A 72,089-nucleotide genomic window follows, 5' to 3' on the forward strand; every position below is an offset into this window, starting at 1 on the left:
ATCAAAATTTCTCTATCTTATTATACATAAGGATCTGATTGTAGTGTTTTAAATAATTAAAAAAATCTAATTAAACTTTTAAATAATTAAAGAATCCAATTAAAGTATTTTAAACAATTAAAGGAGTTAATTGAACTTTTTAGTAACAGAGAAACTCAATTAAATTTTTAATTATAATCAAGGAATTAATTATATAATTAAGAGAAAATAAAAACAAATGGAATTGATGGTTAAAGTGTCAGCCCGCTGGGCCTGTGAGCATTGATCCAAAGACGCATCTTTTGCTTCACTCGTCATCACTACGCAGATCGCAGCAAACCAGACTAAACTCCGACGATGCCTCCCGTCGCTCCTCGATCCGGTGATGCCATATTCGCCAACGTCGAACGCGTCGTAAGCAACCCATACCCAAAAGCAAGACCCTCGTTATGCCCCGTTTGGTTTTCGAGAAAGTGAAACCTTTTAAATTCCCATATTCCCCCGATTTCCACTCCAAACTGTCGATTCCTCCATTTTGTTTTACACTTTACACGAAAAAAGCGTCAATTTTGTTTTTTTTTTTTTTTTGCTGAAGTTAATGGAATCGTTAGTGAATTCATATGATAGTAGCCTAATTGGTTTGGATTGTGCAGAATGCGGAGCTGTTTACTTTGACGTATGGCGCAATTGTGCGTCAATTGCTCACGGATCTGGAAGAGGCTGAGGAGGTTAACAAGCAGCTTGATCAAATGTACGTTTCTGAATCACTCTTTCTTCTTTTGAATTCGCTGAATGTTGTTAGTTTAATCTTTTTGTGTAAAAAAAGTTTATTTTTGTGATTCCTTGGTTCAGTGTGTATTTATATGTATAAAGGTGAATGTTTGGAGTGGATAATTGAGTTTTATTTACCCTTTCTTATAAATAGAGAAACTCAGTGTCTCATGGAGATTAGCCGGAACCATGGACACGTGGTGGTCCTGGACCATGTACTAGTTTCTTGTAGGGAAGAGAGTTATAGAAATGGAAATTAGAAGTTGGAAAGTAAAAGATGTGATCAAACCAGATTAAAAATGGGGTGAAAAAGGAGATGAAAGAGAATTTGGGTTTAGGAATATAATTACCCTATTCATATTTAGATTACTTATATTTACAAATGTGAATTTTGGTGTTTGGTTGGTGTTTTCAGGGGTTACAATATTGGAATCCGTTTGATTGATGAGTTTTTAGCCAAGTCTAATGTCTCCAGATGCAACGATTTCAGAGAGACGACTGATGTTATTGCAAAGGTATTGTATTGTCTTTTTGGTGTCTTTACTTGCTATAGATAAAATGTCAGAAAATTCATTCTTTTATACTTCAGAGATTATGCATCTCTGCTTGTTCATTTGATCTGTGTTATTTAATGTACAACTTACTGAAAGTAACTTGCAATTTAATGTTGTTGGTAGTATTATAAAAGGATCTTGCTGATGAGTGCTCTAAGGCTGCTGGTTAAGAAATCAATAAATAAAATGTTTTTTTTATCAGAAATCATGGTTAGAGTGCATTCCTAATATTTTAGATGTTACACTTTACTGGAATTTTTTCCACTTTTGATTCCTTAACCATTGCTCTTTAAATGAAGCTAAAGCTTAAGTGGACAAGTTCCACAAATTTGTTTTATTTTTCTTATTAAAAAGGTAATTCTTTTTTTATTTCACTTTCTCCCATGCTTTTAATTAATTTAAATTTTTTCATATATTACATCTTTATGAACTGTATTCCTATGAAGTATGTTAATTGGTTTATTATTTTATTGCAATGAATATTTGTTTTCTTGCAAATATGTGTGATTGAAAAATACTAGTGGTCGAATGGATGCAGGTGAGCCGCATCTGCTCCATAAAATATTTATTAGTTAACTGTTATATACTTGAGTTTGTAGTTGGATTTCTTGGTTACAGTTTATAGGATTTTGGTTGGGCCTTAGTAATTAGTTAAAATAGTATATTTACGTGATTCAAATATTAGGGGGTAGGAATTACCTTAAATAAGATGAAAGGGCTTCAACCATGACTTGAACTTCAATATGATGGTATTCCTATGGCCTGAGTAGTTAGTTGGAACAGTTATGTTTTAGCAGTTAAAGTGTTTGGGGTAGGAATTAGCTTAAATAGGAGGAAAAGGTAGAAGAGGGAGGTCAAGGGGCATATTCTGAATTGTTAGCATTTGGGAATTGAACAAATGTTCAGGGAAACCCTGTATGAAGGGGAAATGCTTCGAAGAGGGATTTCCTCCTTGTTCTGTTCATATTCAGTGAAGCAATAAGATCATTCATTTCTTTTCTCTATTTCCATTGCGGTTTCCTAACAGATTTGCACTCGAGCCTGCACAACATATCTGTGGCATTTTTTTTGGGAGGGGAGGGGCTGTGTGATACGAAAGAAGGGGTGCCACTGCCAATGGCAAGGCCCAACAGAAAAAGCACAAGACCAAAATACCTCCACGATTATGTGTAACGGCTTGTGGTGACCTGGCAATCCTGTCCCCTGTTTTGCCTACCATTTCCATAGAGCAGAATCCTTTCTGTTAGTGCATATCCTGCAAAATTCCAAATTCTGTTATGATAATAGCTATATATACAGCATCATGTAATAAGGAAACGACAATGAAATTATCTTAAGAACTTTCTTATCTGTGTTAGGAGGACACTGGCCCTCGAAGCCCAGTCTCGCTCTTTCCCTTTCCCTAACATTGGTGCTTTCATTGTCCTTGCTCATGGCTGAGTCCACTCGTTCCAAAGCAAACTCAGATCGTTTGGAGGATGCCATCACCAAGCTCTCACAGAACCACTTATCCCTCAGTGAAACCATTCATTCCATGACCCTCAAATTGGAAGAACTCATCCACAAGTTTCCCACCCCAGACTCCCCTCAACACTCACCTTTTTCTTCCACAGCTGTCCCACCACCTCCCGCGTCCCCATCCTTTGCTCATTGCCTGAAACTAGAAGTCCCACGTTTCGATGGTTCCGACCTGATGGGTTGGATATTCAGAGTCACACAATTTTTTGAATATCACTCGACCCCGGAACACGACCGCCTGACCGTTGCTTCCTTCTACATGGATGGCAAGACCCTTGTGTGGTTCCTGGCCGGTGTTCCTACAAGCTTTACAGACCAGATTTGCTCCCACTCAGTATGACGACCCCAATGGGTCTTTATTCAAACTCACAACGCGGAGATGTTCAGACGTACCTGGTGGAGTTTAAGCACTTGGCCAACCGGATTGTGGGTTTGCCGCCACAGTTCCTCTTGAGCTGTTTTGTCTCAGGACTCTAGGCCGACATCCGCCGTGAGGTTCAGGCTTTGCAGCCCCTCACCTTGGTCCAGGCAGCGGGGTTGGCCCGTCTCCAGGAGGAGAAATTGTTTGACGGTCGTCGGCCACCACGCCCTCGATCATCTTTCTTTTCTTCACCAACACCTCCCGCGCCCCCGGTGGCTGTGGCACTTTCTTCGGTGCCGCTAGCGTCACCTTCGATTCCGTCTCGGCTCGCAATTCTCATCAAGCGCCTATCTCCGGAGGAGCTGACATTGCGGCGCGAACGTGGCCTTTGTTTCAACTGCGATGAAAAATTTCATCGTGGCCACAAGTGTGCCTCCAAGGCATTTTTGCTTATTGGGGACGATGAGGAGCCTTTTGAAGACGCTGCTCCTTCCTTGGAGCCCTCACCCAACCCGCCCGATCCCACTGACCCGCTTCAGGCCCAAATCAGCCTTCATACCCTTTCGGGCCATCTCGCCCCTGAAACCCTGCGTCTGGTGGGCCAAGTCGCTCTCCACCCCGTGATGATCTTAGTAGACAGGGGGAGTACACATAACTTCATTCAGGAGAGTGTGGTGAAGCAACTGGGCTTGTCACCGTGTCAAACAGCTCCCTTGTGGGTGATGGTGGGTAATGGTCACACGTTGGATTGTCACCTTCTTTGCGAAGCCACCATGATTACGATTCTGGACATTACCTTCTGTGTTGATCTTCACGTTCTGCCCTTGTGCGGAGCCAACCTTGTTCTGGGTGTGCAATGGCTAAAGTCTCTCGGGCCGGTATTAACGGACTACAACAAATTATCAATGAAGTTCATGCGAGAAGGGCGTTTGGTGGAGTTCCAGGGAGACACTGATGCTTCCTTACATCTCATCACCCATCATCAGCTTCGCCGATTAGTTCGTAAAGACACTACAAGCACCTATTTTCATCTCCACATTACTCCAACAAAACCCCCCTCCACCCCACTCATCCCTACCACCCTACCCTTATCCATTTAGACACTTCTAACCCACTTTGTTTCCCTTTTTCAGACACCCTCGTCCCTACCACCCTCTAGACCCACCAATCATCGCATTCACCTCATCCCAAATGCAGACCCAATCAATGTCCGGCCTTATAGATACCCTCACTTCCAAAAGCAAGAAATTGAAGCTCAGGTGAACACGATGCTGCAGAATGGATTGATTTGCCCAAGCACCAGCCCTTTCTCCTCTCCGATGATCTTGGTTCGGAAGCAGGATGGCACTTGGCAGTTTTGTATAGATTACCGTGCCCTAAATGCGATTACGGTGAAGGATTGTTTTCCGATTCCCACCATTGATGAACTGTTGGATGGATTAGGTGGCGTGGCGTGGTTTTCTAAGCTGGACCTCCTCCATGGCTATCACCAGTTATTGATGCATGAAGACGACATCTCCAAAACAGCTTTCCGCATGCATCATGGCCACTTTGAATTCAGAGTCATGCTGTTTGGCTTATGCAATGCCCCTTCATCGTTTTAGGCAACGATGAATGCCATTTTCCGGCCGTATCTCCGTCACTTCATCATTGTCTTCTTTGATGATATTCTAATCTTCAGCAAGACTCTCGAGGACCATGTCGAACACTTGGAAAAAGCTTTCCAGATTCTCATGAAGGAGCAATTCTTCCTGCGTTTGTCCAAATGTTCATTTGCACAAACACAAATTGACTATTTGGGACACGTGGTCTCATCTCAAGGGGTAGCACCGGTGCCGGCGAAAACCCTAGCAATTCGTCAATGGCCTACCCCACACTCGGCTAGAACCTTGCGCAGTTTTCTTGGCCTCGCCGGATTTTACCGCAGATTCATTCGCGGTTACGCTTCGATTGTGGCGTCTCTAACGTGATTGCTGGGTCACGATTCCTTTGAGTGGTCACCGGAGGCAGAACGTGCCTTTATTGACTTAAAGTAGGCGTTGACTAATGCCCCTGTCTTGCAATTACCTGACTTCGCACTTCCATTTACAGTGGAAATGGATGCGCCCAGTGTCGGCATCAGCGCAGTGCTGTCTCAGAAGAACCATCCACTCGCGTTCTTCAGTAAACCCTTTCCACCTAAGCTCCTTCGTGCTTCCACTTATGTGCGCAAACTCCTTGCCATAACCGCCGCAGTGAAGAAATGGCGTCAATACCTCTTGGGACACCGTTTCACCATCATCACCGACTACCGTATCCTGCGAGAGTTGATGACACAGGTGATACAAACACCTGAACAACAAATGTATTCGGCTAAATTGATGGGGTACGATTACTCCATTCAATATCGTTCGGGTAAGTTAAACATAACAGTTGATGCCCTGTCTCAGCTCTTGGAGACCATGGATGGTTCCCTGCTATTGCTCTCGATTCTGTCCATGACTTTTCTCAGTGAATCGAAGACTCACTTATTACATCATCTTGATTTCCTCAAGTTGCGGCAGGAGATTACCCTCCATCCTGATCAATTTCCCAACTATCAAATTGCTCAGGATTCAATCCTGTACCAAGGTCGTATTTGGTTACCGGCGGGATCTTCTTTCATTCCGACCTTACTCATAAAGTACCACTCGTCTCCCATAGGAGGGCATATGGGGATCACGAAAACTCTCGCCCGTATCAATGACGATTTTTTTTGGCCCGGAATGCGCAAGGATGTTGCCAGCTTTGTCGCATAGTGCCTCGACTGTCAACATACAAAGTATGAGACCAACAAGCAGGCCAGCCTCCTCTGTCCTTTGCCTGTCCCTCTCTGCCCTTGGGAGGACCTCTCCCTCGACTTCATCGTTGGTCTGCCGTCATTTCGGGGCTATACGACAATCTTGGTCGTGGTGGATCGATTTTTGAAGGGCATCCACTTGGGTTACCCAGCACACCGCGTATTTAGTTGCCATGCTCTTCATGGACATTGTGGGTAAGTTCCATGGCATGCCTCGGAGCTTAATCTCCGATCGCGACCCTCTATTCATGAGTCATTTCTGGCAGGACTTATTCCGGCTGAGTGGCACGACCTTAAGGATGAGCTCTGCCTACCATCCGCAGACCGATGGTCAGACGGAGGTATTGAACCGGGTCATTGAGCAATGTCTTCGGGCTTTCATGCATCAGAAGCCATCATCGAGGGAAAAATTTTTAAATTGGGTCGAGTGGTCCTACAACACCTCGATCCATTCCGGCTCGGGTTTGTCCCCATACGAGTTGACTTTCGGCAAGAAGCCCCTTTCCATTCCACAATACCTTACGAGCACTTCAAAGCTAGACGCAGTGGATGATATTTTGAAAACCCGAGAGGAAGCTTTTTCCGTTATGCGCAAGAAGCTGATAAAAGCTCAAGACCTCATGAAGAAAATGGCGGACAAGGACCGCAGGGACGTCACCTTTGCGGAAGGAGATTGGGTCATGGTCAAACTACATCCTCATAAGCAATCCTCTGTCTCGGGAACTTATTCCAAGCTTACGAAACGATTCTACGGGCCCTACAAGATCGTGGAACACATGGGCAAAGCTGCGTATAAGCTACAGTTGCCAGAAGATGCTCGCATTCACCTCGTGTTCCATTGCTCCTTACTCAAGCCCTTCCATCACTCTACTGCAGAGCACATTGATTACTCCTTTGGTGATTTTGGATACGTGCAGAGGCACGGACACAGACGTCCAGGTATTGGTGCAGTGGGAGGGCTTTCCACCCGAAGAGACCACGTGGGAAGATTGGACGCCATTGAAGGACACCGTCCACCTTGAGGACAAGGTGCTTTTCCAAGCCATGGGGAATGATACGAAAGAAGGGTGCCAATCGCAAGGCCCAACAAAAAAAGCACAAGACCCAAATACCTCCACGATTATGTGTAACGGCTTGTGGTGACCTGGCAATCCTGTCCCCTGTTTTGCCTACCATTTCCATAGAGCAGAATCCTTTCTGTTAGTGCATATCCTGCAAAATTCCAAATTCTGTTATGATAATAGCTGTATATACAGCATCATGTAATAAGGAAATGGCAATGAAATTATCTTAAGAACTTTCTTATCTGTGTTAGGAGGACACTGGCCCTCGAAGCCCAGTCTCGCTCTTTCCCTTTCCCTAACAGTGTGTATGTGTGGAGGAGTAGTCTCTTTTTTGGAGTGTGTTTTAACCTGAATATGAATATAGAGTAAGGACCTAAAACTATTACAAGTCATTAAAGAGTTATGACTTGGAGCATTTGATATAATGACATGTTCCTTTCTTTGTGTATAGACTAATATAGTGTGTCAACCTGACCAGTCCTGTGCTTTCATAGTTTCATTAAGTGGGTTTCCAGATTATCTTATTTTGGGAAAACAAACTCTCTCAGTCTCTCTGCAACTTCCAACAAAAAGCTTTTGGAAGAAAAAAATTCAATCACTTCAAAAAAACAATCGGTGCCCAAACTTGCTTTGAGAATGTTGATTGCCTATTTTTCTAATCAAATCTCTTTTCAACCTAGGTTAGTCATCACCAACTATCTAGTCAATATTAACTCACTTGGCCGAGTGTTATAGAAGGATACCATACATGGAGTTCCTTTGCAATCCGTTCCATTGTACTTCTATGACTTTTGTCACATGTTATGATTTGTTTGGGCTATTGATGTTTAATTTCAGTATGAAACAGTTGGATGACATTTTGATTGGTATGATGTTTACAAGATTAAGAATTGATTTTTGGTTGTGTGATCGGCATTTTTTGTTTGTTTATTAATTATATTACTAGTAAAGTGTATTTAAGGGAGAAGGTAAGTTTTTATTTAATCAACTTAATTTTGCTTTTTACAGGTTGGTTTTAAAATGTTCCTCGGTGTTACTGCATCTGTGACCAATTGGGATGCTGATGGAACATGTTGTAGTATTGTTTTGGAGGATAATCCTTTGGTAGATTTTGTTGAGCTTCCTGACAACTGCCAAGGTTTGTACTATTGCAACATCTTAAGTGGAGTCATCAGAGGAGCCTTAGATATGGTAAGTTTCTGTTCCTATTTGTTAATTTGTTACATCAATTGCTTCAACATTCTAGAATTTCAATTTATCAAATATCAGTTGTATTTTTCATTTTTGTTTTCGCTTTTAACACTTGGGAAACTGGGAAAATATAATAGTTTGATTACTGCAGCCTTCCTCTGTGGTCTTCTGAAATTTGAGTATTTTCTCAAACATGAAATGGATTACTCCTTTTTTATTTTATTTTTTATTTCTTTATGTACCACAGTGTACATGGAAAGGGCAATTTTTTTTTTTTTTTTTATCAATTTTTGCTTTGAGTTGCTAGTTCTATTCTATATAAATCATTTAATATTTTATGAATGCAATGTTTTTTAGCTTCCCTTTTGTAGAGATCAAGAAAGTCAATGTTTTGCTTGAAAATTTCCACATTATGGGCAAGTTTAGCTTGACCAGAACCATGTCACTGAACTCAACCTAATTAAATTACTTAAAAAACTTTATGATAGTAAATTGTCCTGGAGGAAAATGAGGCATGGCATGTAATGTTCTGTTTTCTGTTATATCTTGGGAATTGGGTATCATGATGAAGCGTTAAAGTTTTTTCTCCCTATGCCATAAGCTTTGTTCTTTTTCTGTAAACATGATTCTCATACATCCACGTACAGGTGTCAATGAAAACTGAGGTAACTTGGCTTCGTGATGTGCTTCGCGGTGATGATGTGTTTGAGTTGCAGGTAAAACTTCTCAAGCATGTCCCAGAAGAGTATCCATACAAGGATGACGAGTGAATTTGTTTTTGTAGTATTGTATACTCCAGGTTTTCATTACTTCATCATCTCTGCATTATTAGATTATCATATTCTGACTGGTCCTGTGTGTATTATGATAAAACACTAAATACAACAGAAAATCTTTAATTAAATGATTATCATATTGGCTTTGACAGCGAGCTACGATCTATTATGATTTCTGAGGGCCCTATAGATTTTGAGTTTTTCTTATTATCTTCCTCATTATATGTTATTATGGGCTTGATATAGATATTTTTAAAGTCATGAGACCTGGTTTGCTCATTGACCTGGTCGAGGTGGTGGGCCAGTGGTTCAACCGGTGGGCTAGTAATTGGTTCGGTTTGATCCGGTCTACATTAAAAAATTCAAAATTATATATGTATCTATTATATATAAGTATATAACTAATATTATTTAACTAAAAAAAGTTCATCCATAATTTCATACTCTAAAATCTAAAATAATAATTGAAGTATTAAAATTAATAACAAAAGTGAAGTGTATTAGTAATAAAAGAGATAGTAAATAACAACTAGTTAAATTAAAAGTGTAGAATGAGTATATTTAGAAGAATTAGTTGTCTTTCTTTAACTTATCACTTTAAAGTCTATTTAAATGGATATTTTTGGTAAGTGATGGGGAATAGAGCATCATATAATATACTCCTAATTAACATAGACATTATGGTAGTGCACTTACACTATTTAAATTGAAGTTTAAAAATAGTTACTTTTTGTTAATGGCAAGTATGTTCCATCATTTAATTGAAAACATAATTAAAAAAAAAACTTTGTTTTCTGATTCTTCTAGGGCATTCTATAGTGGACCCATGCCCCTCCCCTTTCGTTTTCAGTTGTAACATCATTGGCATTTTCATTATCATATTTAAAACACAAGTTTAGTTTTCAATAAACAAAATGAGTTAGAGATCCAAAGGCAAACTCTTCCAAATTGATAACGGAGACAAGTCCTCTTTAATTGGTCTTTCACATGTCGGATCTGTCACTACAATGGCCCCTTCCTTATTGCTTTGACGATGTCCATTGGCACCACATGCAACTGTTGTCGGTGCTGCAACGAGAGCAGCTGGACCTCGAACCTGACGTGATCAAGAGGCTGTCGATTGTTTTGCACCAGGTGTCGTCGAGGTAGAATCGCGCGATGGAGGAGATAGAGTGATGCATTTGCCTCAACGTGCTTGTTGATGGCAAGAAGCTGAAGGTTATGACCATAGTTTCCATTTAATGTGCAAAACCCAGTCCAGATTTTAAAAATCGGTCGGGTCACCAGGTTTCCTCAAAATCTATCGGGTTTGGCTGGGTTATCCCAGATCACATGTATGAATAGTCCAATAGTGAACCAACTCACCGGGTTCCGGTTGGACCGGTTTGACCGGCCGACTCGAATCGGGTTTTATAACTATGAATATTTTAGCTATTAGATGATAGTACTAATTAGCAAACAAATTTCATTATTCAAATCGATTTAAGTTGTGAATCGTGTATTATATGTAGTCATTGGATAATTTGAATGTCCTGCTACATTTGAATTGTAATGTTCCTCAGGATTTAAAATTGTGACACCCTCCTACGCCCGACTATATATATATATATATATATATATATATATATATCTATATATATATATATATATATATATATATATATATATATATATATATAACCAAATTCACACTGGTAAAAGGTTCACATTCACTTCACTATTATCAATTAAAATTTATTAAAACATATTTGGCTCAAAATAAGACCGTCAAAATTTACAAAAATATTTTGTTAAATCATTGAGATAAAATAAAATAAACTAACATCATGCAAATGATATAAAAGCTTATGCCCACTGTCACATCCTATTAGTGCATTGTGTCCCGAAGTCTTTCAGCACAAGGTTCCTTAAAGCACTTCACCTAGCCATCTGCTCCCCCGAACACAAAGTTCAAGATCATCACATGATCCAAATACAAACAACACACAGGGAGTGAACTATCACATTCCTAACTAATAGATAAGTAAGACAACTAAATATACATATCATATAAACAAAATAAAACTTACTTAAATATAGCTCACATAATTTCACCACTTTGTCATTCAAAATTCACCTTTCAATCATCAATCACATTACACAACAATCACACACTCCGATCAAGACATAATAACACATTAATTTCATAATAAACAATTAACAAGCGTATGCAACAGTTATGCTAAGACTCAAACCTATATGCAATGTGATACCATGTCAGTGAAAAACCATCCTGGGGCGCTTAGGAGTACATAACAAGACACACCACATAATGGGTTTGTCAAGTCACTCCCACTAAGTAAGATCATTGGAAGACCAGTTAGGGTCACGATGTTTTGCGATAAAGGAGCACTCAAACCCGGTGACCCTCAAGGCTTACACTCTGAAGAGTCCGTTAGGGCCTCTCCCTCCTGATTCAGGTCCAACCCCTAAAATCATTTTAGCACACAGACACTGCTCGTGAATTATACAATACTAACGACCTCACACTCGTGTTTTAAACACGTACAACATATTGCGCTATAATTTAACACTGGTTCCTAAATAGGAAACCTACATTTTCTCTTTAACACGGGTTCCTAAATAGGGAACCTACATTTTCTCTTTAACACGGGTTCCTAAATAGGGAACCTACACTTTTTCTTTAACACTGCACATTAACACTTTTCTAAAGATAACACTGGTCGGGTTATTGTACAATTCACAGCTTACAACACAAATAATGTCACATCAATAGTTAATCACACACTTATTCACAACCAAAACTCATTCACAATTTCACAATCCACCATCATATGTTTTCACGTATCTCACAATTCAACACATGTTCTACTTTACACTTTTACTCAATCTCAATAACAATATTGTGATTTCAAAATAACATGTCATTCCACAATTCATCACATATTTTATTTATAGACATTGTTCATGAATTATACAATATCCACGACCTCACACTCGTGTTTTAAACACATACAGTATATTGCGCTACAATTTAACACTGGTTCCTAACTAGGAACCTACGCTTTTTCTTTAACACAACGCATAAACATTTTTCTCAATATAAACACTGGTTGAGTTATTGTATAATTCACAGCTCACAACACAATTAATGTCACAATCAACCATCCTATATTTACGTGTATCTCACAATTTAACATATTCAACTTTGCACTTATATTCAATCTCCATAACAATATTATAATATCAAAGTAATATGTTATTCTACAATTCATCATATATTTGATTTATCACTTATGTACAATTCCAATCATAATTTCATAATTCTAATATAACTATTTATTACACTAATATTATTCAAAACACAAACAAATTATACAAGAATATTTCTCAATCCACGGGGAGTAAAAATCCCTCACATAATTTCAGATAATCACACCAGAAGAATTTCAATATAATAAAACATCCCAAAAATAAATCTCAATTTGATCCTCTAAGGATCCCTACGCATATTCTCACTAATCCCCAATTGTGAATAACTCATCCCTTATCTCTAAGCGGACTCACGTGTCTTCTGAAAGCGATAGTGACATCTCTAGCAATTTTCTGAGATTCCTCAATTTTTTCTCTGATTGCCTTGATAGAGTTCTCAAAAGTTAGAGAGAAAGAGAAGGGATTGAAGTCTCCATTCTGTAATGCTTCGTACGATGCATATTTCTCCCTCCACATACATTATTTTGCAAATCCCAACGGTTGAGGTGTGCGGAATTGGATCGCGAACAACATATAAAAGTTTCACGACAATTCAACGGTTAACAAAATCGGGATCGTAGTTTTACCAAGACAACTTTGGGTTTCTGCGGGAAAAGAAAAGGCTACGATGCGAAAGGTATTTCTCTCAGTCTAGACATGATACAAAAATTCCCAATTGTGAGAATTCTTGGAATTGGGTTGCGAACCTGGTGTTTAAATTTCACGACGATCCAACGGTGAATGAGTCCGAGATCGTTGTTTTTCTGAGACAAGTTTGATGGTCTACGGAAAAAAGAAAAGATTTTGGAGAGGAGAAAGGAAAAACGAAATTGAGGGGGATAAATCATCGTAAAAGCTACCGTATGACCTAACATATCGTTATTTATATTTAGGGTACTCACAAATTATTATTTTATTTATTTTTATTATTTTATAAAAACAAATTCTATTTTATTCTCTATCAAATGAATAAATAAAATATTCATTTTTATTATTTCTTTTATGAAACTATTATTTTAATATACTTATTTCTCTTTATTTATTTTAATTACAAAAATCTTATCATAAAACTCTATTTATTTACAAATAATAACTCTTTTTAAATTAGTCTATGAAAAATAGGATGTTACAAAAATCACTTTTAAGTATAATCTTCAGTCATCTATTTTTTTCTTCTTCTTTTGGTGTGTGAGATTCCAATTGTCATGTACTAATTCTTGCTTTTCTAAAAATTAACGAATGTCTCGCAAGGGACATATCTAGTGAGAGTGAGTTAATTTTGGTCAATTAATTAAGATGCTAAAGATTGTCTTAAATCTAATTTTAATAATGTATATTTTTTTACATGATTGTAATTTTAAATTTGTTCTTCTCGCGCAATCTCGTGTTTTATTTGTGGTTTGGTATCTCAAAATGTGAGAGGTGTGTAAATATTTTGGAGTTTTTTTAATTAAAAATCAAGGGAAGATTTTGGAATAATTTAGGTGATGTTTGGTTTGAGTGTTTTGTATTTTTATTTAAATAAAAGTAAAAGTACGTTTATTTAAAATTTAGAAAATATTTTTAAAAATAGGTCAAAATCTGAAAATAACAAATCAATGTTTTCTGTTTTTATTTAAATAAAAGTGAAAATACGATGGTATTGTAGAATATTTTTCTTTTCGATACGTATTCTTTAAATAATAAGAATCTCAACATGAATACAGGTGGTTTGAGATTTGAATGTTTATTTTCTATTTTCTATTTTTTTTAAAATAATCTATTTTCAAAATTTTAAAATTTAGAAAATAAAATTAGTTAAGATCGAGTGTGTCATAACTCTTTTTTAATGGTTAGTTGTTAAAAACAATGTGAGGGGAGGAAATAAATTTATGCATTAAAGATTTATTTTTAATTTTCATTTTCCTATTATCCCATTTTCCAATAAGGGTGTAAAGAAAAATGAATATGACAACTTATTCTACTTCCTCCCATCTGGATTGAAAAATAATTAAATTTTTTATGTATGATGCATTAAATTATTAGTAAATTTTAACTGACTTTATTTTATTTTATTTCATGATGTTATGTTTAAAGTATTTTTTCATTTAGATTTTTACTTCCAACAACCTTTTTTTATATGTTTTTTTACTTATATTTAAGTCCGGATAAAGAAGCATAAGAATTATTCTAATCAAATAAATGCATAAATGTTTTTAACAGTATAATTACACTCCAGTAAAAAAATTATAATTACATTATGATAAACAAATCTTGATTAAGAAAACGCAAAAGAGAATTTTGTATTATTCTGTATTACTTAATTGAACTATTTATATTTTTTTGCTAAGCATATCACAGTACTTCTATTTTAAAAAACTTCTTAGGAATGTCACATAAATCTTTTCAAACTATAGAAGAGTTGAAAGAATACTCGTAAAAGTTTTAATAAGAATGAAAAAAAAAAAAGAAAAATCTGTATCTAATAGGACTTGTTTGGCTAACGAAAATCCTCAAGGATATCACTACTGAAAGCAAATGAACTGGTAAAATATTTTAGAAAGAAAAAAGGATCTCTCTTCATAGAACGTGAAGAAAAAAAGAATAAAAAAATCTGTATCTAATACATTAAATGAATTAGCTACTGTTTGAATATTTTTATTAGCTAATATCTTTTTTCACTTGGTGAATACTATAGCTACCATTTGACAATAAAAAGAGGAATAAAAATGATTCCCTCAGGTATACCTACTGTGACACCCTCTACCCCACACATATATGTACTAATAATAAAAGAAATGATTAAAAAAAAATTAAACTTAATTCAAGTTTTTAAAACATATTTAAATACAAGCCTTTCAAGAGGGTAGCAGACTACATTCACCTTTCTAACATCATCATAAAATTTTCTAAATAAATAATAAATTCACTTCGGCTCAAACAAGCCGTCTATAAAACCCTATACCCCAATGCACATCCTATCAGAGGCGTCCTTCAGCACATGGTTCCTTAAAGCAATTCACCTAGTCATCTGCTCCCTCGAACACAAAGTTCAAGATCATCACAGGATCCAAACACAAACAATACACGGGGAGTGATTATCACATTCCTAACTAATAGAGAAACAAACAACTAGATATACATATCATATAAACCAAATAAAACTTAGTTACACGTAATTCCACCACTTTGTCATTCAAAGTTCACTTTTCAATCATCAATCACATTACACAATAATCACACGCTCTGATCAAGACATAATAACACATCAATTTCATAATAAACAATTAGCAAGCGCATGAGACAGTTAGCTAACACTCAAGCCTATATGCAATGTGGTACCATGTCAGTGAAAAACCACCCTGGGACGCTTAGGAGTACATAACAAGACACACCAAACAATGGGTTTGTCAGGTCACTCTCACTAAGTAAGATCATAGGGAGACCAGTCAGGGTCACGATGTTTTGCGAGAATGCTCCAACCATATGGGATCACATAGGCTTAAAGGAGCACTCAAACCCGGTGACCCCAAGGCCTACACTCTGAAGAGTCCGTCAGGGCCTCTCCCTCCTGATTCAGGTCTAACTCCCTAAAATCATTTTAGCACACAGACACTGCTCGTGAATTATACAATACCCATGACCTCACACTCGTGTGTAAACACGTACAACATATTGCGCTACAATTTAACACTGATTCCTAAATAGGAAACCTACACTTTCTCTTTAACACTGCGCATTTACACTTTTCTCAAGATAACACTAGGTCGGGTTATTGTACAATTCACAGCTTACAACACAAATAATGTCACATCAAGAGTTAATCACATGCTTATTCACAACCAAAACTCATTCACAATTTCACATCTCATAATGTCACAATCCACCATCACATGTTTTCACGTATCTCACAATTCAACACATGTTCTACTTTACACTTTTACTCAATCTCAATAACAATATTATAATCTCAAGGCAACATATTATTCCATAATTCATCACATATTTCATTTATAAACACTGCTAATGAATTATACAATACCACGACCTCACACTCATGTTTCAAACATGTTTAACACAATTGCGCTACAATTTAACACTGGTTCCTAACTAGGAACCTATACTTTCTATTTAACACTGCGCATAAACACTGGTCAGATTATTGTATAATTCATAGCTCATGATATAATTAATGTAACATCAAGTGTTAACACATCACTTATTCACAATCGAATATCATGTCCACACTTTAACATCTCATAACATCACATCAACCATCTCATAACATTCCAATGATATTCATAAGGTACAACATACACATGTTCATCAAATTTAACCATAATATTCTCAAACTCCAACACTTAATAATTTTTGGAATCATACTATAACACTCTACAATATTATTTACATAAATTATTAATATAAATAACTACCTCTATATATATAAACTAGCATACATCATATTGAATCACAAATTCAAAGTAAGCTTTCAATGCACAAATTCTAAATAATTATATGAACACTTTGGTCAGTTTCAATTATGATATTAATTTTTTAAATTATATATAAAAACCTAAACAGCAAGAAAAAGAGAAAATACAAAATCAATATCTCTCTCTAAATTTTCCTTACTTTATTTCATCAATTCATATTAATTAGAAAAAGTACTCGATTTATAGGGTTCACGCTCAACACAATAGCATATCAATTTCACAAAATTGGTCTGTCAAACATATATAATTCACTGTAATAATTATAAGGATAAAATGAAAATTGCAAAAACACCCCAAAACTCATTCCAATTGATATCTCTAAGGATCCCTACACATGTTCTCACTAATCCCAATTGTGAATAACTCATCCTTACCTCTGAGCGGACTCACGTGTCTTCAGCAAAGATAGCAGCATCTCTAGCGTTCCCTGAGATTCTTCAGTTTTCCTCCGACTGCTCCGATAGAATTCTCAAACGTCAGAGAGACGGAGAAGAGATTGAAACCTCCACTTGTACTGTCTTCATGCGATTCCTTTTTCTCCCTCCACGAATATTATCTCGCAAATCCCAACGGTGAAGTGTGCGAAATTGAATTTCTAACAACATATCCAAATTTCATGAAAATCCAACGGTTAACGAAACCGGGATCGTAGTTTTACCGAGACAGTTTTGGGTTTCTGCGGGAAATAAAAGGCTACAATGCGAAGGGTTTTCTCTAAGCTCAGACATGATTTTGAAATTCCCAACGGTGAGAATTCTGAATTGGTTGCAACTGGTGTTCAAATTTCACGACGATGCAACGGTGAATGAGTCCGAGATCATCGTTTTTCTGAGACAGGTTTTGTGGGCTGCGAAAAATATAAAGAGTTTTGAGAGGAGTAGGGAAAAAACCAAAATGAGAGGTAGAGGGGGCTGAGACCTAGCATGTTGCTATTTATAGTTAGAGACATTTATGACCTATTATTTACTCTATTTATTTATTTTTATTATTTTTACTAAAAAAACTTTTTAAATTTATTTATGAAAAAAATGGGATGTTACACCTACAACCAGTTTGAGCCGTTACCTTGGTACCCTCAAAACAAAAACAAAACAACACTTTACACACCACAATAAAAAAAAAAATACAAGGCACCAAATTAAATCCTTCTAAGTAGCTTAAAGGACTTCGTCTCTAAGCAAATTTAGAAAGCTTACAAATATTAAATTGTTAAAGATGACGTTAAGGGAATCTCCTAATGCAAATTCTCCTTGTTCTGAACCCGAAACTGTCCAATATAAAAATACGAGTGAGAAAAACAGAGAATATGATATGCAACAAAGATTGACTCGAGTATCACTTGCTGAGTAAGGCCGGCAGCATATTTTACTACTAAGTACTTTCCCTAATTACAAATGGCAAAAAAGTGGAGATTGTGGTGTGTTTCATTGTTGTTTGAAATAAGCGTTGATATGAGTTTAATTTTCATATACCATTAATATTATCAACAAATTACAAATCATTCTGTATATAACTTTCATTTTTTTTTAGGATTTATTAGCGACAACAATGTTAAAACGCCCACCATTAGACTGATTCTAATAAATAGTATAACTTTTAAAATATTTATTATAAAATATCTTTACACTCTCTAGCACATTATATAAATATTTTTATGATTGAATGAATGAATAATTGATAATCTCTTTTTAGTGTTTTCGTTAGAATGACACCATTGAAGGCAAGTAGATCCTGATTGATATCAAAGACAACAAAAAGGAAATTTTGGGCCCCTCACGTGAGATTGGCCCTACATTACAATGCAAAGGCAGAAAGACACTTCCAATAAACGAGCCTTGGAAATATCGAGTCATTGCCTTATTAAGTTGGCAACAATACTTGACTAGGTCCAATTGGTAACACATCATATCCACGATTGTAACGGGAATGATTCTTTGCAAGTATCTAAAACTGCAAGAAGACACGTTAACAGTGACCCTGATAGAATGATTTGCTGGGGTAATTAACTAGGTGGAGCCACAACAACTAACAAACATCGCATATCAAGTTACACAAACAATGTTTTTCAAGTTTGAATAATGTATTAGCCCGGCCAATTCCACTCTTTCATGTTGTATCGATTCCGGCTTTGGTTGTAAAAAGACAATAGCAAGAGTCATTTTTGGCTGCTGATTATGCATAGCTAAGAGAATATAACGAGTATATATTAGTCTTTCTATATGTTTTCACTGAGATTGGTGATAAACCTCACAGAATCTTGAAAAATAAATTAAGGGGTATCTCTCCATAGGGAGGGTCAAGGGGAAATGGGGAACAATAGTATGTTTCGTTATGCAGATGGAGTGGACAAGTTGTTGATGCTCTTTGGGACCTTGGGATGCCTTGGAGATGGACTACAAACCCCTCTCATGATGTACATTCTTAGTGATGTAATCAACGCCTATGGCGACAAGAATAGTCATTTGACAAAGCATGATGTGAACAAGGTGAGCTTGCTCAATAAAATCTTGAGTCTTCTGCTACAGACTACACATACAATTCGTGTGGCATAAAGACATCATCATGTTCACTGTTTAGTACACAATTTTGCATGAAACTGCTTTTGCTAACATTTGACAGTTATTTGATTTGGGTGTGTGCTTGTGTTAGCAATTGCAAAATTGTTTTTTTTTTATAGTTAAAATTGATTTTGAAATGAAGTTTTTTTTAGTGATAATTTTGAAATGAAGTGATTTATCAACATGTTTGGTCTGGTGGTGCATTTAGTAAAATCGATTCAGTTTTCCATGTTAACAACGAAGTAACTCTTTGCCACTTTAATCTTTTCACGTTTTTAATACGTGTTGTGTGGTTTTAATGCTGAACCAAACACATGCTATGTTTGAATGTTTTTACCATGGAAGCAAGTTTGCTGTAAAACTTGGCGTAAAGTTTTCAATCTAAAGTAAAAGCTACTTTTTATCACTTCTAGGCAAACCAAGGTTTGAAGATAAAATCAATTTTACCTAACAATGACCAAACATTTGTATTCTTACTAAAATCACATTTGTCAAGTGGTAAAATCAATTTTCATACTTCCCATCGTTAAACCAAACACATACTAAGTAGTCATGAAACTTTATTTAAAGACACTGATAGTGCAAGTCGAGCATGCACATACAAACTGATTTGTGCATCCAAGGAAGGAGGCCACTTAAGCAAGGTCTTTCCACAATTTGATTTTTGAGACATGATTACTCAACAGTTTTTGAAATTGCCACTTGCCTTTTTTCAGTATGCGTTGAAGCTTTTTTGTGCTGCACTTGGAGTTGGACTTTCAGCTTTTATTGGTAAGCTGCACAGTTGGTAGCTTAGTTACTTTCCTTGCAGAATTCACATCAACTTTGAAGTTATGTAAATAGCATGTCTAGCATTAGAGAAAGTAAATCTAACTACTTTTCATGCTTTATACCTATTGATGTTGGCTACTACAGAAGGAATATGTTGGACAAGAACTGCTGAGAGACAGGCTTCCAGAATGAGAATGGAATACCTAAAATCAGTCCTAAGACAAGAAGTTGGCTTCTTTGACACTCAGATTGCTGGTTCTTCAACAACCTACCAAGTTGTCTCACTCATTTCATCAGATGCAAATACAATCCAAGTTGTCTTGTGTGAGAAGGTTTTTCTACAGTTATACCTTTCCCTTAATTAAAATTTCTTGGAATGAAATTATAGTCATAGATATTTCCATTGAGTAGGCTCTAAGGGCACTTGTTAGCATTCTCCATAAGTAATTGCTCTCAAGGAAACCAATGAATCTGATCTTCACTTGAATTTGTAATCTAATTAATTTGGTAGCATTTTTAATAGATAAGTTTCAAAATCTGATAAAATAGAACTCTTTATCTCTTTGCTTTATTAATTTATACGTTTTTTTTTTCTGAGTGTAGATACCTGACTGCCTAGCTTATATGTCAACATTCCTATTCTGCCACATCTTTGCATTTGTACTTTCATGGAGACTTACACTGGCAGCCATACCACTGTCTGTCATGTTCATTGTTCCGGCACTTGTATTTGGGAAGATCATGTTGGATCTTGTAATGAAAATGATCGAGTCTTATGGGGTTGCTGGTGGGATAGCAGAACAGGCAATATCTTCAATAAGAACTGTTTATTCATATGTTGGGGAGAATCAAACACTAAACAGATTTAGCAGTGCACTTCAAAAAACTATGGAATTTGGAATAAAGCAAGGTTTTGCGAAGGGGTTGATGTTGGGAAGCATGGGAGTTATTTATATAAGTTGGGGTTTTCAGGCTTGGGTTGGAACTTTTCTGATCACTAATAAAGGAGAACAAGGTGGCCATGTATTTGTAGCTGGCTTCAATGTCCTCATGGGAGGCTTGTAAGTGATTTTCTCATCTCTCATATTCTAGTTTTATATCATATATTAATATGACATGTTCATAATAATATATGTTTAACTTAATAAATTTCAGGAGCATTTTAAGTGCCCTTCCAAATTTAACTGCCATCACAGAGGCAACTGCTGCTGTTACTCGTCTTTTTGAAATGATTGATCGCGTGCCAAGTATAGATTCTGAAGATAAGAAAGGAAAGGCCTTATCATATGTGAGGGGAGAAATTGAATTTCAAGACATCTATTTCTGTTACCCATCTAGGCCAGACACACCAGTCTTGCAGGGATTCAATCTCACTGTCCCAGCAGGCAAGAGTGTAGGCCTTGTGGGAGGTAGTGGTTCTGGTAAATCTACCATCATAGCACTTCTTGAAAGGTTTTATGACCCTGTTGAGGGATTAATACTCTTGGATGGTCACAAGACTAATAGGCTTCAGCTCAAGTGGTTGAGATCTCAACTTGGCCTAGTAAATCAAGAGCCTGTTCTCTTTGCCACTTCCATAAAAGAGAATATTTTGTTTGGAAAAGAGGGAGCCTCAATGGAAAGTGTGATTAGTGCAGCTAAAGCAGCTAATGCACATGATTTCATTGTCAAGTTACCAGATGGATATGAAACTCAAGTAAGTTGATCTCAACTTGTTAGCTCAGAAAAAGTGTGGAAACAGATTAACACTATATATGGAAGAGAAAATAAGGAAACAGAACAAAATCTCTATAAATTTGTTTAAGTTCGAGTTAAAATTTTCAGTTAGTTTAAGTATGCTTCTTTGAAATTTAATCATCCTATTTAAAGGTTTCCAACTAATACTTTTTCACCTGAGCTCATCAAAATGGTTTGATCTTGAATATTGTATTAAACAAGACTATATACCATTTTTCATTTTGATCTTTACATAAGAAAACTCTACAATTTGGTCCTTACATGAAAAATGTTTACGAGTTGATTCTTACTTTTTACCAAAGTTATTAGAGTGTCAGACTTTGCAGAGTTGACTAAAATTTAATCCCATGTATCCCCATGTTATCTTAGTGGAAAACTGAGCAAAATCATGCACCATCATACCTTCAATAAACGACAAGTACTATTATACAAGCATTTTTTTCATGTAAGGACCAAAATATAATTTTTTTTTCATGTGCTAAAATAAAAAACAATGTGAGATGTAGAGAACAAACTTTTAATCAATTTTTTGTTATGTAATCTGCTTTGATTAAAGCTTTGTTATTGCAAACCACAATGGATTTCCTAGGTAGGGCAGTTTGGATTTCAACTGTCTGGTGGGCAGAAGCAGCGCATTGCCATAGCAAGAGCCTTACTAAGGGATCCAAAGGTCCTCTTGCTTGATGAAGCTACCAGTGCACTAGATGCTCAATCTGAAAGAGTGGTACAGGCAGCAATTGATCAAGCTTCAAAAGGAAGGACAACAATCATCATTGCTCACCGCTTGTCTACAATTCGAACAGCTAACTTGATTGCAGTCCTTCAATCAGGGAGAGTCATTGAATTAGGTACACATAATGAGCTCATGGAATTGACTGATGGTGAGTATGCTCACATGGTAGAGTTGCAGCAAATAACAACTCAGAATGATGAATCCAAACCTTCCAATCTTCTAACAGAGGGAAAGAGCTCCCACAGAATGAGCGTTCCACAAAGTCCAACTGTAAGTTTCAGATCAAGCACTGTAGGCACTCCCATGTTGTATCCCTTCAGTCAGGGATTTTCCATGGGAACACCCTACTCCTATTCTATCCAATATGACCCTGATGATGATAGTTTTGAAGATAACTTGAAAAGAACAAATCATCCAGCTCCTTCGCAGTGGCGTTTGCTGAAAATGAATACCCCTGAGTGGGGAAGAGCAATGCTAGGAATCTTAGGAGCAATAGGGTCAGGAGCAGTACAACCTGTAAATGCATACTGTGTAGGAACACTTATATCAGTTTATTTTGAAACTGATAGCTCTGAGATGAAGTCTAAAGCTAAAGTGCTGGCCCTTGTTTTCTTAGGAATTGGTGTTTTCAACTTCTTCACTAGTATTCTCCAACACTATAACTTTGCAGTCATGGGAGAAAGGTTGACCAAAAGAATAAGAGAGAAGATACTAGAGAAGCTGATGACTTTTGAAATAGGGTGGTTTGATCATGAAGATAACACAAGTGCATCCATTTGTGCAAGATTGTCCTCAGAAGCCAACTTGGTTCGTTCCCTTGTTGGTGATCGAATGTCTTTGTTGGCCCAAGCAATTTTCGGGTCTATCTTTGCCTACACTCTAGGACTTGTGCTCACATGGAGGCTTTCCCTTGTGATGATTGCAGTGCAGCCATTAGTCATTGGAAGCTTTTACTCGAGAAGTGTCTTGATGAAGAGTATGGCCGAGAAAGCTCGTAAAGCACAAAGGGAGGGAAGCCAACTTGCAAGTGAAGCTGTTATAAACCACAGAACCATAACTGCCTTCAGCTCTCAGAAAAGAATGTTGGCACTTTTCAAATCCACAATGGTGGGGCCTAAAGAGGATAGTATTAGGCAGTCATGGATTTCAGGCTTTGGTCTATTCAGCTCCCAGTTTTTTAACACTTCATCAACAGCATTGGCTTACTGGTATGGTGGGAGGCTTTTGATAGATGGGAAAATAGAACCAAAGCACCTCTTCCAAGCCTTTTTAATATTACTCTTCACTGCATACATTATTGCAGATGCTGGAAGCATGACTTCTGACTTGTCCAAAGGAAGAAGTGCAGTTGGATCAGTTTTTGCAATCCTAGACAGGAAAACTGAGATTGATCCTGAGACCTCATGGGGAGGTGAGAAGAAGAGGAAATTAAGGGGTAGAGTTGAGCTTAAGAATGTATTCTTTGCATATCCATCTAGACCTGATCAAATGATTTTCAAGGGTCTGAATCTTAAAGTTGAACCTGGGAGAACTGTGGCTCTAGTGGGGCACAGTGGTTGTGGTAAATCAACTGTTATTGGTCTTATTGAAAGGTTTTATGATCCTGCAAAGGGAACGGTATGCATAGATGAACAAGACATCAAGTCCTATAATTTGAGAATGCTGAGGTCACAAATTGCATTAGTGAGTCAGGAGCCAACCCTTTTTGCTGGCACCATTCGAGAAAATATTGCCTATGGAAAAGAAAACACTACTGAATCTGAGATAAGAAGGGCTGCATCTCTGGCTAATGCTCATGAATTCATTAGGTACGACAGAACTCTAATGGAATTTTTTGTAAAAAAAAAGTTTTCACAATCACTTTTTTTAATCATTCTTTGTTCCGATGCCAAAAACTCTTTCATTTGCCTAAACTCAACATTAGGGAAGAAAACAAGAATTACAATCAATACTAACCATAAGCCCAGCTTAATTGACATGCACAGGCTGCTAGAGTGAACAACTAACTAAATACAAAGTAGAATTTGACACTGCTTTTTTTAACTAATCTTCTCCTTGAAAGTAAAAACTCCTCCAATTAGCCTCTACAGAAGCTTTATTTATAGTGCATTTGAGTAAACACCTCCAATAAGCACTTATTGAAAACGTGCTTTTCATGTGAGCACTCATGTATAAGTTGTTTGGATAATGGAGAAAGAAATAGGATTAATAGGAGTAAACAACTCTAAAAGAGTTACCCTTGGAGTAAGTAAGTTTATGGAAATAAGCTGTTTTCATATAAGTAAGTCATAAGCTGTTTTCATAAGTTATTCTAGAGAGCTTCTGAAAATATGCTTAATATCATAAACTCTCCCAAATACTTACACAGGTGGTTACCTTAAAAGATAAGTCCCACCAAGCTGAAAATAAGCTCTTCCAATTGGCTTTTAAATGTTGCTTCTGTTTTTAAAGATTATCTGACATTGTGTTTAGCCAGCTTATCCCTTTAGGCTTTAATTAAAGGAAAAGACAAACCCAAAACAAAATTAGTTCAAACATTATGTAAACACTAGTTTTGTGTTAGCAAAAGATTTTCCCAAGTTATAAACTAGCTGCACCTTGAAACCATCTTCCTCTTGGAACTAACACTTTTTCCTTTTGTGTGGTGTTTGTCATGGCAGTGGAATGAATGATGGGTATGAGACATACTGTGGGGAAAGAGGAGTTCAGCTATCAGGAGGTCAGAAACAAAGAATAGCCTTAGCAAGGGCCATACTGAAGAATCCTGCAATCCTGCTTCTGGATGAGGCTACTAGTGCACTTGATAGTGTGTCAGAAATCTTGGTCCAAGAAGCACTAGAGAAGATAATGGTTGGAAGAACATGCATTGTAGTGGCTCACAGGCTCTCTACAATACAGAAATCCAACTACATTGCTGTGATTAAGAATGGGAAGGTTGTAGAACAAGGTTCACATAACGAATTAATTTCGCTTGGACGTGAGGGTGCATACTATTCTCTTGTTAAACTTCAAAGTGGTAGCTCCCCTAGGTAAACTTAGTTAGTAGTTGTAATATATGGTCGACCTTTTTTTTTTTGGTTTTTTTTTTCTCTTTTTCTCTTTTGCCTTTTTGAGACAATAACGTACATGTTACCGTAGAATGGGGGTTGCCCCTTATGAAATTTAAGTGTATTCCATGTTTGCATGCTTGAACACGATGTGAAAAGAAAATTTAGAACTGGTTTTCTTTTTGGAGAAAAAAAAATCAATGATCTAATCACAACCTAGTAAACTTTTGCTTTCCTTTTGCCCCAAGTTTGCAGTGTTTCCAAAGTAGTGCTAGATATTTCGTATTATATTATATTATCATATAAATTTATTTTACCATAGTAAAGAGATTTATATATAAATGAATTCAGGAAAAAAAATGTTTGGAACGCCACTTAAACTCAAACAAACCATGTATTACAATCTATCTATTTATATATCAAAACTAAGAGGCAGACTGTGATAATGCACTAAAAGAAAAAACATAAATTAGCATTTTCACTGTTTTTTGGGTTTTCTCTCCCTCGCAACCTCTGGTTTTCTCTCCTTCACAGACCCTTAAAGATCAATGAAGCTCTTGATACCATGCTAAGAATCGTATATGAAACAGGGTGTGAACAGAAAATAGCTAAACAGACAAATCAATAAGACTGACCAGGTGAAGCAATAAGAACGTAAGATGATGCGTAAAATAAAAGGTTGTAATTAGAAAACAACAACCTCACAAATACGAAAGGTAGTAAAAACTCATCTGATATATGTCAGTTATATGCTCAGTTTTGCACACAAATGAAGTGTTACAACAAGTATTTAAATAGAAAAACTACAAAGCCCCTCGTTGAGCAAACCAAAAAGCACTCACACTTAAGCTAAAAAGTAAGTATCATTAGCCTATAGCAGCAACTAACTTTTTCAGAACATAAGCAGCAGTCAACCAAACTTGCATCTTAAGAGTATTTCACCTTATGATATTGTTATTACTTAGTCGTTCTTCGTGTTATTGTTTTGTTGAAAAATATTCAAAGTTCAAACACCAAAAAAATTACATATGTTCTTACATCGTCAAGTTGAATTATTTGTTGATTGAAGAGGTGTTGAAAAATAAAATAGAGTGTGTCACTTCTAAAATCATGAACCAAATGTATCATCTTCTACTTGTTTGATTTTGTTGATCTAACGCATCCTACATTAGGACTTGTTAACTTTTTCTAAATAAAAAAAATGAGAGTTTGGAATTCTGCATAATTTATAATTAACCAATAATAAAAAATTCCGGACATCTAAAAGCACGCATAACCGTGTAAACCTCCAGAATTTCGCAAAATTGATCTCTTAGACTTAATATACTCTGGTTTAGGTGACTCGGTCTCAAAATCTACGTACAATGCCTAGAGGAGGTACAGAATTTTATATGACTTTTATAGATTATTATTCAAGATTCTCATGTATATTTACTAAGAACAAGAGATGAAGCAAAGGATAAATCTTGAAATTATAAACTGAAGTAGAGCACAAATCAAACAACACAATTAAAAGACTTGGAACAAATCAAACCTTAGTGATCTTTTAGTTTCTTTTGTGAATAATATGGAATAAGTCATGGGTTAACACCTCATTACTAGTTAAAAGGAAAAATTATATCATCAATGTAAATAATGAATGCTAGGCAAACTGCTGATCTCCTTCAAATTGATGGAGGGAAGCAGTACTTTCTTATTTTCATATATAAAATATAATTATATATAAGATAACTAATAAAACTCCTTTAGAACTTTGGGAGAAATGATTTCCGAATTTAAAAAATATTAAAGTGCCGGCTCTCTAATTTTGCTCAAGTTTTATTATCTAAATCTAAGAAAAGAAAACTGGCTCTAAAACTTGTGATTGCTGGTTTATTGGCTTTGTTGAAAATAGTTTTTAGCTAGTATTGAAAAGTGATGTTACAGAAATTAATACTATTACTAGATCAAAAAATACGTTGAATTATATGTAAATGTGTTTCCACTAAAAATCTTCAATAGAAAAAATCAATGAGTGAACCTTTTGTAACATCCCATTTTTCATAAACTAATTTAAAAAGAATTTTTATTTATAAATAATTAAAGTTTTAAAAAAATAAATGATCATGTTTTTTTAAAGAAATAAATAATGAAAAATAATGGTTTGAAGAAAAAAAAATATTTGATTTATTCATTTGATAGGGAATAAAATAGAGTTTCTTTTTATAAAATATTAAAAATAAATAAATAGAGTAATAATAAGTTGTGTGTACCCTAGGTATAAATAGCAATGTTACGTCAGTTTTAGACCACCGATACCTTTTCTTTCCCTCATTTTCGTTTTCCTTCTTCTCCTCTTCAAAACCCTTTCTTTTTCTCGCATCCCACAAAACCTGTCTCAGAAAAACAATGATCTCAGACTCATTCACCATTGGATGATCGTAAAATTTGAGTACCACATTCGCAACCCAATTTCGAGCATTCTCACCGTTGGGAATTGCAAAATCATTCCTGAGCTTAGAGGAAAACCATTCGCATTGTAGCCTTTTATTTTCCCGCAGAAACCCAAAACTGTCTTGGTAAAACTACGATCTCGGTTTCTTTAACCGTTGGATTTTCATGAAATTTGGATATATTTTTCGAAATTCAATTTTTCACACTTTTACCGTTGGGATTTGTGAGATAATATTCATGGAGGGAGAAAAAGAAATCACATGAAGGCAGTACAAGTTGAGGTTTCAATCTTTTCTCCGTCTCTCTGACGTTTGGGAATTCTATCGGAGCAGTCGGAGGAATAACTGAAAGAATCTCAGGGAACTGCTAGAGATGCTGCTGCTATCGCTGGCTGAAGACACGTAAGTCCACTCAGAGGTAATCGATGAATTATTCACAATTGGGGGTTAGTGAGAACATGCATATGGACCCTTAGAGAACTAAATTTGGGTTTATTTTGGGATGTTTATTGAATTATAATTTTTCTTTATGATTATGAATGCAATATTATTATGTTCTATGTACCAATTGATGTCCTGATGAGAATTGATTGATAAACTTGAGTGCTCTTGATGTCCTTGTGTTTAACCCATGATTTTGATTGATTGATTTTGATACAATTGTGAGAAACTATTTTAGAGGTTTTACATCCCATGTTGTGATAAAATCTTTTGTATAAATTGTTATGTTGAGGTTATGAAATGATGATTCAAACTGTGAGTATGTGATAAATTGAACATGTGACGGATGATGAAATACATGTGTATTGAGATGAGATGTGTGTATTAAGTTATGAACTATGAACTATGCAATCACACAATTGTAAGACCCTTTAAGGGCGACGAGTATTGTGATGGGATCCACTATGGGAACCCAACGAGTTAAAATGATTTTGAAAACAATTGAGTAAATGTGTGTATTGCATAGTTCATAGATAAAGTGTATATGATTCATGAGGTGTGATAACATTTTAAACTGAGATTATACCATTGTGATTGGGATTAAGTGTATGTGATAAATTGAGTATGTATATGATTGAGATATATATGTGCATTGAAGTGTTGTGTGCATTGAGTTGTGAACTATGAATTGTACAATCACACGATCATAAGTCCCTTCAAGGGCGACGAGTTAATGCTAAGTCCCTTTTAGGGCGACGAGTTGATGCTAAGTCCCTTTTAGGGCGACGAGTTGATGTTAAGTCTCTTTAAGGGCGATGAGTTAATGATAAGACCCTTAAAGGGCGACGAGTTAAAATTATTTTGGGAACAATTGAGGAGTCGTGTGTTTTGTATAGTTCATAGATAGAGTCTGTGTGCTAAAATGTTTTCTGTGTTGGACCTGAATCAGGAGGGAGAGGCCCTGACGGACTCTTCGAAGTGTAGGCCTTGGGGGTCACACGGTTTGAGTGTTCCTTTAAGCCTATGTTGATCCCATATGGTTGGAGCATTCTCGCAAAACACTGTGACCCTGACTGGTCTCCCTATGATATTACCTAGTGAGAGTGACTTGACTTGCTAGTGTGTGGTTTGTCTTCTCATGTACTCCTAGGCGCCCGACGAGGTTTTTCATTGACATGGTACCACATTGCATATAGGCTTGAGTCTTAGCATAACTGTTGCATACACTTGCTAATTGTTTATTATGAAATTGATGTGTTATTATGTCTTGATCGGAGTGTGTGATTCTTGTGTATTGTGATTGATGATTGAAAAGTGAATTTTGAATGACAAAGTGATGAAATAATGTGAGATATGCTAAGTAAATTGTATTTGACTACTATATGTTGTCTTGTTTCTCTCTAGTAGTTAGGAATGTGATAACTCACTCCCGATTTGTTGTTTGTGTTTGGATCCTGTGATGATCTTGAACTTTGTGTTCGGGGGAGCAGATGAATAGGTGTATGACTATGAAGAACCTCATGCTAGAGGACACAGGAACATAACGCTCTGATAGGATGTGACATTAGGATATAGGTTCTATATTAATTGTATGAAGCTAAGACGACCTTGTTTGAGCCAAGATGACTTTATTATTTATTTGGACAAGTTTGGATATGATGTAGAAGAAAGTGAATGTGAGTCTTTTATCCCTTTGAAAGGCTTGTATTTAAAAATGTTTTAAAAAATACTTTTAATTAATATTTGAATTTTTATTCTTTTATTAGTATATATGTGAGGGGTAGAGGGTGTCACATTTAGTGGTATCAGAGCAGGTCGAACCTTTCGGCCAGTGTGTTATGTGCTTATCATATTCTGGTGTGCACTCTGTGTGATTACTTATGACTAGTTTTGTTGAACATGCTTGAATTATTATTTGTATTTTCTCCTACATGATTAAATGACACTTAATAATAATGCTTGTATGTGTCTTGCATCCTTAATGTTTGTTATACCATAAATCCACTGTTGAGTCATGAGTTATGAGACTGGCCATCTCTATAATTTGCGAAGTGCGGTTAGACATTATGGCAAGCCATTGGGTGATTCAAGTAGTCCAGAAATATAGGATTTTTTAGCCCTTGTATTTTAGGGCACATAAACTAGTTTTTGTATTAGGGATAGATTTGTAATTTCACATGCATTAAGTGAATATTTGATGTGTGTGTTTAAAAATACCTTTAATTGAATTGGGAGAAGCCCAATCCATTTAAATTTTAGAGGGGGTGAGCATTTGCTGTCTACACCCCATTGTCACATCATATAGTCACACTTTGTGCATGTTTTCATGTTTTACATGCCTCATGACACCTAAGCACACTTAGTGGAGAATCTTGGACTTAAACTTGGATTAGTTGGCTAAACCATAACTAAAATTCACTAATCATAACTAGTCAAATTTTGGATCCAAAATTTGGCTCCACAAATTCAATTTCAAATCCAAGTGAAATTTGAATTGAAATTCAAATTTCTCTCCAATTTTGTATGACACTTAGGTTATAAATAAATGTCATGTGTGTGCATTTTTTCAACTTTGATCATTTGAAAATTAAACTTCAGATTTCAGAGCCCTTTTAGAGCACAAAATTTCATGCTCTTCTCTTCCTCTCCCTTCATTCATCTCTTTCTTCCTCCAAGCTCTTATCCATGACCTTCTATGGTGGTGAGCTTCTTCAAGACTCATCTTCTCCTTGAAGTGGCGTCTCCTCTCTCTCTTCCTTCTCTATTCCGCTGCCATTCATCTTCCAAGAAGCAAAGGAATTCATTGATGAAGAAGATCCTAGGCCTAGGTTCCAATGGAGCTTACATCATGTGGTACCAGAGCATTTTCATCTAGGTGATGTTCTTTTGCTTCCTCTATCTTTTTGTTCTGTGAATTCTCTTTAATTCCTTGTTCTTCATCTTATTCTCCATGTATATCCTCCATTGTCTTGTGGTTTGGTGCTGTTTAGAGTAGATTAAAAAAAAATAAACCGATTAAATCTTAGATCTACACTTGTTCTTGCATTTCTATGGTTCAAATTTTATAGATCTACTCTTGAATCATGTTTTTGTGTTGATTTTAGGTTCTATGATTTTTCATTCATAATATTATTGTGCTAAACCGTAGATCTAAATTTTCTTCCAAAATATTGATTAGAAAAAAAACACAAAAAATCTAAGTGTAAATCACTTAACCCATGTTGTCTTAGAATCATGTTTAGTCATAGTAATTGTCACATTATATTCTAAGTTTGTGTTGAATTTTTATTTTGTTTATTGAATTCTAGATACATTTGTTCATGTATTATTGTCATTCTTAGCCTATCTTTTGAATTTTGATTCTAATTCATGCATGTTATTTAGTTCATAACATGTTCTAAATCAATTCCTAGAAGTAGTCTTGTTGTTGAACTCTTTTTTTGTTTTCTAAGTTTCCTACATGATGCCTATGATGAAGTTGAGTTGTGGTGCTAAGTTGTGGCTAGATTTCTGAATCAAAATAAGTCTTAAGCTCTCTTGAATTATGTTATTCAAGATAATTGAGCATAAGCAAATACAAATTGTAACTATCCAAACCTTAAGCAAGATAAACACTACTCTTGATTTCTAGGTTGAAATCGCTGGTGCTGGCAGCTTGAACATACGAACTTGTATAAATTACTGGGAATTGGTCACTACGTTTTTTGAGCTGAAATTTTTACTGAATTTTCTAGACATCTGGACCAAAATTATAAAAAAAAACCAAGCAATTTGGATTAAAGGAAAAAATAATAAAAATCACACAATTTGGCTGAAAAATCAGTGTCCAGGAAAAAAAAGGTGAAAGGGAAGTGTGCTTGTTGTTTTGGCTCAAAATTTGTTCTATAATTGGTGCCTATTTTATACCAATCCTAGCTCTTAAATTTAAATTTAAAATTATTGTGAAAACAAGTGCCAAAACTAGAGGTTTCTTGAGTCTTTTTTTTTAGTTTTTCTACTCTACTCTAGAGCCATTCTAGGTTTCTCTTTGAGTCCTAGCTTGCTTTTGTGTGTTTTTCATTGCTTTAAGTGTTGAATAATCCTTGAAAATTTGTCTTGTTAAAAATCTATTGGTTTAGCTTTCATTTAAAAAAATTTTGGTCTTTGGTTATTGCTTGTCTTTTTGTTTCCTTGCTTGTGAGTTGCCATATAGGGAATTGGAATGGAGGATTGGTGCCATACCTTGAAGAATTTGAGTCAAGAAGCAAGGGGCCAACCACCTTAAGAGATATTGAACTAAGAAACAATCCAAATTGAGTGAAACACCAAAGAGAGAATAGCCACCACAATTGAGGACTTTTTTTTTTGTAATTTTGTAATTGGCAATTTTCTTTGCTTTCAAATTTTGTAACAAAAAGGCCTTTCATTGGAAGTAAGTTGGGAGCCTCCAATAGGTCATCCTACTTCCATTTGTGTGTAATAATTTTAGGCAATTTTCCCTTAGGATAGTGAGTGTTTTGTTGGGAACCTTAAATGAGGTCATCCAAACACTCTTAGGATTCGCCTAATTTGCATTTCTTGCACTTTAGTTTCTTGCTTACTTTCATAGCTTATTTCCTTTACCCTCCATTGTCAAACCGCCTAGATAACTTGCCTTTTTACCAATTAGTTTTCACCTTATCTTTCACACCTCTTTTATTGTTTATTTTGGCTAGTTTCAACCATAGTTTCTTTTACCTTTTTTTTTTCAAACCCCAAACATGAAAGAACCATAACTTAAGAACCAACATGAGTCTTCATTCTTCATCTAGTGTTAATGGTGAGGGTTATACTCCTAAGGACCCCTTGTATAAGATATTAGATGAGTTGAGATCCCTTAAGTTGTGGAAAGAAAAACAATAGAGAAAAGAAAAAGGAAAAAAAAGAGTGGAACAAATAAGTCAAGATGAAAGAGAGAAAATAAAAAAGGAAGAAAGAAGAAAAATAATGAAAGAAATGAAAAGAGGAAAACATGTCTCCTATAGTAGTCATAACTCTTGCAAAAGCCTAAGTGAAAAACTTCATGACTATTATGAAGGAAGGCATATGTCACATCTTAGACCTCACTCCCATAGGAGAGAAAATGAAAGAAAGCCTCAAGAGGCTAACATTAACCTCACATACTTCCATGGGAAGGACAATGTAGAGGCTTACTTAGATTGGGAAATAAGGGTAGAGCAAAAACTTAAATGAAAGTCTACTTTAAAATCTTATGGCTCTCATTCTTATCCAAAGAAAGACCAAGGTCTAGGCATCTTAGGGACATCACCTTCTAAGCCCAAAGATGATAAGGGGAAGACAATAGAAAAGCAACCACCTAAGGCTAGCATGTAAGAAAAGACTAGCTCTATAAATTTCTTTAAATGTCTTGGAAGAGGACACATTACTTCTCAATGCCCCACCAAGAAAACCATGATTATGAGGAGCCAAGACATTTATAGTAGCCAAGATGAGACTACTACTTCACCTTCCTCTAATGAAAGTGAAGAAGCAAAAGGGGAAGAATCTAGTGAAGATATCTATCTCAAGAAGAAGGACAACCTTTAATGGTTAAGGAGGAGTGTAAGGAGGTAAGTGTCTCCTCCAAGAGGTTACTAAGAAGGAAAGTCATTTTGAAATAAAGACAAATATTAAAGAAATTTCCCCTCTTAGACAACCTCTACATTTTCTCCTTTGTAAAAAGACACTTGTTAGCATTGCCACACCTCTTGGGCTTGAGTTTATTTCTCAAGCAAAGGAGTTGTTGGATGAGGGTTTGGTTCGCAAGAGCTTAAATCCTTGTGCTTTGTTGGTGCCCAAAATAGGTATTATTAGGCACCAAATCCCTAAAATAGGTTGTATGATGAATTTTTTGAGTGATGCAACCCTCTTTTGTAAAATCACTCGTGCACCCAACATCTTCACTCGTTCACTCTTTTGTAAAGGTCATTCTTGAGTGGCTCACTCCACCAAGTATAAAGAAAATTTGGGGCTTCCATGACTTAACAAACTTTTACAAAAGGTTTGTCCCATATTTTTCTATACTTGTAGCACCACTCATTGAGTTGGTGAGGAACCATGTTCCTTCATGGGAAGATGCCCAGAAAATGGGTTTTCAGACCTTACCTTACTTCAATATACCAAACACCACTAATATATATGTTTTTGTTCTTTTTACAGGTGTTGAGTAAAAAAACCCAGAGTTTCAAGAACCTCGGGATTTGAGGTCAAATCCTTTTCAAGGGGGAGAGAATGATGCAATCCTACCCCGCAAGGGCATTGAATAGAAGACTCCAAGTAGATTGGACCAGAGATGCAAGAGAAGACCCTAGGGTTCTCATGAGCCTTAGAGCAAATTTTAGGCCCATGGGCTAAGTATGAGTCCAATTATCTTTGTACATATTAGATTAAGGTTTCATTATTTTTAGGCCTTGTATTTAGGGCTCCATAATGTAGGTAGGGTACCCAAGAAATGTAAGATTTTTCAGCCCTTGTATTTTAGGGCACCTAGACTAGTTTTTGTATTAGAGGTAGTTTTGTAATTTCACATGCATTTAAGTGAATATTTGATGTGTGTGTTGGAAAATAAATTTAATTGAATTGGGAGAAGCCCAATCCAATTAAATTTTAGAGGGGGTGAGCATTTGTTTGCTACACCCCATTGCCACATCATATAGTCACACTTTGTGCATGTCTTTCATGTTTTACATGCCTCATGACACCTAAGCACACTTAGTGGAGAATCTTGGACTTGACCTTGGATTAGTGGGCTGAACCATAACTAAAATTCACTAATCACAACTAGTGAAATTTTGGCTCCACAAATTCAATTTCAATTCCAAGTGAAATTTGAATTGAAATTCAAATTTCCCTCCAATTTTGTGTGACACTTAGGCTATAAATAGAGGTCATGTGTGTGCATTTTTTTAACTTTGATCATTTGAAAATTAAACTTCAGATTTTAGAGCTCTTTTAGAGCAGAAAATTTCGTGCTCTTCTCTTCCTCTCCCTTCATTTATCTCCTTCTTCCTCCAAGCTCTTATCCATGGCCTCCTATGGTAGTGAGCTTCTTCTAGACTCATCTTCTCCTTGAAGTGGCCTCTCCTCTCTCTCTTCCTTCTCCATTCTGCTGCCATTCATCTTCCAAGAAGCAAAGGAATCCATTGATGAAGAAGATCTTAGGCCTACAAGCTCCAATGGAGCTTACATCATGATGCAGAGCTGCTTAAAGAAATTGTCAATCTTGTGCTGATGAGGTTGGGGAAAATGTGGCTAACGACAAGACAATCCATGCAGAAGAAGTATTCAACAAACTAAAGTTTGATCATGAATATGATGCTTGTTATTTTTTAGCTAATGAAAGAGAACAATCAAGCAAATACGAAATAACTATTTTGAAAGAAAAAATATTTTCCAAACTATTAGGAAATGCTGTGAAGATTTTAAGGGTTTCAAGATTAACAGTTATAGGAAATCAGTAGGATCTTGAAACCTATAATTCTCACAAATAATATATAAACAATGCGTATATTTCTCTATAATGAGGTTTTTGTTAGGTGCACTTTGATTCCTTGAAGAGAATAGCAATATGATTTTGCTTCCTTGACTATTCTTTTTTACTCTTCATGTTCGTGATGGCTAGGAATTAAAAAGAACACTTTTGTGTCAAGGAGAAGACCTTATTTCACGTTATAACCATTACTTTCATCAAGTAACAATTATCTCTAGAAACTTCTCGTATTTAATCCAATTACAATTTAGTCTTTAATTATTATTAATTTATTTAAATGTCCCCACGTAAGTCATATGCCTCTCATATGAGACATTAATTCTAACATTTTCCCACTTGGCTCATGTGATACTACCAAACATTATGGATTAAATAAATAAATGGATAAATAGTCACTTTTGTCCCTGAATTTGTAATTCGTTGACAAATGCATCCCTAAAAGATGAAAATACAAAATTTAGTCTCCAAAATTGTAAAAAGTGCGGCAAATATATCTGACTGTTAACTTTTGTCTGCCATCATTACTAAAATTAAATAGTCTACGTGGCACAGATGGACGAATTTGTCACTGAAATGATTGCAACATGACAATCTCTAATTGCCAACATAGGAACATATTTGTCATACAATATTTTTTGGACTTTTCATCTTCTCACTCTCTGGGAATGTGAATGGGTAAATAGTCATTTTTATTCCTGAATGTGTAATTCATTGATAAATACGTCTCTGAAAAATGTAAATACAAAATTTAGTCCCCAAAAGTGTAAAAAATGCGACAAATATATCTACTTGTTAACTTATGTCTGTCATCGTTAATAAAATAACTAAGATTTGAAAAAGTGGAATATGAGATATATTTATCTTTTATTTATAGTAGATTATGCTTAATTATTATAATTTAGAAAAATTTGTAATGATTTGTACATTGTTACAATGTTTGTTTTGCTAAACTGGTACAATGTTAATTTTGAATAATTTCTATTATGACAGACAAATTATGGTCGATAATCAATATTATCATTATTATTATGTTTGTTTTAAATTATATTTGCCAATATATTTTTTAAGTGATTATCGTAATGTTATGTTTGTAATGATAAAAAAATGACAAAAATTTATCCTAAATTATATTTTACCCTTAAATGAAATGAAATTTCAGGTCTAACAAATTAGTATAATAGAAACATACTAATATTTAGGTCCAATAAAAATTACTAACATTTTCGACCAATAACGATAACTTATATATTGACATTTTAGTCCAATGAAATGTACTGAAATTTATATCCAAAAAAAATTACTAACATTTTCCTCTAGTAAAAAAATATTGACATTTTCATTCAACAAAAAATTACTGACATTTATGTCCAAAAATGGTATTTTACTGACATTTTTGTCCAATCTAGTCAGCATGACCACATTGGTAATCATTTCAATGACAAATTTGTCCTTTTGTATGACGTAAGCTATGTTATTAATGGTGACGAATGAAAGTCAACGATCGAATATATTTGTCGCACCTTTTACACTTTTGGGGACTCAATTTTGTATTTTCATCTTTTAAGGATACATTTGTTAGTGAATTAAAAATTTAGGAGAAAAAGTGACTATTTACCCTAAATAAATAGATTAAACTAACATAATGTGCATTAAAATGACTATACCGTTCTATACATTGAGTATATCATAATTTCATGATTAAGAATAGGAACCAATTTGAGTCATGCCGGTTGTATATCACTTAATCGACATAGTCCCTTTCATGTATTATAAATTAGTCTTCTCCTTAATATGACCATTAGTTAGGCGTATATAATTGGTCCAACATAATGTTTTTATTCAAGACAAAACCTGTTAACATTACTCTAATACAAATATGCATGCAAACAGATAAAAACATGTAATTAGAAACATATCACAAATGAGCTCAGAGTGTTAGTAAAATGCATAAGGTAAATTACACTTAATGATCATCAATAACAATAATGCCAATATTTTCAACATGTTCTATAAATGTCTTGAGCGGTAATCCCTTTGTCAAAGGGTTAGCTATCATAAGGTTTGTGCTAATATGTTCTTTTGACACTCTTTGTTTCTAAACTTCTTCCTTCACGACAAAGTACTTCAATTCCATATTCTTAGCACCTTCGGAATACTTATCGTTCTTAGAGAAAAATACTTCTATGAAGTTATCACAATACATTTTCAACAATCAAGCAATATTGTCGACAATTCCAAGCCCTGAAATAAAGTTCCGCAACCAATTAGCATGAATTGTAGCCTTAAAACATGCTATAAATTTAGCTTCCATGGTAGATGCAACAATAATTGGTTATTTTACACTCTTCCACGATACTGCTCCTCCAACTAAAAGAAATACATAGCCAATGATGGATTTTCTTGTATCCACACATCTATCAAACTCTGAGTCTGAATATCTGTCATACCCTAATTTCGTTCGGGGACCTTCATTTGCTAACATTTTGATTCTTGCCAGCCGAATTGAGCTGCTTAACACCAGTTGTCGCACTATTTGTAAGGTTTTTCGATGTTTCGGAAAAGAATGTGGAAAATACCCAAAAGGAAGGGCAAAAGGGTAGTTTTGGGGTTTTTCAGGCCCCTGGCTCACGCAGGCTAGCCTCTGACTCGCCTGGGCCATAAAAAAACTTAGGGTTGAACTAACCAATTCGCCTGGGTGAGCTGCTGTTCAACCTCCACCCCTCATTTGCTATATATAGGTGTGAGGGGGCTGAAGGAAATAGATTCCAAGGTCCATAGGTCCAGAATTCAGGTGAAAGAAGAGAAAAAAAGCTAAATTGCTGCCGAAGTGCGACCGTAATCATTCTTCGTTCTTCATCCTATTAGTGCTTGTCTTTAAGGATTTAAACATGATTCATGGACCCTTAGGGGTCCTCTTTACTGTTTTACGCATCTTCTTCTCCTTTTCCTACCATCAGTAACCTCATTTCTTCATATAAAGCGATTTCAACTGATTATTTAAGCCATAATCTCACTTTATCCTTGTAAAATAAAGTTTCAGCCAATTGTTAGTGCCGAAATTTATCTTTAAGGGATTGTTGGTTAATAAACAAAAAATAAACAAAATAAAACCAACTCATAAACTCCTTCATTTCGTCAAAAATCAAAAGAGATCGTTTCAAGGTCCAACGCCTTAACGACTCTCTCCTCGTTTCAAACTTGAGAAGATCATTTCAAGGTCCAACACCTTAATGACTCTCTCCTCTTTTCAAAAAGCAAAAACATTGTTTCAAAGCCCAACGCCTTAAACGACTTTTGTTCGCAATTAAAATCGATCTTTCAAAAAACATAAAATCAATTTAACAAACAAACTTTTAGACTTAAATAACTACGTAGGTCTAAATTCCTCATCGCACCTGAAGATACGTAAGAGCGAGGGCAATACCCTTGTCGACCCCAAAAAGTAAAAAAAAAACATAAAAAGGGAAAAAATAATAAACATAAAAAGGGAAAATAAATAATATGGAAGTCATGATTTTGCACACTTGATTAAAGGTTGTCGTCCCTTGTGACAGACACGTGGGGTGCTAATACCTTTCCCGTGCGTAAACAACTCCCGAACCCTAATTTTCAAAATACATAGACCTTTTTCCTTTTTGGTTTTTCTAACGTTTTCTTCGAATAAATGTTGCTAGCAACTCTGCTCGTTTTCTCCTTGTAGACAAACGCTTCGGCCCATTTATGTTGGCCTTTTCGCACCCCAGCCGAAGGGTAGGTTGCGACAGTTGGCAACTCCATTGGGAACTTTTTAGAGAATTAGGTCATTCAACTAGTGTGCAATGCTTTTATCATGACTTCTTCTTTATTTATATTCCCTTTTCCCTTTTATATTTTGTTTTGTCCATATTTGTATATAACCTTTGCTATGTTGTTGTGTTTGGTGTGTGATTGCCTATCTATTACATTTATAGTTAGAATTTTTTTTTCTATGCACACATATGTCACCTACACCTCGCACACACATTGAGATATTAGGCCCTATGCCCGGGTTTGTGTGAGCCATAAGGAGTGGAGGTTGATCTGTGGTCATGTTGGGTCTCCGACTCGCTTGATGACAGCTAATCCTCATCTAGAGTTTTCCTTTTTTAGTGATGCATTGTCGTTGATAGTCCCTATCGCCATAATGTATTACCGAAGAGGATGATATCTCTGGAATCCAGTAAAATTACATGAAACCACCCTTGGGAATTATCACTGGAAGTGGACTTTTGGATCCTTTTCATTAGGTTCCTAAATTAGGGGGCACATAGCAAACTCACTCTAGCTTGTTCCTTGATTGCATCATGCATCTCTTCATGGCATCATAATGGACATATCATTCTTGCATTTTATCATTTGTCATATCCATGCATTGCATTTGCATAAGTCATTGCATCGCCATACATATTCATTTAACATGCTTTTGTTTTGCCAACTGCATCTATTTTATTTTCATCGTTTGCATGTTATGCGCACTAATGCATGATCCTTGCATTTTCCTCCGCAAAAAAAAAAAAAAAACAAAACAAAGAAAAAAAAAACAAAAAAAAACATTTGATTGACTATGTTTCAAATTAAAAATAAGAAGTGCAAACATTCGTGTGACCTCTTTCTTAAAAGTTTTCTTTTTTAGAGAAATGTGAGTTGTCAAGAACAACAGTCATTTGACTTAATCTATCAATTGAAAATCCTTTAAATGTTTCTCATCCTTGAAAATTCATATTCGAGAATCTGCCAATTTCTTTCATGACAAAAGACAACAATAAATACCTCAAAGCCCTACACTGGGGCAATGAGAGGCATCATGCATGAGCCTCAAGCGAACCTAGGGGCAAATCAAAATTTCTTACCCGGTACGTCAAAAACCCGAAAGGGCGGCGTAAGCAAAATTAAGTTAATAAAAATTAAAAAAAACAAATAAAAAAAAAACAATCAGGAACGTGTTGATCAGAGGTTTGGTCCCAAAATCCAAACAATAAAAGGATCTAAGTCAAGATTTGAAATGACACATGACCTTGTTTCAACATCCCGAACACTAGTTTATCCTTTGCTACCCCCTTCTGGCCAAAGCATATTTGTTTTCTAAAAATAGCACAAAAAAAAAGCAAAAACAAAATAGAAACCCAGAGTAGGAACCACTGCTAAACCGGCGGGAAGAACAATGCATGCATGAAGTTGGGTAACAATAAGAAAAAAGAAAATTATTGGATCAAGTGGCCTCAGAATAATTAAAAGGGGGGTTGAATTAATTATTCCTAAACCTTTACTAATTAAAAATTACTCTTCTAAGGCTTTTACTATGTTGTTAAGTGAATAAAGAGTAGAAAAGAAACTTGACCAAAAGTAAAAGCAGAAATTAAAATGCACAACGGAAATTAAAAGAGTAGGGAAGAAGGAGACAAACACACAAGAGTTTTTATACTGGTTCGGCAACAACCCGTGCCTACATCCAGTCCCCATATTTCTTTTCCAACCTTGTAAAAATCCTTTTACAAGCAAAGATCCACAAGGGATGTATCCTCCCTTGCTCTCTTTGAACAACCTAGTGGATGTATCCTCCACTAGAACTGATCCATAAGAGATGTACCCTCTCTTGTTCTCAGTCAAACCCAAGTAGATGTACCCTCTACTTGTATCACAAAGGATGTACCCTCCAATGTATTAAGACAAATTTCTCAGGCGGTTAAACCTTTGAAAATTTGTGAATGGGGATACAAAAGAATTCTCAGGCGGTTAGTCCTTTGGAATATTTTGTATATGGGAAAGGGAAGAATCAAAAGAATTCTCAGACTGTGTCATTTTGAATTCTTTGACAAGGGAGAAGGGAGACACAAAAGAATTCAGGCGATTAGTCCTTTGTTCTTTTGGAAAAGGGAGAAGAGAGACACAAAAAGAATTCAGGCGGTTAGTCCTTGGCAAATTCTTTTTGGCAAAGGGAGAAGAAAATGAAAAGATGAATAGCACAAGTTTTCAAGGTTTGGAAAAACCAGAAAACTTTGGAAAGCTTTTGGCAAAAGGAAGAAAAAGAAGTTCAAAGAGACTCGGAAATCAATGTGGAAAAATTGCTTGTGTAAAGAATGAATTGGAAAAGATAGATGTATGAAATGCAAAACAAAGCATTGCTTTTATAGACTCTTCATGTCTGGTCAAGAGAACCATTAGAAGAGTTATGACCTTTAGAAAAACTTAAAACCAATTTGAAAAAGTCAAAAACTATTTGAAGAGTTACATCTTTTGATTTGTTCAGAAACTATCATTGGTAATCGATTACCAAATCAGTGTAATCGATTACACAAAGCTTTTTGTGAAAGAATGTGACTCTTCACATTTGAATTTGAATTTCAACGTTCAAGCACACTGGTAATCAATTACCAAAACATTGTAATTGATTACAACATTTTGAAATCAATTGGAACGTTGTAAATTCAGTTGAAAGTTTTTTGAAAACCATTTTGCTACTGGTAATCGATTACAACAATCTGGTAATCGATTACCAGAGAGTAAAAACTCTTTGGTAAAAAGGTTTTGAGAAAAATCCATGTGCTACTCAGTTTTTGAAAAAACTTTTCATACTTATCTTGATTAAGTCTTCTCCTGATTCTTGAATCTTGAGTCTTGAATCTTGATCTTGATTCTTGGAAGCTTGAATCTTGAAACTTGATTCTTGAAATCAAATTTCCTCTTGAACCTTGAAGTGTTCTTGATTCAATCTTGAACTCATTCTTTGAATGTTCTTGATTCAATCTTGATCTTCTTGATTTGAGATCATCATTTTTGTTATCATAAAGTGTTCTTGACTTTTGAGCTTTTGGTCATCACCTTTGTTATCATCAAAACTTCTTTGAATCAATCTTGATTCATCATGAAGCTTGCTTCTACAAAAATAAAATCTGCCAAAGGCGAGTAAAAAACTAGAGACAAAGATCTCCAGATTTTATAAGAAAAGGCACAAAAATGCAACAAAAGGATTAATGTATAAGACAAAAGGTGTAGAGCCCAACCCAAAAGGTACAAGCAACACTCTTAAGGTTTTTACTCAATATAACCCTCAAACACTCTTTGAGCCACTTTGATCTTTTCTTTTGTAGCCCTCTTATCCCTGACCACGTTACAAGCCCAATAAAACCCATGTGGATCATGGAATGACTAATTTTGCTTTTAAGTTGGGATTCTGGAATGAAACCCACACACACTTGTGATTGTAAAATATATATATATATATATATAAAAAAGAGAATCCTCAAGGTTTCGCACTTGCACATTTGACAAGAAAACTCATTCGACCAGGAGCTCGCGGAAAGTGCCCAAAGACAGTTGTGATAGTAGGGTACATCTGATGTTAGTCTCTCATGCAAAACTCCTTAGGATTCCTTTCAAATCCAAGGGAAGCCTTCGCTAGATAAATTCTTTCAGGATCAGCCCATGTCATCAAGTTTCAGTGGGATCGATAGACCCTTGGCCTCACTCTATAACCCTAAATCAAGAAAGTTTCACTTGGTCATATACCAAGGTGTAACAATCCATTGCCATCCTTCAATGGTGCATGCGATTGGTCCCAAAGCTATATATTTTCTTGCTATGCAAAATAATAGAAGTTTTTAAAAAGAAAGGGGAAACCCTAGCATCAATATTTCGGTTGATTGATTAAATGTCAAACGGCTCCATTGCCGTCACTTCAGAATTGTCAAGTGATTAAATCAAACAAAACATACACTCTGAGGGAGTCCTCGAAGAGATTTGCCAAAAGATAAGATGAGGTTGTATGAGTTATCACATCTTTAAAAAAAAAGTCAATCTATGTTTTCCACAAAAAGAAAAAATATCAAATCAAAATAAAAAAATAGGATAGAATGTCATGAGCATTACACAATTTTCATGGTTCAAAACCATTTGCATTACCAGCATTTCAAAATGAAAGTTGCATGCATCTGCACCCCAAAAAATCATGTTCATAAGTGCATAGACTTCTCTGTATATACCAATTTACCAAATCTAATGTCCTATCTCTTGAGTGTAGGATGTGAGACCCTTTCAAATAGTCAACCTCTTGCTTTCTCATAAGGTTGAGCCCCTTGGTACTAGTACCTATTGGCTTGTTTCATAGGACTCAATGTCCTCCCTTTTGTCTTTCAGAGGACTCAAAGTCCTCTGTCATTTACTTTTCAAAGACTATCACAGTCTTTTGTCTTGCGAAGATAATCAAGGTCATCCACTCCTTTACTTTTCAAAGACTATCATAGTTTTTTGTCTTGCAGAGACAATCAAGGTCATCCATTCCTTTACATTTCAAAGACTTTAGTGTCTTTTGTCAAGACTATCACAGTCTTCTTTATGCTTTCAAAAGGCGACAATGTCTTCATTTATATTTCAAAGACAATAATGTCTTCAGTCATTTGTGCTTTCAAAAGGCAACAATGCCTTCATTTACATTTCGAAGACGACAATGTATTTAGTCATTTATGCTTTCAAAAGGCGACAATGCCTTCATTTACATTACAAAAACGACAATGTCTTCAGTCATTTATGCTTTCAAAAGGCGACAATGCCTTCATTTACATTTCAAAAGAGGACAATGTCTTGAGTCATTTACGCTTTCAAAAGGCAAAAATGCCTTCATTTACATTTCAAAAGACGACAATATCTGCAGTCATTTATGCTTTTAAAAGGCGACAATGCCTTCATTTACATTTCAAAAGATGACAATGTCTTCAGTCATTTATGCTTTCAAAAGGTGACAATGCCTTCATTTACATTTCAAAGACGACAATGTCTTCAGCTATTTACGCTTTCAAAGACGACAATGTCTTCATCTCAAAGACTTCAATGTCTTTTGTCCTTGTTGGTGCTTCATAGGACTCGGCGTCCTCTGTTTCTATGCTTTGAAAAAAAGGGGGGGAGAAGAAAAAGAAAAAAAAGAACTCTAGATGTCTTCTGCTCTACAGAACTTCAATGTCCTCATATTTTCTTGGTTTCACTTCCTTGGTTTTTGTCAGTTGCCCGGTCAAATAGCAAGATCGCTCAACGAAATTAGTGTCTTTATCTTTACTTCCCTTTTATTTCCAATAAAAAATAAGTAAAAAGGGCAATTGTCATACCCTAATTTTGTCTGGGACCTTCATTTGCTAACATTTTGATTCTTGCCAGCCGAATTGAGTTGCTTAACACTAGTTGTTGTGCTATCCGTAAGGTTTTTCGACGTTTCGGAAAAGAATGCGGAAAATACCCAGAAGGGAGGGCAAAAGGGTCATTTTGAGGTTTTTTCAGGCCTTTGGCTTGCCCAGGCTAGCCTTTGGCAGCCTAGGCCATAAGAAAACTTAGGGTTGAAGTAACTAGCTCACCTGGGTGAGCAAGGTTACTTCTAGAGGAAGCACCCAGCTCGCCTAGGCGAGCTGCTGTTCAACCTCCACCCCTCATTTGCTATATATAGGCGTGAGGGGGCTGAAGGAAATAGATTCCAAGGTCCAGAATTGAGGAAAAAGAAGAGAAAAAGAAGCTAAATCGTTGTCGAAGTGCGACCGTAATCGTTCTTTGTTCTTCATCCGGTTAGTGCTTGTCTTTAAGGATTTGAACATGTAGAAGCAAGATATTTTGATTTTTTGATGATGCCAAAGGATCAAGTGCTTCTCAAGTTTCATTCAAGACAAGAATCCAAGAATCCAAGAAAATCAAGATATATGATCAAGTTGATCTCTAGAATCTTAGGAAGAAGTTTCCAAATTGAAAAAGCAAAAGGTTTGGCCAAAGAATATGAGTTAAAATGTTTTTTTCAAGATATTTATTCTCTGGTAATCGATTACCAGAGGATGTAATCGATTACCAGTGGCCAAAATGATTTGAAACTATTTATAACAGCTATTAGAAATTTGAATTCAAATTTTACAATGTGTAATCGATTACACTTGGATGGTAATCAATTACTAGCAGTTATTGAACATTTTGATTCAAATTTTAAAGCCTGTAATCGATTACAGAAGTCTTGTAATCGATTACCAAAGGAGATTTTCAGAAAATAATTTCCAAGAGTCACATCTGTTCAAATGGTTTTTGAATGGCCATCAAAGGTCTATTTATAAGTGACTTGGAACACGAATTTGCTTAGAGTTTTTTAGAACAAAAAGTTTTATCCTCTCAAAAGATTAAGAGAGTTTTTATTGCCCAAAAAGTCTTATCCTCTCAAAAGATTAAGAGAGTTTTTTTGAACTGAAATGTCTTATCCTCTCAAAAAGGATTCTTTGGTCAAACACTTTTATATTCAATAAGGAATCTTGATTGATCTTCAATTAAAATATCTTTCTCTTTCAAGAGAGATTTCTTCTTCTCTTCTTCTTACTTCTGAAAAGGGATTAAGAGATTGATGGTCTCTTGTTGTAAAGGATTCTTGAACACAAGGGAAGGGTTGTCCCTATGTGGTTTAGACTTTGTAAAAGGGGTTTTACAAAGAGAGTGGAAAATCTCAAGTGGGTTGCTTGAGGACTGGACGTAGGCACGGGAAGTGGCCGAACCAGTATAAATCAAGTTTGTGTTTCTCTCTTCCCTTAAACTTCTTTTATTTATTGCTATTTGTCTTTTGCTTTAAAGAAGTTTATTTTGAATTGTCTTTTGAGTAATTCATGTTAAGGGTGCATTGTTAATCCAAAAAGAGAGAGTGAAATTTTAATTGGGGAATAGTCTTTGTATCTTAATTCAACCCCCCTTCTTAAGATAACTGAGGCTATTTATCTAACAGAACATGATTCATGGACCCTTAGGGGTCCTCTTTACTATTTTGTGCATCTTCTTCTCCTCCTACCATCAGTAACCTCATTTCTTTATATAAAGCGATTTCAACCGATCGTTTATGCCGTAATCTCACTTTATCCTTGTAAAATAAAGTTTCATCTCATTGTTAGTCCCAAAATTTATCTTTAAGGAATTGAAGTTTAATAAACAAAAAACAAACAAAATAAACCAACTCATAAAATCCTTCATTTAATCAAAAATTAAAAGAGATCATTTCAAGGTCCAACGCCTTAACGACTCTCTCCTCTTTTCAAACTTGAGAAGATCGTTTCAAGGTCCAATACCTTAATGACTCTCTCCTCTTTTCAAAAAGCAAAAACATAGTTTCAAGGCCCAACACCTTAAACAACTTTTGTTCGCAATTAAAATCGATCTTTCAAAAAACATAAAATCAATTTAACAAACAAACTTTCTTGTCGACCCCAAAAAGTAAAAAAAAAACATAAAAAAGAAAAATATAATAAACATAAAAAGGGAAAATAGATAATATGTAAGTCATGATTTTGAACACTTGATTAAAGGTTGTCGTCCCTTATGACGGACACGTGGGGTGCTAATACTTTTCCCGTGCGTAAACAACTCTCGAACCCTCAATTTCAAAATACACAAACCTTTGTCCTTTTTGGGTTTTCTAATGTTTTTCTAGAATAAACGTTGGTGGCGACTCCGCTCATTTTCTCCCTTGGAGACAAACGCTTCGGCCCATCTATGTTGGCCTTTTCGCACCGTCGTCGAAGGGTAGGTTGCGACAATACCCAATCACCTCAAGGTGATAAGACCTCCTATGTGTAAGCATGTGATATTTTGTTCCTTGTAATTATCTCAGAACCTTTTTTGTAGTTTTTCAATGTTCCATTCCCGAGTTACTTTGATATCTTCATTACATTTCACCTGCAAAGCTTATGTCTGGTTGAGTACGGATTTGAGCATACATAACACTCCCAACATTTGATGCATATGAAATTACTTCAATTTGTTTTTGTTCAAAATCATTTCTAGGACATTGTGATATACTATATTTGTCTCCTTTCCGAATTGGAATGGGTGATGTTGAGCACTTTTTAATCCTAAATCTCTCCAGAATTTTATCGATATATGCTTTCTGAGACAAGCCTAACAATCCTTGTGATCTATTTCGGATTATTTCTATCCCTATCACATAGCTTGTCTCACCCATATATTTCATTTCAAAGTTGCTAAAGAGAAACTTCTTAGTCTCATGAAGAAGACTGAGATCATTAGTTGCATGCAAGACCATCAACATATAGAATTAGAAAAATAACCTTACTCCCACTGACCTTCAGATATATACATCGATGAATAGTATTTTCCTTAAATCCAAAGGAAACAGTAGTATCATGAAACTTCAAATATAATTGGCAGGAAGCTTGCTTAAGACCATATATTGATTTCTTTAATTTGCACACCATGTGTTCCTTTCCTCTAACTAAGAACCCAATTGGTTGGTCCATATAAATATTCTCCTCTAAATCTCCATTAAGAAAGACAATTTTCACATCCATCTGATATAGCTCCAAGTCATAATGGGCTACTAATGTCATAATAGTCCTAAAAAAATTATTTCGTGAGATCAGTGAAAACATCTCCAGGTCATGATTGTTGCTTAAGAAAAGTATTTTATAGTTTTCGATAGACCAATTTTTATCCATCACACTATTCTACCCCCCCTTCTAGTGTGTTTAGGTATTTCAGTTGTTATTAGAGCTTGGCCTCTAGGTTGAGCTCTTAACAGAGTAAAGGAAAGAAAACTCACGACACGATGGAAGAAAGATATGTTGTGAACAAACCCCTCATGTTCAAGGGAGCCAATTACAACTATTGCAAGGAAATAATGATTGCCTTCTTTGAATCTACTCACATCGATATGTGGGATGTTGTAGAAAAAGGCAATCACATTCCTTTAGACACTTAGAGAAACAAGATCCTCAGATAAGTCCAAATTTCTTCTCAACTCTAAAGCAAGAAATGCTTTGATGTGTGCTTTATCTCAAGAAGAGTACTCCAAAGCTCACAACTTCAAAAGCACCAAACAGATATGGGACACCTTAGCCATTACGCACGAAGGGTCCTCTCAAGAAAAATGCAACAAGTTGAGCCTTCTTGTCACGTAAGTATGAACTCTTCAACATGGAAGAGGAAGAAGATATCCAAACCATGTTTGCACACTTCTAAACCATTTTGAACGAGCTTCACTCTCTAGGAAGACATTATGATAATTATGATCACATTGATAAAATCTTACGAAGTTTATCTAGAAAGTGGATACCATAGTTCACAACCTTAAGAGCCATCAAGAATATAGACTCAATGACTCTTGAAGAGCTCATCAGAATCCTCAAAGTTCACGAGCACCAGCTTTCTCAAGATGAAGGAACAAAGAAAGGAAAATCATTGGCCCTTACGATTCAAAAGCCAAAACCCAACTCTGTGTCCAATGAGTCATCTTCCAAAGCCTTTTAATATAAGTGATGCTTTGGAAGAAGAATCTGAGGATGATGATGACTCTGATGAAGAAGATGATGAACTAAGTCTGATCACAAGAAAGATAAAAAAATGTGAAGAAACAAGAACCCCTCCAAGTTTAACGAATCATCCAAAAGATCCTTCTACAAGAAAGAGAAAAGTCCAATGATCTGCTATAAGTGCAAGAAACCAGGGCACTTCAAGTTGGAATGTCCTGGCCTTGAAAAGCCAAAGGATAAAAAGAAGAAATTCTTCAAGTCCAAAAAAAGATCCTCATGAGAAATTGGGAGGACTTAGACGATTCCTCATTTAACGAGGATAATGACGAAGAAACCAACCTATGTCAGATTGTTGATGCATCCACCAATAAAGGAGAACCAACACTAGATGCGAGTTCGAAGGATGAGGACTCTCAACCTGAGGAAATTGTCAACTTTGATGGTGAAGAGGCAATATTCAAATCTAGAGAAGACTTAATTAAAGGATACAGTCAACTCTTATTTGTCTTTGCTCACATCTCTAAAGCTTATAGAAAATTAAATAAAAGGTGTTCAACATCTTGAAAGAGAGCATGAGGATTTCAAGAAAGCTCATCAATTTCACTTAGTTAATTTTGTCCTGGAAACCTCTTCGCCTAGTAGTGAATAGATACCTCTATTTGTGAGGAAGTCAAAGCACTATTGGACAAAAATACATCTAGTGGGCGAAAAACTCTTCTTAAGGATTTTCAAGACTTGGAAGAAAGGGTAAAATCAACTACAACTCTTGAAGATTCAAAAGAAGGCTGCAAGGAAATGCCTAAACAAAAACTCTTACTTAAAAAATAATGAACCATTGCTAATAATGAACTTGATAAGCTGAAAAAGAAAAACTCAAATCTCTAGAGAGTATATCAGTATTACAAAAAGATGTCTTTTGATTTGAACTGTAAGCTTAAGAAACATGAGGTCTTGAGGGAAGTACCTCCTATGTTTGCAACACTCTATGAGGAGATAGAAACCTTGAGAAATAAACTAGGAAAATTTGTTGCTGGTCAGGAAGCCATTAACAAGATTATTAAGGTGCAAAGAAACCTTAAGGACAAATCTGGCCATGGTTTCAAAGGCAAAAAGATTGTACATGGTGAATAAGTCACTGCTTTTTATTTATATGGAAAAGTGGGTCATGAAATTCACAAGTGCAAGGACCTCCCTGAAAAGGGAAACCCATCATAGGGCTAGTTCAGCACTTAGCAACACCCACATGCTAACCAGAGAAAAGGACCCAAAAAGATTTGGGTACCTTAGAGGAAAAATAGTCATGTTGTAGATCTCCTTGATAGGGGGAAAGAAACACCAATCATGGTACCTTTGCAGTGGTTGCTCATGGCACATGACAGGCGAAAAGTCTATGTTCCAATCCCTAAGCCCTATGTTTGGTGGGGTGGTCACTTTCGGAGGGAATAAAAAAGGTCAGATAATTGATGTAGTTAAAGTATGCATCTCTCCTTATTCTCTTATAGTTAATGTTTTACTTGTTAAAGGATTGAAGCATAATCTGCTGAGCATAAGTCAATTATGTGATGTTGGATCAAGTGGCCTCGGAATAATTAAGAAGGGGGGGTTGAATTAATTATTAATGTGTCTTGACTAGTTAAAAAAATTATCCTTCTTAATGTTACTAGATTCAACTAGGCTTTACTACTAAGTTATTAGAAAGTAAAGAACAAAAGCAATAACTTAGACAAAAGTAAAGCGGAAATAAAAAGTACACAACGGAAATTAAAGAGTGTAGGGAAGAAGAAGACAAACACAAGATTTATACTGGTTCGGCCACAATCCGTGCCTACATCCAGTCCCCAAGCAACCATCCGGTTCTTGAGATTTCTTTCAACCTTGTAAAATCCTTTACAAGCCAAAGATCCACAATGGATGTACCCTCCCTTATTCTCTTTGAATAACCAAGTGGATGTACCCTCCACTTGAACTGATCCACAAGAGATGTACCCTCTCTTTTTCTCAGTATAACAACCCCCAAGTAGATGTACCCTCTACTTGTACCATAAAGGATGTACCCTCCAATGTGTTGGGACAAAGAATTCTCAGGCGGTTAGTCCTTTGAATCTTTGTAAGGGAAAACAAAAGATATATCAGGCGGTTAGTCCTTTGAGATCTTTTGTTTAAGGGGAAGGGAAGAATCAAAAGAATTCCTAGGCGGTTAGTCCTTTGAATTCTCTTGGAAAGAGAGAAGGGAGACACAAAAGAATTCAAGCGATTAGTCCTTCTATTCTCTTGGCAAAGGGAGAAGTGAATTAAAAAGATGAATAACACAAGTTTTTGATCAAAGAACTTTTCTTGAAAGAGAAAGTATTGAATAAATTTTTTTAGAAAGATGAAGAGAAAAGAGTTAGAAAGTTCTATAGAAAAGCGTTGGAAGATTTTGTGAAATTCATGCCATGGTCACATATTTATAATCTCTTGATGACTCAAGTTAAAGTTTGTGACTCTTGGTAATTTCTTTAAAACTAGTTGTTGGATCAAGTGGCCTCGGAATAATTAAGAATGAGGGGTTGAATTAATTATTAATGTACCTTGACTAATTAAAACTTATCCTTCTTAATGTTACTAGATTTAATTAGGCTTTTACTACCAAGTTAAGAAAGTAAAGAACAGTAATTGAAACTTAACCAAAAGTAAAAGCGATAATTAAAAGTGCACAACGGAAATTAAAAAGTGTAGGGAAGAAAAAGACAAACACAAAAATCTATTGCTGATATATTCCAATCATTAGGCAGGTTCCAGCTGGAATCTGTTGCGGACGATTTACTTTTGGATTTGAGAGCACGTGGTATGATTATGATCTTATTTTCTTATCTAAGCATCATTGCAGATGATATTAGAGGTGGTGCACTGTTCTTTTTTAAAAGGAAGACATTTTTTAAATATATGTTTTCCGCTTAATATTTCAACTGTTTGTCCTGGGATTTACATATATTTGGTGGGTTCTATCTGGTTTGTAAAATGATCATCATCATCATCATCATTATTATGTAGAATTGTAAATGCAATTTTAATTATAATAGAAATTGAAATTAGTTTAAAATTGTAGTTTTAATGTTTGGACTGCATAGTAAGAGTTAAAATACAATTACACTATATTCATAATCAAGTTTCAGTTTTCACAGTATTGAAGCTTTTGAAAAAATATTGAAATATTATTCTCAATTCAAAAAATAATTTTTATTCATCATAACGGCAATCTTATTTTTTTTTCTTATTCTTTCATTTAAAATTAACTTTTCATTTATTTATTTGAAATATGGTAAGCTCACAATAGGAATCTGACTCCAAGATATTGTAACACAGTTTGGGTATAGATCCAGTATATATCGTTTCCCAAGTCAGGTCTAATTCTTGTTGAAAAACATTAAAACAACCGTATCCCTGTACTGTACCTCAAGAAATTCTCCATATAAAAACACATGCTTTAGAAAACCCCTTTTATCACCTTTCTGAAAAGATTTGCTTAAATTTGGTCATATGTGTTTCATGTGAAGCCATAACTACCTAGAGTTCAAAATCCTAGATAATGGGGAAGAGGAAGAGGAAATGTGGAAGTCATGGTACTCAACAACAACAATGAAGTGAAGACCAAAGTAGGTAAAAGAGTGGTAAAGGGAGAGGGTCTAGAATGTGGGTTTTAGACCTAATTCAACCCCAAAAGTTAGCTCTAGGGTAAGGGTTGACCCCCACTTATATATTTTATCTTGGCCTTATTTCTAGTCAGTGTAAAACTTGGATTTTTTCCAATACACCCCCTCATGCCCAACACTTTTTTGACTTGGTGCGTGGATGACATGGTGAGTGACCCGTTTTATGGATCTATGATAGGCTCTGATACCATCTAGAATGTGGGTTTTAAGCCTAACTCAATCCCAAAAACTAGTTCGTAGGATGAGGGTTGCCTGTCACTTATATATTCTATCTTGACCTTATTTTTAACTAATGTGGGAGTTGGGTTTTTCCCAATATAGGGGGTTGGACACATTGGTGCATTCTTGTAGGGAGGATAGTGTATAGAGGGAGTGAACAAAGGGGAAACAAGATGGAGAGATGTGGGAATGGGTTGGTGTTCAAAGGGCAAGGCGGGGGCAGTGGGCTAAACCAATATTCTCAATAACCAAAAAACAATTGATTTTCAACATGCAGGAAGATTTATTGTGAGTTCATGATTCATTAATGGTGTGTTTGGTAGAGAGGAGAGAAATATTTGAGATAAATTTTTTACCTTTTTTGTGGGACCCACACCTTTTACACTCAACTTAATTAAAAAATTTCTCTTCTATTTCCATCCTCTAAACCAATTACACCCTTAGAGGGAAGAATCAACATAGATAAATAAGTCAGAGGAGAGATGGAGAGTGTATAACAGAAGTGCATTGGACTTGGTGGCCAGATCAATTATCAAGCTTTGCCAAATGTCAAACTTATTAGCATTTGTGCATGGGTCCTTGTCCAAGAATGAGGGAGAGTTTGTGTTAGTGAGCTTAGCTTGAATGGGCTTTTTGTTCCGAAGTGCCTTGGCAGTACTTTGGACTCATGCCCTTTTTGCTTATATACCCCTTAACTTGTTTCTAACCCACCAATTTGGAACTTGTTCTCCAGGGCTCACCTTCAAGTCTGTGAGATTATGTCTTGATATTGTATTTATTAGTAGTTATTCTATTTCTTATTAATCAGTAATTGATTTATTTTGTAATCAATACTGATTCCTTTTCCATATTATAAATAAACATGAGGTGTGGTCTACTCTGACACACAACATTACAGTAAAACACTGTTATAAAGTCTGACTGACTTGGTCTAGTTGTGACCTGTCTTCAATTACTAGTATGGGTTTGTACTTCAAGTTTGGGCTTTAGAGACCACAGATCTTACTTTCATTTATTGCCTGGGCTTGTGCTCTTGTTCTTGAGTTTTAGAAGCCTCGGGCCTGTTTTTATTATTTTGCCCCGTCTTTTTTATTTGGTTTGACCCTTTTTATTTGGGCCTTCGCCTTATAATATTATTTTTGCCTCCCTCTCTCTGTTTTGGGCTTTTGATTTTTCTTTGGATATAGGCTTTGGCGCTTTGATACCAAATTTGAATTTGTGTGTGGGCCCTTGTCCAAGAATGAGAGTGTGTGTTGGTAGACTTAGCTTGGGTGATCTGTTTGTCCAAAATGCCTAGACACTTTGGACTCATGACACTCTTGCTTATATACCCCACAACTTGTTTCTAACCCATCAATGTTGGACTTGTTCTCCAACAAAACTTTTGTTACATCCTACAGTGGTGGCTGGTGAGTGACATTTGGAGCTTCAAATCCCTTAAGGATGAAAAAAGATTAACAAGAGAGGCAAACTTGTTTTACTAATTTTTTTCCTTTTTGATTGTTATATTTAAGGAATCGTGTGGGGTTTAATTCATTTATTTTGTAATTCAAAGGAATTGTCATGCGGAATTGTTCTAATCGTAAATGTCACGCAAAGCTTAGTGTTTGGAACTAGAAGATCAAACCTACCCCCAAATAGGGGTCTGATATAAATGTGGGCTCCTAGAATCTATTTCATAGCCATGAAGAATGTCTTATCTTTGCCAATATTTTATCTAGAATAGTAATGGATGTTGAAAATCTGTTCCCCTTTGGAAGGATCAAGTATTATCTTCCCTTTAAATGCAAGTATTTTAATGAGTGGTTCTTATGTAATGCAGATCATGATGCAGATAATATTTCAAACTTCGTTGTTAGTTATGCTGTTAGCATTCCAAATTTAGTGGTGAGGAACTTCTCATGAATGCTACTGGTAAATGTTCTTGATGCTATGTGATACTGGGATGTCCTGCCTGTCTACAGTTTGCTTCTTCCTAGAATTATGTTTCTAATCTTACATTTAATGTTGAAACTTCAATCACAATGGATGATGCTTGAATTCCAGCTTGCTAGTTTATGTTAGCAACTTTGCATGTATTTTATGGATAATTGCTTTATGATTGATTTTGCATGCAAAACAAAAAGGATCATTTAGACGCCATACTATTTGAAGTTTTTTTTTGGTGAATGCCATACTATTTGAAGTTGTTGCAAATAGAACAGGCATACAGGGGATTGACTGAACAAGAATTCTCATAAACATGGGTTAGGATTGAAACTATTCATCTTGCATATCATACTCATGAAACCGCCTAATAGCTTGAGCTTTTGTGAGAGTTGGTTATTGGCATGGCATAAGACTATGGAATTTGTTCCTTGATGCCATCAAGATTTCCGTACAAAAAGGTGGAGGTCCATGGTTTTGCATCTCTAATTTTATGTAATTTCTTTTCACCTAATCTAATATCTCAAATGAGTAATTAAACCTTAAGTTTATATTTATTTCTTATAATACTAACACATGGTAAAATTGTTTGTACTATACTTCTTGCTCTTCTGCTCTATTTAATTTGGTTCATTACATTCAGAAGTTTTGCCCCACTTATTTGTTTTGTCTTTTTATATTGCTTGTTTACTATGTGATAAATTAACTAGCTCTCCAGCTTCTCATCTGTGTAGCCACACCCTCCCTTTTATATTATTTTCCATCAATACTAACATATTTTAAGATATTTTTTTTATCTTTAGCTTTTGTCATTGATAATCCAAGATTCTTTAAGTGGTTTGTGATGCATATTCCATTTTAAGTTTCTCAAAGCTTCGTGGATTACTAGTGGCCTTATTTTGAGCAGGAACTGCTTTAATCCTTCTACTGCCATGACGTTTTAAACCATCATGTCTATATATTATAAAAGTACATAATGTTGATATAATTTTGACCACAGTCAAGAGATGCCTGCAAGGTTTTTTTTTTTTTTTGTTATTTGGAATAATATTGGCCTAAAGTAGTTGTATGTTATGAAAAATGATTTTTTTTTGGGTGTTTTCATGTGTGTTGTTTGGTAATGTGGAAGGTAGAAGATATCATCCTAAAAGTCAAGAATTTGCATGAATTATTGGAACTGTTGCCTTCAACCTCATCATATGAAAAACTCATTTTGCATTGCTGTGGATTAGAGAAGGTATAACTCTCTTTTTATTCATCCTCATATAGTCATATTATGGTTATCAATTGGTTGCAAGAACCTTGTTCACGAGAAGGAAAAAAGAGAAGAAAATAGCAAGGAAAATGATTATAAGATGAGTACTGAGTGATCTCTTAAGAGCCTTTACAGAACACTCAAACCTGCTCCATACATCCATCACTTGCCTAACCAAAGTCTAAAATTGGACAAATGGAAATAGTAATCTGTTTATTATTCGCACTAATTACTTAAATTTTATCCAAACAATTTATCACATATTAAAATTTTCTTCAATTCTTTTACTTTCCCCCGCCATAAGTTACCTTTCTGCTGCTTCCTTTTCTATTACTGACATTTATCCTGACTGATAGGAAATATTTCAGGATCACAGCCATTGCCTTGTCCATTGACTTTTGAAAGCTTGGCTAGTCTCAAGGATTTGTATTTATAAGAAAAAACAGAATAAGAGAAAGTGACATAACCCAACACCCTGTTTACTGCAATGTTTTGAAAACTAAATCCAAGATTCAATTGGTGATGCCTCTGGATCATGGTTTGATTGATTTAGCCTGGTAAAATTTTTATTTAACATGATAAAATTTGAACAGGACATAGAGCTGGTTCATGCTCCAACTGTGTGATTGGTTTTTTTTTTCCCTTTATTTTGTTATTGCTAGAGAGTGGAGAGGTTGGTCTATTTTCACAAAGTAATTTTACATCCCCTTTTTACCACTCACTTACTTCAACTGGATAGAGAAGTAGAAGACATTTGAAAAAGGTTAATCATTGGTCTGAAAATTATGCTATCCTGATCTCTTTTTGATGATAACCGAGAGTTAGGACCAGTTATGAAAGTTATTGGTAGAAAGTAATAGTAGTAATTTATTATTTATTATCAGAATATGTGTAATAATAACTGTCATTAGCAGTTATATTTTATCAGAATATGCTTTAGGTGTAAACATACTAATAGCTGATGGACTTCTACTTTTCGGTCTCACTGATAAGGATGCAGAACAAGTCATGAATGGTGGAACGGACGGAGGCACACCGGTCTTCTATTCCATGGAAAGATGGAACTCGAACCTACGCCCAGGTCGTAGACTAGCCTAGGTTCAAGTCTGGGGAATCCCACCTCAAGCTTGGACCACGAAACATATCCAGCAGATTACGACGGTTGTGGGAGACATGATAGACATGGACAATGAGGTGGAGGAGAAACGGAGGTTGGATAGAGCAAGGGTGCTTGTTAGGACTCCATGGAGGCCAACCATCCAACATACCATTGACGTCTTCATCGGTGGGGAAATTTTCAAGGTGCATGTTGTTGAAGAGAGTGGAGGTGGGTATCGTGAATGCAGTGGGAAGGCACGAAGTATGGGGGGCTCGTCAGAGGAGATCGCCTCTCATGATAGCCACCTCGAGTGCCTATCGCCGACCTCGATGGAGAAGATGCTGTCCGAAGACCGCATGCGCAACTCACCGGAGAGGATGACGGAGAAGTCGATGTTCGCGGACCAGCGGACAATAGAGTTATCCAGAAGTCTTGATAACCACAAAAACCCACTGGGTAATGGCGACAACCTGCGGTTTTCTGGCGGAAAACAGCAGTTTCGGCATCATGGGCAGACACGAGACCAAGCGGCGACAGCAACGGTCACCTATGATCGTGACCACACAGCCACACAAGGACAGGAGCGGGTGATTTCTTTTCTTGATGATTGTTAGCCCATATTTTTTGAGCTAAAAATATGCTCTAAATACGAATTTTGTTGGATACTGTTCGAATCAAAAAGAAAGAAGAGTCTATTGAAAGGGATTCACAGGTTCAAGGAAGTATTTACGAAATATAAGGCTAAGACAAGAAGGAGGGCTTCGAACCATTGGGCGATTCGAGCTGGTGTATGGTCGAGTCGAAGTCAAGGCAGCAAGATTTCTGGACTTAGCACAATTTCTGACAAAACTTCACAAAATCAGTTCGACTTCGAGCAATGTGGATAACCGTTCTAAGGAGCAGTTATGTGCATATAAGGTGTACGTAGCAGGACACTTGGCATTAGGATAGTGTTCGACCGTTAGGGCAGTTTATTTTCGAATGTCTATATATAGCAGTTTTTAGTCAGATTTCGAGGTCGCAAATCATTTATACAAATCCTTATACACTCAAAGTACCCAGCGCAGAGAGAAACGAGTACGCAAGGAGAATGTATGTTTGTGAACCATTTTAAGTTTCTGTAAACATTACGTTTCGAATGCAATGCAATTTACGTTTCACTTTATAATTCCTGCCTTTTAAATGGTTCATTCGGTCGAATGAACTCGTTGAGCCTTTAAATTCTGCAATTTACTTTTCCCTTGTCAATTTACTTCCAGCATTTCGATTCTTTCAAAGAATTTTGCTTTCTGCAAACCTCAGAACCAATAAAGGTTTGTTACAATGATGAACATTCAAAGCTTTACACCTAAAGCGAACACACAATTGGCATGCTCCTGAGATTCACTAGTCGATCTCGCAAGCAACTCGATTAGACTAGCGATTGTTTACCAAATTCCAGCGTAAACAAATTGGCACGCCCAGTGGGACTGGTCAATTGTGGGTTTTGGCTTTAAATTATTATTAGAGTTTTATTGAGTGCAGTTGGTTTGTTGCATTCTTAATTGTTTTGATCTTGTATGCATTTAAGAAGTGGGAAATCTGTTCCACACTTAACAGAATTCAAAAGTCGTACAAGGATGGCTAGACCACCCCCAAGTAATCGAAACAATGACCTTCCAAATATGGAGGGGCAACCAACGCAGGCATCTGTGAGTAATGCCAATATAAATTCTGGCATAGGAGCAATTCCTGACCAAACTGTTGGCACGATAAGTTCGACCGCTTCGACGGTTATGAATCAGACAGGGGTAACTTCTCCCATGACCAACATGACGTTGGCAAGTTCGACCACGTCAGCGTCTGCTTTTGCCCCATGGAATAACCCTAGTTTAGGGAATCCCAGTGGAAGTCCCTTTCGACCGCTTCAAAACCCTCTATATGGCATGCCTACATCTTTGATGGCAGGGTTGCAAAACTCTCAACCAAATATAGAGAATCTTAATATGTCCTCTCCATCAGGGTCTGTAGCGGGCAATCAAGGTAGGATAATTCCTCAACATTTAACCAATACATCCGTTTTGTCACTCAGACAACAAATGGATGAAAGTAACCATGATATGGTTAACATGTTAACACAACAAATAGGAACTGTTATTAACCCCTTAATTCAAAATACAAATGACAGTTACCAAATGTTAACAAATCAAATAAGTCGAATTGCTGACTTTTTTGGGGCACCACCCATACAGCAACCACCAATTCGACAGATCCAAATACAGGCGCCTGTCCAAGAGATACAGATGCCTAACAATCTAGGGATGCAAATGGCTCAAGCACCACAACCAGTGGCACGCATAGAGCCACCAGCCCAACAGGTTGAACCAAACCCTGGTATAGTATTGGTAAATAGAAACCAAAATGCTGATGAAGTAATAGGGAATATTCAACAAAACCGTTTCGATAGGCAGAATAACCTGGCCCAAATGGTCGAAACAATTTTAGTACAGAATGGTTTGAACTTGGGCTTACACAGGCCCAATTTTGTGTCTCCATTATCTGAGTATGTGTTACAGACAGAATTACCAAGGGGTGTGAAAATCCCTAAGTTTACTAAGTTTGCAGGAGAGACAAATGAGTCCACTGTCGAACACATTGCTAGATATTTGGTCGAGGCAGGGGACTTGGCTAATAATGAAAATTTAAGAATGAAATATTTCCCTAATGCCTTAACTAAAAATGCTTTTACATGGTTTACAACCCTTCCTCCTCATTCCATACATAATTGGAACCAATTGGAAAGGATTTTCCATGAGCAATTCTATATGGGACAGTCCAAGATAAGCCTTAAAGAGTTAGCCAGCGTTCGACGTAAGGCACCTGAATCAATTGATGATTATTTGAACAGATTCAGACTCTTAAAGGCAAGGTGTTTCACCCAAGTCCCTGAACATGAATTAGTCGAAATGGCTGCTGGTGGCCTAGACTATTCGATTAGAAAGAAATTAGATACCCAGTATTTAAGGGATATGGCTCAATTGGCTGATAGAGTTCGACAACTCGAACGATTGAAGGCTGAAAAGGCTAGAAATTCTAAGTTCCACAAGAGGGAAAAGGTTGCATATGTCGAAATCAATGACAGTGACCAGGAGTTCGATATTATTTATGAAGATATCGAAGACAATGAGGTTGATGTAGCCGAATTAAAACCTGGACCTCCTTATGTTTGTAAATTCCTTAAACCTTCCAATGGAAAAAACCCTGTTGAACCTAAAAATGATAAATTTGTGTCTAAAACTTATACATTTGATATAACTAAATGTGATGAAATATTTGATTTATTAGTCACAGATGGCCAAATTGTTGTTCCTAAGGGCTTGAAAGTACCCCCAATCGAACAACAGAAGAAAATGGGTTATTGTAAATTTTGAAATTCTGATACCGATGACAGATGTCGTACCGGATGTCACGACATCACGCTTCAGAACATGCAGATTATATTTGGGAGTATGAACAGATTAAACAAGTAAATAACACAAGAGAATTGTTAACCCAGTTCGGTGCAACCTCACCTACATCTGGGGGCTACCAAGCCAGGGAGGAAATCCACTAAAATAGTGTTAGTTCAAGGTCTAACAGCCACTGTTTACAACCTTCTCACCTAACCACTACCCGTGCGACCTCTACCTAAGAGCCACTCTTAGATATGAGAACCCCTCTCACTCCCTCTCAATCACACTCCCGTGTTTACAATCAAATCAAAAACACACCAGAGATTGCTCTCTGAACAAAAGAGATCAACTCTACACACTAGAGATCAACTCTACACACAAGAGATCAACTCTACACACAAGAGATCAACTCTACACACTCAGGTCCAACACTTGATGTTAGGGTACCATCAAGGTGGCTCACAAAACACTCAAGTCCCAAAACTCACAAAATAACTCTTCAATCCCGGACTTGGTACAAAACTCGTGCAGCCTCCATGTTTATATAGCAGTGTGCATTTCTGGGCTGCAACTACTTGTGCTGGATGAGATCTATCACTTTCCTGAAAATCTGCACTTAAAGATCTAAAAGATACAGTTTGATCTTTTAGTTTTTATCTTTAATCTTTAATCTCTGAACGAACTATTCAAGTTTGTAATTCGAACTTTAATTATCTTTTAATTCGTTCCTAAAGATAGATCATCTAATCTCTTGCTAACTGCACAATAATCTGTTAAAGATATAACAGATTTATATGTCCAGTATTTTCGGGCCAGATGTCCTGGACATCGTATCCGACATCGTGGATCCTGCAGCTTCAATGCTTTTAGCAACTCCAGTATTTTCGGGCAGGATGTCCTGGACATTGTATCCGACATCGTGGATCCTGCAGCTTCAATGCTTTTAGCAATTCCAGTATTTTCGGGCAGGATGTCCTGGACATTGTATCCGACATCGTGAATCCTGCAGCTTCAATTCTTCATTTGACATTTCATCTTGCCTTGTGCATTGTGCAGCCCGATCTTATTCTTTGACATAACGTTGGACATCATGTGCAGCAACTCTAGCTTTCCTTCATTGTCTAAGTGCTTATGTTTTAACAAAATCTTAGCCAATCTTTTAAAACTCAGTAGAGCTAAGCACTAACAATCTCCCCCTTTGGCAAATTTTGTCTAAAACATACTTAGACACTTCCTGAGCAGGTACGAGCAGTTATGCAAGTGGGATCAGCAACTTTCATTATCAGAGTAATCAAGCACAGCGGTATCTGTAGTGGTGACAGCAAAATTCTGCAAGTTGCAAATCTACAAGTCTTTTCCAGGATGTCAAGACATCTCACGTGACATCAACTTTCTGCTCCCCCTGTCTCCATGCTCTTACTGCAGCATCTTCTATCAGCTACCATCTTCTATCAGCTACTAGTCTTTTCCAGGATGTCAAGACATCTCATGTGACATCAGCTTTCTGCTCCCCCTGTCTTCATGCTCTTACTGCAGCATCTTCTATCAGCTACCATCTTCTATCAGCTACTAGTAGCTTACATCAGTCATCATCAGCAGCAGCAGTCTCCCCCTCAAATTCATATTCATACACCTCCCCCTCGAAATCATGAATCATGCATACATCGTATCCTATTTCTCAAAATCATACATCATGCATAATACTACTATTACTCCCCCTTTTTAGACAGAATTTGACAAAAGTAGAGTGCATGAGCTTAAGGTGCACATATTACAGACCAATAGTAACCATTGTTCAAAGGGACATGCCCCTTTAGCTAATAAAAGTAAAAGCAAAAAAAAAACATAAAGGTCTGATGATCATGGGGTGGCTTCAGAATCATCATCATCATCTGATTCAGTATCCTCTGCTGCATCTTCCTCTTCCTCAGCAGCTTCTTCTTCTTCCTCAGCTGCTTCATCTTCTTGCTCAGCTGCTTCATCTTCTTGCTCAGCTGCTTCTCCATCATCAATGCCACTTTCTGAGAGCCTTTTGATCAGCCGTTCCAGCTCCATCTTCTTCTCTGTGGTGGCTTTGATGGTTGCTTCCAGCACCTTGCATGTGTCCTTGAGTTCAGCAATCAGAGCATCCTTGGACACAGCACCTGAAGCAGCAGCTTTTCCTGATGTCGAGACAATGTCTGGGACATGTGTCCCCTCAAACAATTTGTAATGCAGGGATAGAGGAGATTCTCTCTTCATCACAGAGTCAGCGTAGTTTAAAATATTGGGATGTTGACTCAACATAATGCCACATAATACAGTTGGGAAGGCAATGGGTAATTTGACAGCAAAAGATTCTGAATGCTTAACAGTTTGTTCAAAAATATAGTTTCCAAAATTAAATTTGGACTTGGTTCCAACAGCATACAGAATTTTACCCAAACCTGTGGCAACAGTGGAAGTATGATTGGTGGGTACCCAGTTTGCAGCGCCAATCCTATGCAGAATTGCATACTTCACACTCAGCTTCCCTGCAGACAGCTTCCCTTTCTTTGGCCAATGCTGGACTTGTTTGGCAGTGATTTCCTTGGCAATTTGATGCTCAGAGACAGTAATATCCACCACTCCATCTGTTGGTCTGCCCAGGTATTTGTTGATTACAGCAGGGGAGAATCTAACACACTTTCCTCTGACAAATACCTTTTGATACTCATCACTCTTTCTGTTTGTTATGTCAGAGGGAATGTTGACAATGAATTCCCTTACTAGACTTTCATAGCAATCTCCCAACTTGGTGACAGTCTTCAGCAGTCCAGCAGCCGTGATGAGGTCCATGATCTCCTTGCAATCCAAGGCAGCTCTTCCCAGTTCTCTTTCCAAGGCAAGTCTGCGTTGATACACGAATTTCCACCTTTCTGCATTGCCAATGGAGTGGAATGAGATGTTGTCCAATGGTGCATCAGGGACATTTTCAGGCACCTTTTTCCCAGATTTCTTGGCCCTCTTTGATGTCGAGACATCTAGTTTGACATCATCATCAGAATCAGATGAGGAAATTTCTTTCCTCTTCTTGGAAGGAATTGCGACTTTGCTTCGTCTGGATGAGGTAGGAGTGATTGGAGTGCTTTTCTTCTGGGCCATAGTCTTGATTCGTCCAGACCTCTTAATGGGGGTTTTTCCTTTTCTGCTTTGTAGTCTTTCCGCAATGCCAGGTGCCAACTTGTTGGCAATGGGTTCCTCATCAGATTCTACATCTTCGAGGTCAATGAGGTCACCTGGAGCAGGTTCTGGTGCCTTTGGTGCAGGGGTCTCTTCTGTGGATTGATCATCTTCTTCTGTTGATTCCTCTTCACTGGGTGAAGAGACGGCTTCAGTATTTGGTGTGGAAGATGTTGGAACATCTTTCTCAGCATCAGGAACAGAAGCATTTTTCAGAATGTTACTCACAATACTGCGGATCTTCTTGTCCATCTCCGTGTCTACTTCCCTAGGACTCGTTGCAAGGCTAGGGTTTTCAGAAATCTTCACACCCTGTTGTGTCTACTTCCCTAGGACTCGTTGCAAGGCTAGGGTTTTCAGAAATCTTCACACCCTGTTGTCGTTTGGGAACCAGTTTTTCAGGAACAGGGGCTGAACCAGGAATCATTTGTATGGGCTGGATATTGAATTCAGGTCGTTCCTGGTTTGCTGGTGCTTTGGTGGATGATGGAGATGATGGTACAGAGGGTGAACCAGGAGCTGAAGTTTCTTTTGGTGAGGTAGCCATGGAAAAGCAGAGCGTTTGGAATGGTTTCACAAATTTCTGAGAGCTGTTGGGGAATGCTGAAAACGAGATTACCACGAAAATATAAGTTTGAATGAGGAATGTAGAGGGACGTGTGAAGCAACGGTCGAATTTGCTTTGGCTTAGTAGTGAACGTGCTATTAATGTTAAGTGAGACGTTTGAGCACGTTCAGATAGCAGTAGCTGCTATAATTCCTCTAGCAGACAAATGCCCAGCTTGCCCCTTAGTTTTTCAAACTGATTTGCATCCAATGCCTTTGTGAAAATATCTGCTATTTGTTCCTCAGTGTCAACATGCTCCAGTGTGATAACTTTATCATCAACAAGCTCTCTGATATAGTGATGTCTAATGTCAATGTGCTTGGTTCTGCTGTGTTGCACAGGATTTTTAGAAATATTAATAGCACTCATGTTGTCACAGTACAATGTCATGACATCTTGTTCGACATTGTACTCCTTCAGCATCTGCTTCATCCAAACTAGTTGTGAACAACTGCTTCCTGCTGCAATATACTCTGCTTCTGCAGTAGATAGGGACACACAGTTCTGCTTCTTGCTGAACCATGAAATAAGATTGTTGCCCAGATAGAAGCATCCACCAGAAGTGCTTTTTCTGTCATCTGCACTTCCAGCCCAATCAGCATCACAATACCCAACCAGCATTGAATCTGAACAATGACAGTACATAATCCCATAGTCACTGGTGCCATTTACATATTTCAGAATTCTCTTTACTTGAGTCAAGTGACTTATCTTAGGATTGGCTTGATATCTTGCACAAACACCTACTGCATAGGTGATGTCGGGTCTGCTAGCTGTTAAATATAGTAAGCTCCCAATCATGCTTCTGTACAGACTTTGATCAACACTGGTGCCAGCTTCATCTTTTGACAGCTTCAAGTGAGTAGGTGCAGGTGTTCTTTTTTGGCTGGCATTCTCCATCCCAGACTTCTTGACAATGTTCTTTGCATACTTGCTTTGTGAGAGGAATATGGAGTCTTCCATCTGCTTCACTTGAAGTCCCAGAAAATAAGTCAGCTCTCCAACAAGACTCATCTCAAATTCAGATTGCATCTGTTGAACAAAATGTCGAAGCATCTCATTCGACATCCCTCCAAACACAATGTCATCAACATATATCCGTGCTATCATCAAGTTTTCAGCATCTTGCTTGACAAAGAGAGTCTTGTCAATTCCTCCCTTCCTATACCCTTGCTGAGTAAGGAACTCTGTTAGCCTTTCATACCAAGCTCTTGGAGCTTGCTTCAATCCATAGAGAGCCTTCTTGAGCCTGTATACATGATCTGGATGAGTTGGATCTACAAATCCCTTTGGCTGCTCCACGTAGGCTTCTTCATTCAGGTATCCATTCAGAAACGCGCTCTTCACATCCATTTGGTACAGCTTGAATTTGAGGATGCAAGCTACACCAAGTAACAATCTGATGGACTCAAGTCTAGCAACTGGGGCAAACGTTTCATCAAAGTCTACACCTTCAATCTGAGTGTAGCCTTGAGCAACAAGTCTGGCCTTGTTTCTGGTTATAACACCTTCTTCATTGGTTTTGTTCTTGAAGATCCACTTGGTGCCAATCACATTAGTTCCCTCGGGTCTCGGAACTAGCTCCCAGACTTCATTCCTTTTGAATTGCTCCAATTCTTCTTGCATAGCATTGATCCAGAACTCATCAGTCAGTGCCTCTTTCACATTCTTGGGCTCAATTTTGGAGACAAAACATGAGTTGGAGACAATCTCAATCTCCCTTGATCTTGTAGTGACTCCTCTGTTTGGATCTCCTATAATCAGCTCCTTGGGGTGCATCTTCTGGATTCTAATGGAAGGTCTCTTGTCAGGTTGGTTGATGTTTGATTCATCTGTAGCAGAATCAGAGTTTTCTGCATTTTCTGCACTTTTAGCTGTATCTGCTACATTGTCTCCCGATGTTCTGACATCTTCTTCGACATCCTTCTTTCTTGCTGGAGTTAGATCATCAACAACCACATTGATGGATTCCATCACAGTTCTGGTTCTGGAATTGAATACTCTATATGCTCTGCTGTTTGTAGAGTATCCCAGGAATATTCCTGCATCACTCTTGGGATCCATCTTTCTCCTTTGCTCTCTATCTGCCAAAATGTAACATGGACTTCCAAAGATGTGGAAGTGCTTGACAGTTGGCTTCCTCCCTTTCCAGATTTCATACAGTGTGGTTGGAGTCCCTCTTCTCAGTGTGACTCTGTTGTGGATGTAGCATGCTGTGTTCATGGCTTCAGCCCAGAGATTATAGGGAAGTTCTTTGGCATGGAGCATGACCCTAGCAGCTTCTTGCAAAGTCCTGTTTTTCCTCTCAACTATGCCATTCTGTTGTGGTGTAATGGCTGCAGAGAACTCATGAGTGATGCCTTCAGATGTGCAGAATTCAGTAAACCTGCTGTTTTCAAACTCTCTGCCATGGTTACTCCTGATTCTCTTGATGACACAGTCTTTTTCTCTTTGAAGTCTTAGACTCAACTCCTTGAATACTTCAAAGGTGTCTGATTTTTCTCTGATAAAGTTGACCCAGGTAAATCTGGAGAAATCATCCACAACAACATAGGCATACCTCTTTCCTCCAAGGCTTTCAACTTGCATAGGCCCCATCAAGTCCATGTGAAGTAGTTCCAGCACCCTGGAAGTGGTCTGATGTTGAAGCTTCTGGTGGGACATCTTGACTTGCTTTCCAATCTGACATTCACCACAGATTCTGCCTTCTTCTATTTTCAGATTGGGAATGCCTCTAACAGCACCTTTGTCAATGATTTTCTTCATGCCTCTTAAGTGCAGATGTCCAAATCTTTGATGCCATATTCTGACTTCATCTTCTTTGGAGGATAGACATGTGGAGGAGTAACTGGTTTCTTGAGGTGTCCATAGGTAACAGTTGTCCTTTGATCTGCTGCCCTTCATTAGAACTTCACTCTTCTCATTTGTCACCAAGCATTCTGACTTTGTGAAGTTTACATTGAATCCTTCATCACACAGCTGACTGATGCTGATCAGGTTTGCAGTCAGTCCCTTCACCAGCAGTACTTTGTTCAGACTAGGAAGTCCATCATGGACTAGCTTTCCCATCCCAATGATCTTTCCTTTAGAGCCATCTCCAAATGTCACATAGCTAGTGGAGCAGGGCTCAATGTTCACCAGGAATTCTTTAACTCCTGTCATATGTCTGGAACAGCCGCTATCTAGGTACCAATCTTCCTTAGCTGATGCTCTAAGTGAAGTATGAACAACAAGACTGACAATCTTGTGTTTTGGAACCCACATCATCTTCTGTCTGCTGCTGCTACTTTGAGTTCCATGATGTGGATGGCCATGTAGATGATAGCAAAAGGGCTTTATGTGACCATACTTGCCACAGTAGTGACACCTCCACTTCTTTCTTTTGCTCCTTTTCTGCTGCGTTCCATGATGTCGAGACCGATGTTGTGACATCGTGGCTCCAGTGCTGTTTTTGGCAGGAACAAATTCTGTCATGGTTATTCTGCCAGCAGATTTATGATTAAACCCAAGTCCTCTCAGGTTTCCAACATTCTTCCCAAGCTGTAGCACCTCATCAAGCACATCTGAGTCTTTATTCAGCATCTTTATTGATTTTGTCATGTTTTCCAGTTTAGAGTTCAGAAAACCAACTTCTCCTTTAAGCTCAGAGATCTCCTCTTCATATGCCTCCTTCTCAGCCTCCAGATTTGCAATGACCTTCTTCAGTTGTGCTTCTTGCTGAAGGATCTTCTCACTTTTGATGCATAGTTTTCTATAGGATATAGCAAGCTCATCAAAAGTGATTTCACTATCTGTATCACTTGAATCTTCAGCAGATTCAAATCTCCCAGTGAGTGCATTTACATCTCTGTCAGAATCACTTTCTTGTTCACTCTCTGTATCAGACCGACATACAGAAAGTCCTTTCCTCTGCTTCTTGAGATGAGTGGGACATTCAGCTATGATGTGTCCATAGCCTTTACACCCATGGCATTGAATTCCTTTGCTGTGACTGGGCTTTTCATCTGATCTTTTCTGGTCTTTACTACCTTTCCTGATGTCGAAAGGGATGTTCTGGACATGTGGCTTCTGCCTCCTGTCCATTCTGTTCAGCACTTTGTTGAACTGCTTTCCAAGGAGCACAACTGCATTAGTCAGTCCTTCATCAGTATCCAGGTCATACTCATCTTCTTCTCCTTCATCATTGGACACGAACGCCAAGTTCTTGCTCTTCTTTTCAGCCCTATCCGAGAGTCCTAGCTCAAAGGTTTGAAGGGAACCAATGAGTTCATCTACTCTCATGTTGCAAATGTCTTGGGCCTCCTCTATTGCAGTGACTTTCATGTCAAATCTCTTAGGCAAGGATCTGAGGATCTTTCTCACCAGCTTTTCGTCTGTCATCCTTTCTCCCAAGGCAGTGCAAGCATTGGCAATTTCAAGAATGTTCATGTGGAAGTCATGAATACACTCTTCCTCCTTCATCTTCAGATTTTCGAATTTTGCAGCCAATAGTTGCAATCTGGACATCTTCACTTTGGAGGTTCCTTCATGAGTGGTTTTCAGGATCTCCCATGCATCCTTGGCCACTGTGCATGTGTTGATCAGTCTGAAGATATTCTTGTCAACTCCATTGAATAGAGCATTCAAGGCTTTGGAGTTTCCAAGTGCCAATTCGTCTTCTTCTTTTGTCCAGTCTTCTTCTGGCTTCAATTCATTAGTGGGCTTTCCTTCTGTGTCCAGCATCTTGGGATGTTCCCAGCCTTTGATGACAACTTTCCAGGTTCTGCTATCCAGCGATTTGAGGAAGGCCACCATCCTTGCTTTCCAGTATTCATAGTTGGTTCCATCCAGGATTGGTGGTCTGTTTACTGGTCCTCCTTCTTTCTCCATGTTCATCAGAATTTATCTCCCTAGATCTCACTCAGTGATTTCGAGTGCCTGCTCTGATACCAATTGAAATTCTGATACCGATGACAGATGTCGTACCGGATGTCACGACATCACGCTTCAGAACATGCAGATTATATTTGGGAGTATGAACAGATTAAACAAGTAAATAACACAAGAGAATTGTTAACCCAGTTCGGTGCAACCTCACCTACATCTGGGGGCTACCAAGCCAGGGAGGAAATCCACTAAAATAGTGTTAGTTCAAGGTCTAATAGCCACTGTTTACAACCTTCTCACCTAACCACTACCCGTGCGACCTCTACCTAAGAGCCACTCTTAGATATGAGAACCCCTCTCACTCCCTCTCAATCACACTCCCGTGTTTACAATCAAATCAAAAACACACCAGAGATTGCTCTCTGAACAAAAGAGATCAACTCTACACACTAGAGATCAACTCTACACACAAGAGATCAACTCTACACACAAGAGATCAACTCTACACACTCAGGTCCAACACTTGATGTTAGGGTACCATCAAGGTGGCTCACAAAACACTCAAGTCCCAAAACTCACAAAATAACTCTTCAATCCCGGACTTGGTACAAAACTCGTGCAGCCTCCATGTTTATATAGCAGTGTGCGTTTCTGGGCTGCAACTACTTGTGCTGGATGAGATCTATCACTTTCCTGAAAATCTGCACTTAAAGATCTAAAAGATACAGTTTGATCTTTTAGTTTTTATCTTTAATCTTTAATCTCTGAACGAACTATTCAAGTTTGTAATTCGAACTTTAATTATCTTTTAATTCGTTCCTAAAGATAGATCATCTAATCTCTTGCTAACTGCACAATAATCTGTTAAAGATATAACAGATTTATATGTCCAGTATTTTCGGGCCAGATGTCCTGGACATCGTATCCGACATCGTGGATCCTGCAGCTTCAATGCTTTTAGCAACTCCAGTATTTTCGGGCAGGATGTCCTGGACATTGTATCCGACATCGTGGATCCTGCAGCTTCAATGCTTTTAGCAATTCCAGTATTTTCGGGCAGGATGTCCTGGACATTGTATCCGACATCGTGAATCCTGCAGCTTCAATTCTTCATTTGACATTTCATCTTGCCTTGTGCATTGTGCAGCCCGATCTTATTCTTTGACATAACGTTGGACATCATGTGCAGCAACTCCAGCTTTCCTTCATTGTCTAAGTGCTTATGTTTTAACAAAATCTTAGCCAATCTTTTAAAACTCAGTAGAGCTAAGCACTAACAAATTTCATAATTTCCTTGGCCATAAAACCTCACGTTGTGTTCTTTTCAGGGATTTGGTTCAAAAGGCTCTCGACGAAGGGAGGCTCAAATTTGGTGAGAAACCAAAGGTTGTTCAGGCAAATGCTGAAATATCCAAAGCTGCTGAAACTCTCTATGCGGAACCCCAAGAAATAATGATGGTCGGAACAATGGAGTTGTCTCAGGTGCAAGTTCAGGGCATATCTGAAGAGGATTACAACGAACAAATGAAGGTGGTGTATCCTCAGGCTGAGGAGGATTTAATTGATTTCTTGAATAGATGCAAACTCGAAAACAAGATTGTGATGCTCTGCCCTCGCTGCAGTGCAGTATGTGATAGGGAGGCTACTGAGGGCCTCAAAAAATACCAAGTTGTTAATAAGGGGGCGAGGCAGAACCAATGTTTCGATAAAGGCAAAAGGGTTATGGTGCAGTCGAACATTAATCAGAAGTCTGGTCGAAGGAATACTTTCGCTCCTCCTGGTTCAGTTCCGGTCGAAAAATGGATGCACCAGGGACTCATAAGGTTTAACAAAGGGGCCATGGAAGTAGGTGGTTCGAGTGGAACGAAGCAAAATGGCCCACAGGAGGCTAATAGGTACTCTTATAGGAACAATTACAAAGGAAAGAATCCTATGACGAGGACCCAATGGCGCAGGTTCCAGCGTCAGAAGAAATTGGCCCAACAGAATCTGCAAACGGGCCAGTATAAAGAAGTGTCTAGGAGGCCAGTAAAAGAGAGACTCCTGCCTCCAGTGGATGAAGATAAGATGGAGGATGAGGATTTACTGGATTCTGAACCAGACTTTGATGTCATCTGTGTGGTATCTATCTTGCCATCTAAATATGATGTACAGTCTGAGGTTACTGAGATCGAAGGTGAGTTCGATCATTTTGATATGGCTGACCCAAAGCCAGTATGTTACTATGTTATGAACAATGGCTGTGTGGAAGAACAATTAGCTTATTTCGAAAAGCCAGATTTTCAGATGAAAAGTCATCTCAAACCTCTTTTCATCAGAGCAAAGGTTGAGAATGTTGGAATCAACAAAGTGCTCATAGATGGAGGAGCGGCTGTTAACTTAATGCCTCGATCTATGCTCCACAAGATTGGGAAACATGACACTGATCTATCTGCCCACAACATTGTGCTTTCGAATTATGAGGGTAAAACTGGCTATTCTTTGGGAGCCATTCAAGTAGATGTTGCTGTAGGCAGTATAGTTCGACCAAC

General features: G+C 37.0%; 3 protein-coding genes across 3 annotated transcripts in view; all 3 read left to right on the forward strand.

Moving 5' to 3' along the window:
- Positions 1–260: 260 nt before the first annotated feature.
- LOC100306217 (trafficking protein particle complex subunit 3-like) lies at positions 261–9,201 on the forward strand. The gene is made up of 5 exons (NM_001248628.2): positions 261–393; positions 633–730; positions 1,166–1,265; positions 8,074–8,256; positions 8,904–9,201. The coding sequence occupies exons 1-5, from the start codon at positions 337–339 to the stop codon at positions 9,024–9,026; spliced, it is 561 nt and encodes a 186-aa protein (NP_001235557.2). The 5' UTR covers positions 261–336; the 3' UTR covers positions 9,027–9,201.
- A 9,480-nt stretch (positions 9,202–18,681) lies between these two features.
- LOC100788127 (putative multidrug resistance protein) lies at positions 18,682–25,849 on the forward strand. Its single transcript, XM_003540961.5, has 7 exons — positions 18,682–19,242; positions 20,031–20,085; positions 20,230–20,417; positions 20,689–21,146; positions 21,241–21,781; positions 22,412–24,363; positions 25,216–25,849. The coding sequence occupies exons 1-7, from the start codon at positions 19,063–19,065 to the stop codon at positions 25,586–25,588; spliced, it is 3,747 nt and encodes a 1,248-aa protein (XP_003541009.3). The 5' UTR covers positions 18,682–19,062; the 3' UTR covers positions 25,589–25,849.
- A 29,564-nt stretch (positions 25,850–55,413) lies between these two features.
- The window catches only part of LOC100790259 (pentatricopeptide repeat-containing protein At4g04790, mitochondrial), a 75,862-nt gene continuing 59,186 nt past the window's right edge, over positions 55,414–72,089 (forward strand). Inside the window, exons 1-2 of the mRNA XM_026124614.2 lie at positions 55,414–55,560; positions 56,229–56,336. Coding sequence (XP_025980399.1) covers positions 55,534–55,560; positions 56,229–56,336 — 135 coding nt within the window. The 5' untranslated portion in view covers positions 55,414–55,533. The remainder of the gene's footprint in view (positions 55,561–56,228; positions 56,337–72,089) is intronic.

The sequence above is a fragment of the Glycine max genome, chromosome 12 (assembly GCF_000004515.6).
Source record: "Glycine max cultivar Williams 82 chromosome 12, Glycine_max_v4.0, whole genome shotgun sequence".
NCBI classification, from domain to species: Eukaryota; Viridiplantae; Streptophyta; class Magnoliopsida; order Fabales; family Fabaceae; genus Glycine; species Glycine max.

What these genes read in the sequence shown, in the direction of transcription:
- LOC100306217 (NM_001248628.2), top strand. Translation starts at nt 337, where the DNA reads ATGCCTCCCGTCGCTCCTCGATCCGGTGATGCCATATTCGCCAACGTC. An exon ending in AACAAGCAGCTTGATCAAAT is followed by an intron (nt 731 to 1,165) that starts GTACGTTTCTGA and finishes TGGTGTTTTCAG; the next exon opens with GGGTTACAATATTGGAATCC. An exon ending in TCAGAGGAGCCTTAGATATG is followed by an intron (nt 8,257 to 8,903) that starts GTAAGTTTCTGT and finishes ATCCACGTACAG; the next exon opens with GTGTCAATGAAAACTGAGGT.
- LOC100788127 (XM_003540961.5), top strand. Translation starts at nt 19,063, where the DNA reads ATGGGGAACAATAGTATGTTTCGTTATGCAGATGGAGTGGACAAGTTG. An exon ending in CAAAGCATGATGTGAACAAG is followed by an intron (nt 19,243 to 20,030) that starts GTGAGCTTGCTC and finishes GCCTTTTTTCAG; the next exon opens with TATGCGTTGAAGCTTTTTTG. An exon ending in AATGCTCATGAATTCATTAG is followed by an intron (nt 24,364 to 25,215) that starts GTACGACAGAAC and finishes TTGTCATGGCAG; the next exon opens with TGGAATGAATGATGGGTATG.